Source organism: Amia ocellicauda, chromosome 7, assembly GCF_036373705.1.
Source record: "Amia ocellicauda isolate fAmiCal2 chromosome 7, fAmiCal2.hap1, whole genome shotgun sequence".
Lineage (NCBI taxonomy): Eukaryota > Metazoa > Chordata > Actinopteri > Amiiformes > Amiidae > Amia > Amia ocellicauda.
In genome coordinates this window covers 43,076,792-43,137,739 of record NC_089856.1, presented here as the reverse complement: position 1 = coordinate 43,137,739, position 60,948 = coordinate 43,076,792, and the positions used below count along the sequence as shown (strand labels likewise).

The window sequence follows — 60,948 nt, the reverse complement described above, 5'->3', positions numbered from 1 at the left end:
TGCATCTTGCTAATCTGAACAGGCCTCTCCCGAATCTCAATGCAGCTGACAGGACTCTGTAATCCCTGTTCTATCAATCTCTGTAAACCTTCCGGCCCAGCAATGTGTGAGTCGGCAAAAAATCATCCTTTAAGATATTAATACCTCAGCATTACCGTATGTATTTGCATTATAGCTTTATTCACTGAAACCAATGCTGCTTTAATTGACCTGATATTTATAGTTTTAGCCCAAATTATCGATTTCAAGATTGTTTATATTGTGTAACTTTAATGTTTACATATCAATTGATTCCTATTTGTTGTCAAAAACCCACACAGGCCCTCAGCACTATCGACCATCAAAGAGTTGCTGAATTGAGTCAAGTTGAACAAACTCACTGCTAAATAAATATCATGTAATCATTAAACCAAATTAATCCACAACTGTCCTTGCTTTCACTGAAGGGTGAGTGAATAATGTAGTAGACTACAGCTGTGCAGTGGTCTGGACTGATTTTAGGTCAGGCTTAAGTTTACATTATTGTTTAAGTTGTGTATTTGTACTGATAAGAATTGACAGACAAATCAGTCTTACTTTCAAGTACATATCAAGTAACTGCTGAAATGGTTTACAGTTAAACATATATTAGAATATTTAGAGATTTCCCGAAGGCCTTTGATGAAGTTCATGATGAAAGATTAGTTCTCAAACTGAAACCCTTACAAATACAGAGTAAGATATCCGGAGGGATTGAGGAAAACAGAAGGAATAAAAGGGTGAAACTTCAAAATGTAATGAAGTAAACAAGGGTTTGTAGAACAGTCATATCATTGAAGCAAATACACTTGGATCCTTCAAGAAACATCTTGATTAAATCCTTGGATCAATTAGTTACTAATGTATCCATATGAGCCAGGAGTGCCAGAAGGATTTCTAAACTGAAACCTCTCTTTTGTTATTTAGACTTCTCTGCTGTGATTCTAAATGTCAGGAAGACTCTATAAATCAACATAGTAATGAACACCGATCAGCCATAACATTATGACCACCTGCCTAATATTGTGTAGGTCCCCCTTTTGCCGCCAAAACAGCCCTGACCCGTCGAGGCATGGACTCCACTAGACCTCTGAAGGTGTGCTGTGGTATCTGGCACCAAGACGATAGCAGCAGATCCTTTAAGTCCTGTAAGTCGCGAGGTGGGGCCTCCATGGATCGGACTTCTTTGTCCAGCACATCCCACAGATGCTCGATTGGATTGAGGGGGATTTGGAGGCCAAGTCAACCCCTTTAACTCATGATTCATCAGACCAGGCCACCTTCTTCCATTGCTCCGTGGTCCAGTTCTGATGCTCACGTGCCCATTGTAGGTGCTTTCGGCAGTGGACAGGGGTCAGCATGGGCACCCTGACTGGTCTGCGGCTACGCAGCCTCATACGCAACAAACTGCAATGCGCTGTGTGTTCTGACACCTTTCTATCAGAACCAGCATGAACTTTTTCAGCAATTTGAGCTACAGTAGCTCGTCTGTTGGATCGGACCACACGGGCCAGCCTTCGCTCCCCACGTGCATCAGTGAGCCTTGGCCGCCCATGACCCTGTCGCCGGTTCACAGCTTTTCCTTCCTTGGACCACTTTTGATAGGTACTGACCACTGCAGACCGGGAACACCCCACAAGAGCTGCAGTTTTGGAGATGCTCTGACCCAGTCGTCTAGCCATCACAATTTGGCCCTTGTCAAAGTCGCTCAGATCCTTACGCTTGCCCATTTTTCCTGCTTCTAACACATCAACTTTGAGGACAAAATGTTCACTTGCTGCCTAATATATCCCACCCACTGACAGGTGCCATGATAACGAGATTATCAGTGTTATTCACTTCACCTGTCAGTGGTCATAATGTTATGGCTGATTGGTGTATATATAATAATAAACAAACACAAAGTGCATTTATCTAATTTGTAAAAAGCAAATGTTTGAGCCATGGTGTGAACTGATATGATTGTTGAGTTGTCCTCTTATTATTTAATCAACAGATAATTATTATGAATTTGATATTCATTTATTATCTTTATTTTAGATGTATCTGTTATTATAAATTGATTCATTATTCTGTACAATAAGCATTGTAAACTGCCAACCCCTGCAAATGCAGAATGCTTTCTAAAAAAATTTTTTTTTAAACTTCCAGTGGTACCCCCTAGTGTTGTACACATGACACTGCATATTTGAGAACCACAAATGCTCTTTTTCTTCATTTGTCTTTCTAAAATTATGTTCGTAATACTTTATCATGATCTGTATCTACATTGGAGCACTTCCAACAGCATTATATACAAATATGTTGATCTTCCATTCACAGTACCAAAAATGTTTTATCTTTAACAAAAAGCCACTTATCCTTGTGTACAATTCCTATAATGTTACTAAAAAAGATGGAGGGTTGATTAGTGATGATACGATCACCTTCAAATGCCAACTACCATCAACCACCAACCAAAGCAAGCAGAACTGAACATTTGGAGATAACGTGTGCAATTTGTTAGCTACTAAAAAGGAAACATAGGATGGATCTCTTATTTATAACTCATATTATTATGTTGGTAATTAAACTTGGGTTAGTTAAAAAATTACAGGTACTTTGCAGGAGAGACTAACAAAATAAAGAGCAGCTGGTATTCTACTCACTACTTCCAATACAGAGTTACGAGTTTAATATTTATTTTTGCAAGGAGGTACAGAAACGTAAATAAGCAGATCCCTCTACTTTACCTAAATCACTTGGACTTTCAACTCAGTTGTAAAATAGACATTAATGGTATTAAATTCCACAAAACAGCGGTTAATGATCGACGTGATTTTGGTTTCACAACAACTGTCAGTATTGGAGTCAATCGTGGAATTTCTTCAGTTTGGAAACACTTTGCTGAAATAGGAAATTCCCACTAGAAGCTTTCACGGTAAGTGCAAATATTTCCCGTTTACAACACCCTGATACAGGCTAGTATATAGCAGGAGAGGCTCCGGTGTGTCTCCAGCACCAGACCGGAGATCGGACCATCTGTTAGCCATGGCTTTCCTCTATGTTGCCGCCGTCGCCAGTTTGCTGTCTTTGAGCTCTACAGTCCCTTTGCAATGTGATGACATACTGAAGCCCTTGGTGGTAAAGCACCTTGATGAGGTAAGTATAGAAATACCATAATAATAAATAAAATCTAGTGAAAGTAAGATCAGAAGCTCAGATCTACAGATTTTCTATTTGGTGTGTGAAGTGTAAAGTGGGTACAATGCTACAATGAACGGCAACTGTTGAACTGCTGAAAGTATGTGCACTGAATATAACACCAATATGACTGGACTGGACTGTGTCATTTTCTAAAAAGGTAATATCCCACATGCTTTATTTATTGACTGCTAAGCTTAATTATTTTAATATGCACCTGTGGAACTACAGCATTTCAGGCACAATTATTAGTGTCATTGTTAGCATTTGTCTTTGAAATGAAAAGCATGGATTTGAAAGTGGTGGGATTGTAGGTCCTTTGCTGCTGATGAGACAGACTTCTGGGACAGCAGCTCTTTGTAAGCGTAGTGATCTTCAGCTTGTTGAGCAAACTGAGATGAAAATGATGGCAAGCAAAGTTACTTGCAGCAGTAGATTCTCCTCCAGTCAAGACATGTGCCTGGATGTGAATCTAAGTTGCACATGGTAGAAAACAACTATTTTTGATAAGCATTTTTCTGGTCTGTGGTGCACTGTGATTATTCCATATTTACACTGACCCCTTTTCTTTGTGGTCACAGATATATGGGAGGTGGATTTTTATTGCAGGATCTACAAATGAACCAAAGTACCAGGACATGTTGAGGCCAGTGCAGAGTTCCTGGATCGAGCTCCTGCCCCACTCGGCCAATACATCTATGTTCAATCAAGGTTTCAAATAGTAGGTACTCTCGGAGAATCTGCAAAGACTACATGTATCGATGCCGTTTTTTCATTAAAGCAAGTAATTTGGCAGACTGTTTTGATGCAAACCTTATTTGGACACTATACTCAAATGTTACATGCACTCTCAAGATTTATGTGAGATTTGATTGTCAGCAATATTGACCATTTGGGTATATTAGTCTGTTATATATAGAATTCAGAAACTAGAAAGACTGGATTTCAGTTCCAGCCTACACAGTGTCCTACCTACCCTTCCTTGATACTAGCCTCTTCCACAGTTATTTTCTTGTTTTTCTACCCCCTTTAATGAGGGATTCACCTACTCCATGACCCTAAAACTAACAATGAAGAAATGTAATCCAATACAGTCAAACCATCTGCTTTTTAGCACAATGTAGCTCTGCGGTGCAAGCAGGGCATTTGTACTGCGGGGGAGGGGGGGGATGTATGACAAGGTTAATGAATTGTCAAAGAGCAAATTATAAGCTGAATAAATCACCTGAATATTTTATAATTCACTGTCTGACCTCAATTAACTTGTTTTATTCTTAGCAACTATGGTGTTTGCTATCCATTGCCAGCTTCAAACAGTTAAAGTAATAAAATAACTCACTCAAGTCTACGGCTACGTAGGGTACAGAACTGCAGATGTGGAAAATTATGTAATTAAAATAATCAACCACTAAAAACGAGTCTGGAAAGGAAATTGATTAGCCATACCTGTTGTAAACGGTTTGGTTGATAAAGTCCACAGTAGGGACAGTATATTACAAGCAGCTCTGATGGCATTTCTCTTTCCAGCGAGTCGTGCGCATGGACCTCCGAGAGTGTAACTTTCACAAACGACAGTGGAGTTTTAACATATAGATGTATGTATCTTTCATTGCTATTATTCTTGTACACTTGTTGTGAAAGGTCCCCTTCTACTAATGAAAAACAACACACATAAACTATACACTGCTAAGTATGGGGTGGTATTGTTAATTTAAAAAGATGAACTGGCCTCTTAACAGCAGTAAAGCTAAATAATATGTAATATGTATTGTTCTTTTACATTTGTTTTAATGAAGGATGGACAGTTGTTTATGTATACTACCACAACTTTTTTTGTTTTAGAGATGTTAAGAATGTCCATTCCCCAACTTTGACAATTCACTATTGTGACTTCTGTACTTTTTAAACATATAAACTTCTTGTACTGTGAAAAAAAAAAAAAAAAAGAAAAGTACATTTTAACCATGTCCTAACTTGCTCTTCGATTTGTTTTAGTCCATAACAATACCTGGAATGGCATATTACAGGAGACGTGCCCTGGCTGTTTGTTGTTCAGACTAAATACCTCGGAAGGTTATACTTCAATCAAATCTTTATACATTTTTGGTAAGTCCACTACTCCCACCAAGAACACTGTTTCTCGTATATAACCAACATGACAATAAGAGGACGGATTTTGGAAGACTTTGACAACACACTATAATGTCCCACAATGCCCATTCAACAGTCAAACTGTTTAGCAGTAGAGATAGTAAAGGTTTGGGGGGTTTCTTTTCCAAGGTTTGGGTCCAAACACATAGAGACCTATTGTTAAATTTTATTTTGCATGGAACATTTCATTATACGAAATCTCCCTTTCAGTCAAAAGAAGATCATTATGTAACCTCTGTTTCAGGAACCAAATACCAACTTACATAACTCATCTACATCCACAACACGACAGAAAGATTAACTTTCACCATCAGATAACAATTGTACAGTTGTGTTTTCACGAAGTATGGTGACCAAAATGCATGGACATAACTAGAGCTTGGAATGTAATATTTTATTCAGAAAGTGATATCTACTCAAATCTTTTCACTGGCACATTCAGTCCAGCCAATTCATCAGATTCTTTCAGTGACCTATAAGGTCCCTTGTGGTATTTTTCTCAAAGGAAATGTCAGTTGATTTATATTTTTTATTATTAACTTTATATGTACTTTATAAGTACTCATATGAATGTGACGTGTACCTAAAGAAATATTTAACTGGATCGGAACAATATTAAACACTTATTTTCTTTTACAGGGAGATCAAGGAAATTCAGCCCAGCCTATTTGGACGAGTACAAGAGGCAGCTAGAATGTGAGGGATTACCGCCTCCATCTTATATTGATCAGAAGGAGAAAGGTAACCATTCATTAGTTATTCATGTTATTGCCATTGTACACCATTGGGTAAATACTAATTGGCAGGGAAGAGAATTGTGGCTATAATCTCAACTGCTGGACTCTGAATCATTGTCACAGGAACAGTGTATCAGTAGGGACGTGCAATGTCTTTATTTTTCTGTCTGTGGATCATTAGGATGATTTTCTAAGATTCCTCAGCTTGAATTACAGGTCTATTGTAGTCATAAGTGGGTTCAGTCCTGGGAAACTGTCTGAAACTAATCCAATTGAGCAAATTAAATCAGGTAATTCATGAGATCAGGTGAAGAGAAGGTCACAACACCCTGTGGCCATTGAAAGCCTCTGACCTGAGGGCTCATGGGGGTTTAAACCTGCAGCTCAGGACAGAAGACAAACCCATATCTGCAGCTTGGCATCGCCACTGCATTCATATCACTTCCCTGGCAGGAGCTCCTTGGCTCTTTCCATCTGGTAGGGTTTCTCTTCATCTTGGCCTGCCTGTTGTTCTCTCAGCCAAACCGGTTAAGGTCAAAGATTTCCAGTTGCCAATCCTCTCAAACACTACACTACAGCACTGCCTGATGCTCCTGAATTCCTGTTATGGAGGCTAACGATGCTTCCAAATAGCAGGTGCTGTGGGCCCTGTATATCTAGAGTCAGGCTGCATTTGAGAAGGATATAGTTTTACAAATAAGTCCCAGTATAGAGAAAAACAATGGTGTTTATTGGTTTAGAAGGCCAGGAAACACTTGGGGAAAAGAACAAAAACAGATCTGTTCAATGTGGCAGCACTTACAATCTGCTTTTCTTTCTTGATTTTCCCATCAGAACTGTGTCCTGATAAGAAACCAGAAGAACCTTCAGACATGGAACATTCGAAACCTCCTCACAAAGAATAAATACTACTTCTGCTAGTAGTAGTAGTAGTAGAACTAGTAGTACTACTACCAATAATAATACTTATGAACTCTGTACATCTATCTTTCTTTCACCAATAAACAACATAAACAGCTATTAACTGCTTTGTTTCATTTGTTCTGGGAGAACAGAAGAAGGCATGGTAACCTAAAACATGAACATTTAAAATGCCAGCCAGACAAATAACTCCCCCTGAACCGGTGTTAACCAGAACAAAGACAGAATTCCAAGAGAAAAACAACACACACACATATATACTTGAAGCTGAGACAAACACAGACACAGGAATACAATTGACGCTGAGAGAGAGAGAGAGAGAGAGAGAGAGAGAGAGAGAGAGAGAGAGAGAGAGAGAGAGAGAGAGAGAGAGAGAGAGAGAGAGAGAGAGAGAGAGAGAGAGAGAGCGCAGAGACTGTGCTGTGATTGCAGCAGAGTACATCACAGCCTGCCACACGGCCAGAGAACCGCAACCATGTCTCCAAACCACCGACACAGCACATTAATAATGTCAAATATATGTAAAATGTAAATGTAAAAAGTTTTTTAATGTTATTGTCAATGCACCCAATTGCTTTGGCAATACTTGTGTGTAAACATCTCATGCCATTAAAGCTTGCTTTGAATTTGAGTGAGAGGCAAACACACACACACACCCCTGACACTGAGAGACACACAAACAGTGGGACAGGAATACACCTAATGCAGAGACAAACACACACAGGGACAGGTATGCACTTGATGCTGAGAGAGAGATATGTATGTATATCATCTTATAATATAAATCATATATATATATATATATATATATATATATATATATATATATATATATATATATATATATATAACATGATTAAACATATGGATTAAACAGGAATTATATTATAAAATGGTTTTCATAGGTAGCCTTATGTAAAATCAACACTGAGAGATAAACAGCCTTCAGATCAACCAAGGCCAGAATGACAGGGGTCAGTGCAGTAGTATGTATTTATTCCGCTCTCTTAGGCATCTGTGCGCATGCGTGATCACTCGGGACGCTCTGTGCGTGACGTCAGCGCGTCTCCAGGGGAGCCGGGCCGGAGCTCAGGACGCACAGCGCATCCCAGGACCGAGAGCAGCCCGGAGAGCTGGATTTGATGTGTATGTATTACTGCGCTTCTGCTTTAGTGCACAGCAACCATGTCAGGTCAGAACTCACCGGACCTGGCGCACACTGCCGGACTGCACTGGCGTCCCCTGCGCCTGAACTGCGTCGAAATGCGGCCACCGTGTGCCGCTGCGCCCAAACAACAGCTTTCATGCAGGCGGCGCAGTCAGGGTGGGACGCATGCAGAGTCAATCGCAGAGCAGTCGATTCCCGATTCCGATTGGTCCAAATCTGCGAATCGATCATCTTCTTGGAGTCGACTAAAGTACTTGTGATCTAATTTCAAGATAATAATAAATGTAAATAAAACAAATTAAATAATAATAACTCGAATTGAAAGTATCTGAAGATGGTGTCTGCATGTGATACAAGAAATTGAATTTGTCTCTATATTCTGTTGAAACGTATTGTTAATTATATATGGTCTCAGATCCTTAGATTCCAGATAACAGGTTATGTAAACAACTATTAGATGTGAATTCGGACACCTAACATTTGGTGCAGGTTAAATACAGTCTTATATTACCAAATGATCTATTAATAATTATAATTAGTGTAAACAGAAGTCTTATAAAGCAAATAGACTGATTAAATGGTTGGATCAGCATAAAGTGTCCTCCCTAGATCTGGGATTCCCAAACCGGTCCTGGAGCACCCCCTGTCCTGCTGCTTTTTGTTCCAACCAAGCTCTTAATTGCTTAATTGAATCCTTAATTGAAAATGAAATTAAAAAACTAAAAATGCAATATTTGGGACCAGTTTGGGAATCACTGCCCTAGATTATTAAATGGTAAAATACTTATTTTACTTTTGACACAGTGAATATTTATACATGTACCCAACAGCCTCAGTCTGCCACCCAGCTGATTACCGATGGCACATATTAACCGGCTCTGCTCTCCAGTGGTAGTGTACGAAGCAGATGAGGGAGACGACACGACCACCGGTCACGGAAAGCCAGATGGGCAGCAGGAAGTGGCCGGATGGCCAGTGCGTATCCTTTCAGACACACTGGCTGCATCTGACTAATGTCTGTTCGTGTCCCTTCAAATGGTACATTCAAATATACAAATATCATCAAGAAGTGTGACTCTCGGTTTAATATTTAATCTAATCAGTCATCTTTGTCTGAGATTGCAAACTAGGTCAGTATTTCGAATAGGAAAGTAAACCTGTAACAAAATAAGGAGCCGTACAGTTTACTCTCCTAACAATAGTATCCCTTTCTCCTTGTCTACCTTTCTCTCTGACTAATAGTGTCTCTATCTAGCAATTGTGTGACACATCTTTGGTAAGTGGCAGAGCTGTATTTCAAGTACACCAGGTCTTTTGATGTCCTGTATGTCTAATAAAGTAATATTTGAATCTGTTGTTAGAGGGACCTTTTAATATGTGTCCTAGTGCTGAAAATGACCTAGTTTCTCTTATTCGAAACAGTTTCTATTGTGTTAGCTCCATGTTTAACTCTTTCATCTTGTTTGACGAGACAAAAAGTTTCAGATCCACAGACCCTGAGAGACTTACTCAAAGACAGCACCACACTGTGTTGCCTCTAAAAGAAAAAACAAATATCCTTTTTTCTTTTTTAAATACACCAAGATGATTCAGTTAGATTGTGAACTTTCCCTTAACCTGTCAGCTATCTCAGCTTGCCTGGTGGGCTCCATAGGGAAAGTCAATGAGAAGATCGCTCATCTCCAACTACTGCCATGCAGACAGCAGCTGGTGAGTGTCTTGTGTGAGGTCACAGTCCTCACACTCTCTCAGAAGGGTTTCACATGTTATATATTATTTGTGGCTTAGGTTTTATCCCCGGCTCAGAGGTTCTAGCTTGGATTCAATATTCTTCTGCAAAATGAACAATTAAGATCTGTCTGTTTGTTCTGCGGTATCTAAGCCAGTGTCTGTTTTCAGATCAACCACAGTGGATATGATGGCCCAAACTGGTCTGAGCCAGACACAAGTGAGAAGATTGGACAGCAGTCCCTTGGGAATACAGGTACTGTTGGAAAGGTTAATCACAAAGCACCTACAGTATCATTTATAAGTGACACTAAAGCAGAAGAGACGTTCCTTGACTTGCAGTTAAGCGGACACTGAAATTAAAGCAGGATATCAGAAGTTCTGTGAGTCTTTGACATCAATGTAGCCTTTTGGAACAGAACTGACACCAGTGTGGTACTTTTTTGTCCCCGTGTCTGCTGTGGGCCTTCCAGAGAGAGATGAGAAAGACGTGCAGATGTTCTCATGTGTCTACCAAGAGCAATCCTCACATGCCCTGCAACTGGACATGCAACACAAAAGCAGCCAGAGACTTGAAAAGGTCAGAGCCTATAGCTAGGGACCAGAGGAGGTTCAGAGTTTAGCAGTGGCATCTCACCTTAACATGGAGGGCACGAACTGTGTTTACATATCGTGTCAATTCATTTGTCTTTGCTTACATCAGAGGGATCAGGACAAACCCAAACTTGTGGAAGTGCACCAGTACCCTGGCTTTAGCAAGGAAATGCCAACACCTCTGCCGAACAACATCGCCCTCAACACCATCATGTCCCGGGTGGTTAAAGCTCAGGGGCACCTGGCCAAAAAGGTAGGTCATTATATCTTCAGTAGTCTTTTGTACCTGGTGAAAATCATCTTCGGTCTAGATGTTATTAAATCATTACAATTGGAAAGGAAGGTGAAAGTGCTTTGCTTAGTGTAGTTTGTGCCATTTAGCCCAGATACCAGGCGGTGTTTCAGAGTCTGCTGGCCTCACCGGTGATGCAGGACTTACTGCTGGACTCCTTCTGGTGGATATTACTTCAAAACTACCAGGTGAGAGAGAGGACCGAAGAACAAGGACTGGATCGACGTACAAACTCTTTGTTGATGAAACGCTTTGTGATGTGGTCATCCGACAGCTGTTGTCATTGGATGTGTGTGGATGCACAGGTATCGGAGGAGATACAGAATTGCCAAGGGCCTCATAACTGTGACCTGTTTGTCTTCTGTGTTCCCACAACCCAGCCGGATAGCAGCTCTCAGGCTCAGCTGTTCGCGCGGCTCTCTGAGAGTTACGTCCGATTCCTGACCCAGAGTTTGTTCTCGCGCTACGGAGACGTCTTCCTGAAGGTGAAGTCTGTACGGGATGGTGGGGACAGAAGGAGAAAATATCCTGCAAAATCAGACAGCATTGTCACACTGGCAAATACTGTTACATCACCTTTATTTGTTTGTATTAGTGATTCTGAGCCCTAGACATTGTTAATAGATCCTGCCCCTTTGTAACAATTTATATGAGATATATTGCACAAATATACATAATTGTTTTAAACAAATAGTATAACCCACTTCCCTTTTTACTAGTATATCTAAACATTTGCCGTTAGATGCTTTGCCCCCCAATTTACTCTATTATTGATGCAGTCCAGTCCAAAACTTGATCACACAAACCATTTTATGACAGTAATGCATTAACTGTACCATTCCTCTGAGTTGCTACAGTGTTGCATCAGTTTCCTAGGATGCTTTGCAGTGTGTTTACTCTGACGTGCCCATTAGGTCACAGTTATTCTAGTCCAGCGCAGTTTAATTAACTAGTGCTTTTTCTGCTGCTCTCTCTCTCTCTCTCTCTCCACCCAGGAGTTCCCCCAGACTCTGAGCCAGGCGCTGTACTGCTGCTTCTGTTCCTGCTTCCCTCAGTCTGTCACCTCCTTCCACTGCAACGCGTTCCTCTGCCAGCTGTGCCACACGGCCTACCAGTGGGTCGGAGGTGAGAAGCACCTCCACTGTCACACGCAATCTTGATGATGATGGGCACCTCAGGGTCTAAAGCAGGGGTGGGCAGCTCCAGTCCTTCAAATTTAATTCCCCACCAGTTTTGAATGACCAAATTGAACTCATTATTTGAATATTAAGTGAAGCCACCTGTTATTTCCAGGTATTCATCAGTTGCCAATTGAAAGGTACGCCGAAAACCTGCAGGAATCTGACCCTGAAGACTGGAGTTGCCCATGCCTGTCTATAGAGCGTGGGTGGCAAACGTGGTCCTGCAGAGCCATGGTGCCTTCTCTCTTTTTAGCCAAATCATTAATTGAGAGAATTACTGGACTTGTCAAATCCCACGTGTTCACAGTATCCAGTGATTTAGAGATGATCTAAAAGATAATTGCCTTATACATTAAAACTAAAAGAGCATTATAGGATCCAAATTGTACAGTTTGGAATGTTTTAACAATAAAACACACAGTATTTTTATATTTCAATATAATAACTCCAAACTTTTATTTATGTTGTATATTTATTTAAATAATGGAAACATTCCGTGTAAAACTGTGCTGGATTCTTCCCCAGGTATCCGCCCCGCTCCTGACATCTTCGGTCAGTGGGATTTCACGGCTCTCGAGCCTGAAGAAGTGCGGCGAGGGGAGCCGACGTCCGGGTCCGACAAACACAACGCAGGGAGTGGTGAGCGGCTCGCACTCCTTCACGGACAGCTCGCCCTGACCCCAGCGGCCCAAGCGTCTGGGAGCTGTGTTCGGTGTTTCCAAAAGACTCTCTCCTTATATCCAAATACTGATATCGTAACAGACTATTGGACTAACATGCCTCTCTGTGAGTTTTCTCTACAGTGCAGGTATACTCAGTTTGCCAGATTGAAGATGTGTTTATTCGTTTCAGTAGCATGAACCACAGACTATAGTGTAGGGTGTCCAAGATTTTTGGCCTTTTAGTAACCAGTAGGCCTTTCAAACAGCAAGTCAGATTTTATTAATCTTTTGTTCTGTTCTCACACAGATCAGCTGCTTCCCCTGTGTGTGCGTCTTCAGTCTTTTCTCTGCCCCGCAGGAGTGAGTTGGTCTTTCCTGGACGCCGTCTCCTCCAGCCCCCTCATCTCTCCCCTCCGTTCTCGCAGTCGCCAGCCCAGCTTCACGACGACGCGCGTCGAGAGCAGGGTCAGTCTCCCACCATCTCGGCCCCCAACTTCCACCTCGGGACAGTTTGCAACGGGTTTTGCTCCACAGAGAATTTTATAAAATACATTTAACTTCAAAGAAATTTTGTTTGACCACATTAAGCACTGTTTTCTAACTGTAATGTATCTTGGCCTGATTTAAATTCACTGTGAGAGAGTGGCTTGTACTTCCCAAACACATCAATCACTGTAAGCCTTCCTCTCTGTTTCCAGAGCTCAGTGTTGTGTCCCAGCTGCCCCAGTCTGGCGAGCATGCGGCCCAAAGGCATGCTGGGAACAAGCAGTTGTGTTTCCATGACAGCAGGTGAGCTCTGGATTTCTCTGTGTTTGAAAGTGCTGACATGGACAAACAGACACAAAACAGAATCGCTAACCCTCATAGATCAAGCCCTATCACTCCTGTATTTGACTGAAAATCACCATTTCTCTGTTACGGTTGTTTGACTTAAATGCATTTGATTTGCATGGTCTTAAGTCGTCACAGTAGAAACTTTAAGCAAATAGAAAAGCTGTAGGTTGTCAGATAGTTGGATAGTTAGCAGGTTTACGTGACCCACTTAAGAGAAACACTTTGAATTTTAAAAGACTGCGCGTTATCACTTTTAATCCATTTATAGGCATCAAGGAAAAGGAGCAAGCCTAATTAAATCAGTTTTGTTTTGTGATGCAACAGTTGGTTGGGCTGGAGTGAAAGTTAGCACAGCCATGGTACTGAACTGCTTTGCATTTCACCTGGAAAGTACTTCACACTCTCCTACTAAACACAGGAGCCTTACTGACGGCTCTAGTATCGTTTGTGGTTTTGAGGGAATCGGACAGTTGAAGATATTTGAATACCTTCAAAGCTGGACTGCATGATGAGTGTCAACCACTTGACCATTGAGTGGATATTTATAAAACTTCATATATACATGCACAAAAATCTATCCATGCATGCATAGAAATGTAGACAGGAGAAGTAAAGACAGACATTCAGAAACAGGTTCTCACACAGCTCAAACAAGGAAGTGAAACACTGACACATCACAGACTGGGACAGAAATCCACCTGCCCCTGTTAATGTCATCTTTATTGGCTCACAATCTTAAAAACAGACCACTCCAGTAACATACCGACCTCTAGTGGTCAGCTTCTGTGTTTACAAGTATGGGAACTGGCTACTCTACAGTCATCTGGTCCTGGGGAGCCACAATCCACTGGGTTTTTCCCTAAATCACCCATCTCTACAGACTGGGGAGACATACTGGATGTTGATGAATTGAGCAAGACCCATAGTCAGTGAATGGAAAGGAAAGGAAAGGAAAAAAGGTGTTTCAGGTGTTTGTTCCAAATGATTTGAATGTTTTGATGCCCCAGTATAGCGCTCCGTGTGTGTTAATTGTGTGTTAATTGAGAAAAAAAAAAACAGATCAATGCCTTTTCCCCCCCCAGAACACAGTGAGGTCCAGGTCAAAAAGGCTGAGGTCGAACTGAAGGTCTTCTCCTCCCCGAGCGAGGGAGCGTCTCACTGGCCTGGGACACAGGTCAGCCAAGTGGCGAAACTCCCGAATATTAGTTTGTGGAAAACAGGTTCTGGCCACTCGACTCAATCCGGGTCAGTCCACTGATCAGAATCCCCTCCAGATTAGACTCTGGAGATCTCTAGCACCTTTGAGAGAGAAGCCAGCTGAAGAAAAGTGTTTAAATCTTGGTATGACACAAGAAAATACAGAAGGACTTATAAATATGCATGTTTTTGAGTGACTAAGGTCTCTGTTTTATTCCAGTCCAAATAACCTCCAGGCGGTTTTGCAAAACTTTCAAAGTACGGTAATGTAATATATTTTGCATTACTTTTGGCATCTCTTGCTGCTCAATGTGTCAAACTTTAGAATCACTTTGGGAAAGTGGAGCATCGTGATTTACAGGATGAAACAGCTTCCAAAGACTCCCTCTCAATGTCAAGACGTTTGCAGTTTTGCATTAAAGCATAACAGAACGCCTGCAGGGGAATATGAAAGCAGTAAGTGATATTATAATAAGTAATTTGCCTATGCACCTCGATACACATTTGTGTAACTGAAAAAAAGAGTCACGTCCAGGTTATCAGCTAGAGAGATCTGTGGGCTGGAGGCACCGCCGAGGGAAACTGACAGAGGAGAACAGAGCACTGTTAATACAATGTCATTTTGTTTGCTGCCCTGCCACCGATGTCACTGTCCCTGTCTCCCAGTCCCCCACAGCCTGTCCCGGGCCCCAGTTCCAGAAGTGTGTCTTCAATCTGTGGGGACACAGCCCCCTGGTGCAGTTTTACCTGCAGAGACATCGCGGACACTCACAGACTGGGCTGGACTTTCTAGTGGGGAGGACCGAGATCCACAAACTGCCTCCATATCCTTTAAAAAGTTTGGGGATAACAGATAAATGTATTTTAAATGGTGAAGGCCGACCCTTAGCCCCAGTTAGAGCTGGAAACCTTCTGGCTCCGTTCTCAGAGGCTTTCAGTAACATATTCTGTATGTAACGCACCTTAAATTGTCCTTGAAGATTTGTCCCTTAAGCCAATAACTTGGATATACATGGACGGCTTCAATAGGAACCTGTGTGGGGATGGGTGTGAGTTGAAATCTTTGATCAGGGGAGCTCAGCTGAATTTTGTAGCGTAGCCCCCAAGGCTGTTCCCCTGCCATGCTGTGTGTGTCGTGTCAAAGCACAGAGACTGCGGCTTGATCCTCCCTGCTGGAAACTGGCCTCCTTGACTCCCAGCGGTTACAGCAGACTCCACCACCTACCGGGTGATCGCGCGCCAGGCCCAGCAGCACGGTGAGGCGCTCCGGAGGGCGGCCAGGGACCTGCAGGCGCAGCACGCCCAAGACCTGGCCAGCCTGCACCGCGCACAGCTGTCCGAGCGGCAGGAGCTCATCAGGTGCCACGTCTGGGGGCCGGCCGCGTGACATCCAGTCCTGATTAAGAGTCGGGACTGATGATCGGAGAACATGCAGTGGGCAGACGGGGCGGGGGGGAGGGAGAGCTGATGTCTTCAGGCTAAAACAAAGCAATCTTCTATCGCATTTGATTACTCTGCGTCTCGTGTAATTGGGAGTTTTACCGTCACTCTGTGTGCCTAATGGACCCTTTACACAGCCATGGAGATTAAAAAATCTTTGCGCTTCAGCACAACTTATTTCAAATGCGCTCAGTTTTTTTTACTTCCAGAAGAGGGTCTCACTGCTTACCCCTGATTCTGATTACACTGTGACATCTTACTACGCAGATGGATAGATAACTGTGTCTTCTGTTGGAATTTGAGCTCTGTTTTACTTTCACAGAAAAGAGAAGAAACTGTTGTCTCAAAAACGCACCGTCAAGAGACTGTGCCAACTGCTGGTGCCAGACGATAAAGTAGGTACCAACAATAATTTAAAAAGTCAATAACCCTAATTCTGTATAATCATCTTATAATTACGGACAAAAGATTATTGTAACAGAGTTTTTAGTCTATTTCCATTATACATGAGTGATGGTTGTGTGAAAAGCTACTCTTCTAATCAAAGCAGCTTTGCTAGTGTTGGTCTATATTTGAATACAGCCAATAATCCGTCTCCAATAGATAATAATGACGGTTCAATTGTAAAAAAACCTAAAAGTTAATACCATCCTGTAATGTCCTAATTTGTTTATATAATTCATAACATTCACGTGCTTCTGTGCAATTGTGCGGCAATATTGACAGTTTTATAAGCCTGCAGACTGGACCTCATCCAGACGCCCTGAGGCCGCGCGCCTCCAGCGAAGGAGAGAGAGTTAAACTGTTAATTTCATGAGCAGCATGTGGAATGGAGAAGGTCAAGGGCATGCCAGGATTGTCCAGGGCTGACATCTGTTTTCAATGTCACTGGATTTATGACTGGATCGTAACGCGACAGATTTACATGTTCATTTTCAGCTGTGCCATTTTTTAATTTTGTTTTACAATCGGTGTATGAACACAGAGAACTGATGAGCAATATATAGGCACACACGATGCTCTTATATATGTGTGTGTGTGTGTGTGTGTGTGTGTATGTATATACACCGATCAGCCATAACATTATGACCACCTGCCTAATATTGTGTAAGTCCCCCTTTTGCCGCCAAAACAGCCCTGACCCATCGAGGCATGGACTCCACTAGACCTCTGAAGGTGTGCTGTGGTATCTGGCACCAAGACATTAGCAGCAGATCCTTTAAGTCCTGTAAGTTGCGAGGTGGGGCCTCCATGGATCGGACTTCTTTGTCCAGCACATCCCACAGATTCTCGATTGGATTGAGGGGGATTTGGAGGCCAAGTCAACCCCTTTAACTCATGATTCATCAGACCAGGCCACCTTCTTCCATTGCTCCGTGGTCCAGTTCTGATGCTCACGTGCCCATTGTAGGTGCTTTCGGCAGTGGACAGGGGTCAGCATGGGCACCCTGACTGGTCTGCGGCTACGCAGCCCCATACGCAACAAACTGCAATGCGCTGTGTGTTCTGACACCTTTCTATCAGAACCAGCATGAACTTTTTCAGCAATTTGAGCTACAGTAGCTCGTCTGTTGGATCGGACCACACGGGCCAGCCTTCGCTCCCCACGTGCATCAATGAGCCTTGGCCGCCCATGACCCTGTCGCCGGTTCACAGCTTTTCCTTCCTTGGACATCTTTTGATAGATACTGACCACTGCAGACCGGGAACACCCCACAAGAGCTGCAGTTTTGGACATGCTCTGACCCAGTCGTCTAGCCATCACAATTTGGCCCTTGTCAAAGTCGCTCAGATCCTTACGCTTGCCCATTTTTCCTGCTTCTAACACATCAACTTTGAGGACAAAATGTTCACTTGCTGCCTAATATATCCCACCCACTGACAGGTGCCATGATAACGAGATTATCAGTGTTATTCACTTCACCTGTCAGTGGTCATAATGTTATGGCTGATTGGTGTATATAAGTAAAACAACTGCATTTGACTAGAACAGAAGTGCAGGTGTGACGCTTGTCAGCAGAGGGCTCCCTAGACCCCATGTATATAGAAGCTGCAATTGAAAAAATGTATTTAGTAATGTTTTGATTCAAAACTGTAAATCTATATACTATATAATTTCACAACATGGATTTGTACAGTAGTGATCTGTACGGTAAACACAAACCAGGAAAACCAGGATGTAAATTACATATATATAATATATATTGCTTTAGATATCTATTGGAACTGAAATTTAAAACTAGACTCATATCTGCAATTAGAAGCATTATTTGTGTCTGTAGTTGCTGCGCCATATTACAATAGTCCTGTCTTCAGGTGTCTATGTGGTCCTGGTCCCTCAGACTGACCTTGAGGATTTTCATAAGGACAATTAAATAGTGTGCAGGAACACTTATTATAATTAAACGTCTGAACAGCAAGGCTAGCTTATTAAACTCCCCCTAAACAGTGTCCCCTGCTGTGTGATTTAATCCCCCCCAACAGAGGAGGGCAGCTGTGCTGGTCAGGCATGCGGATGCAACCGAATGACAGGCAGACCGGGGCCCCTCGAAGGATGAGACCACAGCCAGCAGACTGTCCAATAATCAGAACACGTTAATAAAGCACATTATCATGAGTCGATCTCACTGAAATAAGGTTCCACCTCTAATATCTAATCATGTTCCTTTTAACAACTTTTGTAGATCCAGATTGTCTTTTAAGGGACATTTGATGTGTGTGTGTGTGTATATAATTTTAGTGGAAGATTGAAAAGAACCAATGAAAGACCATGACATTAAAAAGTAAGGAGAAAAAACTTCACTTTGCTATTATGGTTAATTCTTTCAATTCCTCTCTTTAACTGACTGTGAATTTTGTCTGTTTGTCATGATGTCAGGATGTCGAGGCCAAGTCTCGCTCTGAGGTGGCCCTGGCCTTCGAAGCCGCCCTGCAGGCCCAAGACTGATGCTTACGAGCTGCTAATCGCTGGGCCTGATGGGAGTCCAAAGATTGACCAATCGCTGTGTAGAAATCTGAGCTACTGGGGGGGTGGATGATCAATAAAGAATGGGAAAATAAATCTTCGTCTCCTCTACTGCCATCTGAGTTTATTTTATTTCCCTTATATTAGAAAGATAAGTCTCATGTGGTCTAATATATATCAATGGTAGATATAAGTCCAAAACTTTATCTTGAATGCAGCTCAATAAACAATACATTCAATTATATTGCAAAGAAAGGGAAAAGATGGTTATTTAAATACTCCGTTGCTCTGTTTGTCTAAACATGTGAAACTTGTTTCTGAGCTCTGTGTTGCTCAGCAGCAGTACTGAAGCGTCTGCGCATTGTGTTCGACTTGTTTACTGTCCACACCCTATGGCACCTTTGAGCTGCATAGCAATAATAAAACACATTTCTAATGCATTATTATTTCCAACAAGGCTGTTATCTGGAAGCACCATAATTCTCCCAAGCTAGTGGTTGCATCCCCTGAATATTTCCCTTTAGCAATGCAATCTTTTCTAAAACATACATACTAATATTATTAATACTAATAATATAAACGATATCTTAAAACAGTGTTTAAAAGGGGAAAAGTACATTATTCAGTGTACCAAAATAAATATAACTATTACTTGTACATATCATTGACAAAGTAGAATGAAGCTTGTTGTTTAAATTACACACGTATGTGGCTCTCTTGAAAATGTATACATCTGTAATAGAATTAACGGTGTTGGTTTCAGATTTGAAATCATTTAAATGACATAATCAGATAAAACCGTAACAAACTGCTTTCAGACAGGCTTTCCAGTTCGGTGAGTCCATGGCAACTGCCTGGACGCTTTGCGGTTGAATCAGGCGACTGTAGGGGTAAAGATGAAACGAGCTTTTACATAAACCATGCATATATCTATTGTTTTATGCATTTGTAATGTTTATAATTTGTATGAGCAGCATTAGAGTACTGGAAAACACACCTACACTTGAAATCAATGTCGAAATTCCTATCCAAACGTGAGTGTACACAACGCCCCCGCCCCCTTGGCACTGGTGGTACAGTCGAGGCTGGCTTTCCCTTTTTCCGCTACAAAGTTACGGATTGACAGTGCAGATCAATGCGTTCAATGCGCCGAGGCTTCAGACGTGCGACGATCAATACACTGTAGCACCAGATCAGAAAACAGCCGCCGTGCGCCGCTGCTGACCGGGAGGAGGGATGATGTCTTGGAAACGAAATCAGGGACTTGTGTTTCGTGCAGTGCGGGCTGTTTCACGCAGTGTGCGGGACTGTGTAGTATAACACTACTGTGCAGTGTGCGGGACTGTGTAGTATAACACTACTGTGCAGTGTGCGGGACTGTGTAGTACAACACTACTGTGCAGTGTGCGGGACTGTGTAGTACAACACTACTGTGCAGTGTGCGGGACTGTGTAGTACAACAGTACTGTGCAGTGTGCGGGACTGTGTAGTATAACACTACTCTGCAGTGCGGGCTGTTTCACGCAGTGTGCGGGACTGTGCCGTGTTACACTATTGCTTGAGATAACATTAAGTTCCAATTCTTGTTTTTGATGTTTATCTGATTAATTAATTAATTAATCCTGCGCCGGGATTACACAACACATATCACCCCGACTTCATGTTAAAGGAGCTAGACTGTCAAGAAGCAGGAGTGGGTAGTTGCCAGAGATGCCCTCTTCCACCGGCTCGGCCGCAGGGACAGAAGTCCAGGACTGTCCCGCTTGTGGCCCCGGAGAGCAGGCCGCCCGGCGGGGGCGCTACACCGGGGCCAGCGTGGGCGGACAGAAGCACGGGGCAGGGGTGCAGGAGTGGCCGGACAGCTCCAGGTATGAGGGGCAGTTCGTGGATGGCCTGAAGCATGGCACCGGGGCCTTTACTTGGAGCAACGGGGAGGTATGTGTAACCACCATTCACACGTTTTATTGGGCAGGAATATTATGATAATTGATTTTACACCAATTTGCAGATAATACACTTTTTCTAATAATACTGGAACAAAAAAGCCACATAATAAATCCCAAATGAGCTGTGTTTTCTGCAATGTGTGTTATTATTGTCATTAAAACATGGTTAATACATTAAATTATTGTATCATATATAATTTATAATACCCTCCCTATCATCATCATCATCATATCGATACACTGCTGGATGAAGGCCCCCCAAGATGCTTCCAGTTGTTCAGATAGCTTTTCCTTTCCATGTCATGCTTGCAAAGTTAACTATTTAAACTAAAGTATTGTGTATTGTGTATTGTGGTCTTCAAGGTCTCTCTCTCTCTCTCTCTCTCTCTCTCTCTCTCATTTTGTGAAGCTTTCTTGTCACATACACTCTTAGAACTAATGTGTTAAATTTAACACTTTCTGTGTTTGTTCAAGGACAACACAACTTGGTGTCCTTTTAACACAATAATGTCCTTTTAACACAATAATGTCCTTTTAACACAAGACCTGTTAAAAAGATACATTATTGCTGTGCTTTGGTGAAAACATCTACTAAAGGGCCCTGTCATTGTGGGCCCAAGAGGCAAAACTTGTGAGTACACATGAACAGGAACAAAAACAACTAATCAATATAAGCCTAATCATCTTTCAGAACATATTTACACTTATCCTTGAGAGCCATCGATAGCCCATTGGGTTAAAATATGAGGTACAGTACATTATTTAACTCATGTTCAATTATTCAATTTGTGTTTAAAATACTAGAACAGACTTGTGTACCATGTGCATCCATGTGTACATCTACCTACTGCATTCATCAGCACTATAGATAGAAACCCACATACATACGTGTGAGTGGAGAGCTGGAGCCCCACTGTTGGTACCGGCCTGTAAATGAAACACTGTCAGACACAGGAGCTGTTCATAGATCAGGGGAAACAAAAAAGCCCATGAATTGGGCTGTCAGCGTAGGAGAGCAGGTCTCCCAGGGAGGGTACAGTTACTGTCCCTGCTGCCCAGAAATCCTAGACCATGATGGGAGTGATAGATGAGAGCAACAGAGACAAAAAGGAAAAGACAGAACAGCCGAGGCCGTGCAGGGTTATACTTGCACGGTGCCACAGAGACAGAGACGGCTCACAAGACGGATTAAAAAACTCACAACAACAAATGAATCAGTGGATACATTTATAAATAGAAGGAATACAAATCTGACATAAAATAAATCTGTCACTGCGTACAGATGTTTAATTTTGTTAGTTTTGTTTTAGGGCTAGCTTAAAGTAAAACAATATCTACTGCTAATAACTATTCTTCTTCTTATTATTAAAAAATAAAAAACAGTAACAACAAGCCAAGCCCGTATTGTGTATTCTAGGTGTCTGCATGTGGTTTCCATTGTTAATGAGTTTCTAAACGGGCAGGAATTAAGCAGTTCAGTTTTGATGAATGACTAATATCGATCTTCAGGTGTACAAGGGGGAGTTCTTTAAGGACTACCGCCATGGCCATGGGACGTACTCCTGGCCAGGGGGCTGCAGCTTCACCGGGTCATTCTACCTGAACCGCAAGGAAGGCTATGGGACTCTGCAGCTGCCCGACGGGACGACCTTTCAGGTAGCGTCCCTCTCTGGGCAGATGTCCTCATTGTAGTTCAAAGCACAGTAGGCGTGGTTTTGGGTTGTTGTTTTCTCCACAAAATGATCAAAAGTAACTTATAAGACACCAGAAGAAATGGTTTTGCAGAATGCAGAGTTATTGTCAAATACAACGTATGAAAGAGTATATATGCTCGCCTTTTCTCTGGTATAAATATGTATTTTAGTTGACCAATAAGAGAAGTCACTTTTTAATTCTCAGTGTTGGAATCTGCAGTTGTTAATCACCATTGTTTGGTGCTGCTGCCCTCATGCTGAGCTAATAGTCCACTTGGTAGCCTGTCTGAATGTATTATTACATTCATTTATATATTGTTTTGTGCCTAATAATATGTACAATTATCACAATATAGATTTTAAATGGTTTGCAAACATATGTACAGTATGGGCTCTTGGTTATGCTTTAACCCTTGACCTCTGCAGGGGCTGTACCGGGCGGACGAGCGTTTTGGGCCAGGCGTGCTGACGTACCCCGACGGGCGGCAAGATGTGGGCCTGTGGCACCGGGAACGCCTATTGAAGCTGTGCACCCGCCTCCCGGGGGCCTTCAGCCTGCACGACTTCCCTGAACACCAAGCGAGCCTGGGGCCCAGGGACGAGATCTCACAGGAGCCAGAGAGGGCGTATGAGACCCAGGCAGCCACCAAACCCTTCTACTACGCCTACATGAAGCTTCTGGAGGACGAGCGCTTCATGCTTCCTCCCGAGATTGTTAGCTACTCCTCCGACTCCGACCACCTGCCCCTCCCCCAGTCTCTGCGGAGGGAACTCGACGAACGCTTTTTTGGAGAGCATTGCTGTGACACTGAGTCCATGCCCACGGTCTTGGATTCGCTCCCTCTTCAGCTTCGTATTCGGGGTCACATCCGCAGACACAGGTACGGCTCTCTGCCCCAACATGGCGGCTCAGCTTCATAACCACGGTCAAATCCAGAATAGCATGACTGAGGTCAATTCGGATGCATGTATTCCCTACAGTCTTTTAACCACATTCCCAGTTTGGTATTGCTCATTTTAAATCAACCAGCCTCTACTACTCTTGCAGTAAATGTTGAACGCTAACCCATATACCCAGAAACATGCACTGCCAAGCCATCATGGCACCCCGTGAAGAATCGTATTCACACTCGGCTATCGCATATTCCAGATTTGAAACTGGTGTTGGACTATGTGATCCACCTCTGCTTGCTCTTTCTCTGGCAGGCTGGGGGCCGAGGGGCTGGACTGGGACGTGGCCGCGGTGCTGTCCGGGAGGCGGGAGGCATTCGGACCCAAAGGCCCGTTGGAGGTGAACTCCGAGAGGCTGATCCAGGAGGCGTCGGAGGGAGATCCCCTGAGTGTGTACACTATCCTGCGAGGCGGCCTGGCACACCCTGACGTTGGCGATGCCCGGGGCCACACTCCTCTCATCGCTGCTGCTGTAAGAGACGGAGATGGCGGCTGCACATGATTCAAGCATTGTCTTATTATTATTATGAAACCTCAAACAGTCAATTATGCTTTAAACCACTCAGTTGCAGGTTATCCGGTGCCAGCCTGACTGGGATTCAGTGACTGTGATGATTTGAGATTGCCTCCGTGTGTCTGGGTCTGTGTCTTCCCTCCCAGGTGAACTGTCACAATGATGTCATCAACATCCTACTGAACAGCGGGGCCGACGTGAATCAACTGAGCGATGAGGGGCTGTCGGCGCTGGCGGTGTGCCACGTGCTCTACTACCCCTCACACACTTTCCACAGCAACATGGCCGAAGGACTGGACCGCGATGGGCAGGTGTGCTGGACTGGACCTCTTAGGAGATGGTTTGGAGTCTAGAAACTAGCCAACAGGGCGGCTTTCAGATTTTGTGCTTTACAAGTTCTATTTGTGGAAGTAGAATTCTCACAGCCAGCGGTATAAATTAAATTGTCACCCTGGGTCTGCTACTAAATAGATAGATAGATAGATAGATGGATAGATGGATAGATAGAAATAGATGGAGCTACAGACCTAAAGGTTTCATAGGGACCTTCAAATCTGTAAGACCTGGAATCAAGTGATCATTTAAAGCACTTATTCCAACAACTGTGTCACTGTAGTCATTCAGGGTCCAGAGGGAGTGATAATCAGAGGACCCTGTAGTTCTCCAGGACCAGGAATGGTCGCAGCCACAGCAGATCTCTTTCTTGTGTGTTGATAAGGAGGAGGAACTGGCCAGCAGCTGTGAAGAGACTGCCAACCCCGAGAGCAGCGCCGAGCCTCCAGCGCGCACCATCCAGGTTCGCGACGGCCGCATCCATTTGGGCTCTGTCTCCTGGCCCCAGCCCGGGACAGAGTGTGCAGCGGGAGGCCTAGATGTGAAGGAGAGCCCAGATGACCCCGTCTTTGACTCAGCCCGCAGCCTGGCCAGCTTTCACATTGACGTGACCGAGGATGCCCTGCAGCAGACTGCCGAGGCGCTGAGCCGCAACAGCCTGGCCCAGCGCTCCATCAGCGAGGAGACCGTCAGGAGGATGGCACTGATGAAGGCAGAGTACGTCAGCCCCTCATCGGTGGCAGGGGCAATTCAAATATCAAGGAATTGATGACTGGTGGTCCATTTGATCGTTTATAAAGGGTTTTATCGTATAGATTATAATGAATTTCCATTGAAAATCTATAGCCATGTAAAGAGTAAGTGTCTTGATTGCTTGCCAGTCCAAAGACTAGTGATGTCAAAATGTTAATTGAGGTGTGCCCCATTTTAGGAGCTCAGCTTAAACACAACTGGACTCCTACTGGGAGAGCAGGGGAACGTGCTGTGATTGACTCGTGTTTCTCTCTGGACCCTGGTTTTGACAGGCACAGGAACAGGTGGGCCACCATCAAGCTGCTGCTGTGCAGAGGTGCGGACCCCAACGCCTCCTCGGTGCCCATGCCCGTCCTCTTCCTCGCCATCAAGGCCGGGCACGTCCAGGCCGTGCGCCGCCTGTTGCAGTGTGGAGCCAGGACCGACGTGCCCCTGCCAAAGAGGGTACCCTCTTCCTTCACAGCACTGCATGGCAGATAGAGACAGCATAGTATCATGAGTACTAACAAAAGCGGTTGTGAGTTGCTTTGGATGGATCCTACGCCAAATTGTGGGCAGATAAAGTCATGTTGACTTGAACGTGTCAGGTTGGGATCTACTTCTACAGATTGGTTGGCAGTTAGGGTACGGTAACCCCAAGCCATACCACTATATAACCGAGGGACCCTTTCCAAAACAGTTTACAGCTGATGTGAATTACTGACCTCTTGGTTGAGACACTAATGACCGGTATATGATTGTGAACGTGTGTCTGTGTTTTCTTACCAATGTGTTTTACATCAATGTTTCTCTGAAGCAAAAGGGCTTGTACCCTCTGCATATCGCGGCCGCCCTGCCTGGCAAAGAAGGGGTTAAGATCACAGAGCTCTTGCTGCACGCGGCGGCCAACCCGGATGTGCGAGCCCAGGATGCAGAGGACGTCTTCTCGCTTGATAAGGTGCCTCTCTGTGGCAGGAGTTCACACTGTCTCACCTTCCATCTTATTCCAGCATTAGAGTGTGCTTAAAACTGAATCAGTCCATTGAAATGCTAGGATGCATTCTTACAGCTGTGCCAACCCTCTCCATCGCACAGGTCTCCAGTTCGCATCCTCCCCTTGGCTTCAGCATGAAGTCAACCACCCCCCTCGGACCCCCCGTCCAGTACTACAGCCCCCCGGACAAGCTACCTGAGGAGGGCGGTAGGACACCCCTGCACATTGCCTGTCAGCGGGACATCCACTACACCGTATGTTCAAAGGCGGGGAAGGGGCTTGTTTTGGGGGGTTATGATAACTGAATTGAATGTGAAGTTGAATTTGCTTTCTGTTTCAGAACGCGAGGGAAGTCATCTCTCTCCTGTTGTGCCACAAGGCCGATCCCAACCTGCTCTGGAGCGGCCACTCTCCCCTCTCCCTGGCCATCGCTAGCGGCAATGACGATGTGAGTCATATAAATATCCTTTACCGCGCTGGAAACTGGACGCAGACCTGGGGGGACGTTTATTATAAATCCACTGTAAACAGTTCTTGCTGTGGTGTCCAGTGGATTTACCCACACGGTAAAACTTCTTAACAGTAATGTCTCAGGGGGGAGAGAGCCAGCCAATATTTTATAATTTGTGTTCTCCACTCCAACCCCAATGATTACATCCCCAATCAGCTCTCCAAAAACTATTTTTGTTTTGGCCACAAAGGAAAACAGATGTTTATTTGGAGGAACAATGCTGTGAAGAACCAAACAGGATTAGGAGATTAAAGGCGACTTGTTTTAAGAATCCGAACGCATCTGAAAATGAACACAGATCGCCCTGCTAATGCTGCTCAGGATATTACATGTTACAGCTCATTGTGTTGAAATACTAACGAGCTGGAATGGAGGGCTGGGAGGAAGGGGCTGTGATCACATGGAGCAGGTGGCATAATGAGAACCGTGCAGATCTCCAAGTCTGTAACGCCTTCCTGTGTTGGATTGCTCTTTCTTCCAGGCTATAGATGAGCTCCTGGCCGGGGGCGCGGACCCCAATCTCCCCCTGTCTGGCTGCGTGGGCAGCGCGCTCTGTGCCACCGCTAACATCTACTACGATCCCTACCGCAGCCCACGCCAAACTGCCACACTGGTACGGAGCCCTCGTCCCTCCCTGTTCACTCGGTTTCGTTTTTCACAATGATGGTAAATTGTAAGACCATTCCTCTGTCGTGAAGATTGAAATATGGTAAGCCAGCAATGAATGACCCAGCGTTTGCTGTCATCAGATAGACAAATTGGTCAACGCTGGAGCCAACATACTGATGCCAGTGGTGATCGGAGAGGGACGCAAGACTGTGATGGGTACTGCGGTGGACTACGCCTACTACGCCTTCTACCAGGTAAGCGGGCATGCTTGACAACAGCATTAGAGCTGCTGTGTTTTAGGATCTCCATCACGTTTGTCTGACATGAAGAAAATTCCTTGGGCATTTGCGGTCAGGACCGGCGGATCGCCCACACCCCGTACCACGCCCTCAGCGCCAAGGAGAGGGAGGTGTTCAATGGCCGGAGGGAGCTCCTCGCCCTCATGGGAGACCTGCTGCGCCAGGCGGCCGTCGGGAAGGAGCGGGAAAGGCTGGAGAGGGAGCTGGAGCTGGGGATAGCGAGTGGGTACCTGTGCTTCTTCCCAAACAGCAGAAACATGCGACAAACACGAGTGTAATATGAGTGTCCACAGTTTAGTTGCATCGCATTGTCTTTCTTTATAGTCTCGCAAGTCTCATGCATTGTTAGTCGCAAATAACAAAGTGTTTACAAACCGCCTGCAGGCCGCAGCCCCACGGAGAAGTTTGTGTACACGGGAACGGGAGCCAGTTCTCCTCTAACCAGGCCAGGAGACGAGACCTCCTCCTCTTCCTCCAGGTGCGTGACGCCGTGGGGCCGCCGGGCGGTGACGAGCTATGGCACTGGTGAAATCAGCTGATGGTGACACATTGGTCCCTCGGTTATGGGCTCAATGTGGTGCCATGACCGGGCTTTAGCAGGGGAGAAGGGCCACCCAGTGAAACAGGGCTTTTGGTCGACGGAGATGGGCAACTCTGACCCACAATCTCATTTCAGAAGTCTGTTAGAAATGTGAGGTGTTGTTGCATTTGATAGGCCTGTGCTTTTGGTTTCTTGTTTTCTTAACAGAAGACAGGGTTGACAAGCTTTAATTAATCTACAGCCTGAGAACTGCCTTCAAAAGGTCGTCTCGTCTCGGTTGAGAAAGTCACTGTAGGCAGTAAATAGATTTAAACATTGTCTCAAACGATAGAAACACGAATCTTGTGGTTCACATCGTTCATCTGCTGTCGGCCCTTGAGACTCATTGTTGCAATCAATGGCAAATCATATCACGTATTCATTATTTCAGTCCAGACCCAGAAAGTCATCCGTAAATATCTGTGGCCTAAATTGACATTTAAATCAGCTAACCAAATCACCTGTTCAGTTCCAGACTGGCACCCGGAAACAAAGGTCAGGCAGCGGCGACGGGAAGAAAACCCAACACGATTAGGTAATTTTATCTTTATTCAGCTTTAAAGTAAAAGAGTTAGAATTGAATGCTTACCATGTACTTGTTTGAAACAGGAAGCTGACTCTAATTGTGTTTATCATTTCCACAGATGTGTGTCTTGCACAGTTGCCGTTAATTATGTATTAAGATATATAATTGATGTGAAACATGCAATATTTATGTCTGCTCTACTCTTGAAACTCTTGAAATTTAATTGGTGAATACGCAGTTTGTTCAGTGTGAGGCTAGGTGTGAGAATTAGTACGGCCACTAGATGGTGACATATACATTTGTATCAGTTTCAATTTGCGCAACAATGCTTTGTCAGAGAGATGTTGTTTTAATGGCTTTTTTGCTTACATTTCAGCCAGTATATAGTCAAAAACGTTTAAGAAAATATGATTAGTCCATAGTTTGAAAAAGCAATGAGATAATTTCTAGAGTTTCTATGATGCAAATATCAGCAAATCTATTTCTTGGTACAGTTGTCCCTGTTTATAAAGCCATTATTGCTAATTTGTCAGTTTTCTCTCTTTACTTGATTTGCACCAGCACCTAGTTGTCTTTCCACACCAGCCCCTGTATAATGCCCCCTCGTGCCCCCTCGGCCTGCTGCCACCCATCCCCCTGTCCCTTCCTGACCTGCACTGAGAGACGTCTGTGCCTCTCTGTCTGCCGTTCCCAGGAAGCCGCTGTTCAAGTACTGCTACCAGTGCGGGCGGACCATGGGGGTGCAGCTGGCGGCATGCAGCCGCTGCCACGAGGTCTTCTACTGCAGCAAGGCCTGCAAGATGAAGGCCTGGAGCGAGCGCCACAAGGACGAGTGTCTCCGTGTCACAGGTGGGGGCTGATGACGCGGGTTTAACGCTCCATTAAAAGTCGCATATTCATCTGCTCTTGCACTTTTATTAGTAGTAATAATAATAATTTCTGAGCAGATGCCATGACTCAAGGCAAGGCACTGTTGTCACACTATATACATAGTTCACAAAACATTACAAACAAAAGAGCAACAAGCTGGGCAGTGACTCATGCAATGTTTTATATCCTGCCTGATCATTGTGTTCATCGTCCGTCCCCTGACTGGAAGTGGACAGTAATTAACTTCTGAGGAAATGTTTGGAAACATGTCCCCCTCATCTCTGAGGAAGCAAAGCCCCCTCCCGGATACACGGCCTGCGTGTTGGTGCCTGATTCCAGAGCAGGAATTCTCTATTAACATCTTTTTAAACACCTTATATCACATATAGAAAATTGCACTTTTAGCTCTATTTCAGAATAATCACCACGTCTAATAGTAACCTCTGGAGGACCCCTGAGGTAAACAGTCTCTTAGTTTATTGGTCTTGAAAGTCATATTAAATGTCCAGTCTACCATATCATTGCTACCTGCGATGGATTATTATTGTACTTGCTTTTTTAATATACATTTCCTTTAACTCTTTTTACTACTTTCATTTGCTCTCTCCCTGTACTACACTGTCGATCAGCTTTATCGCATTATGCAGTAACACATTTGACAACTACCACTATTTTCCCATTAGCTTTCTTCTGTAACAGATGGCTGCAATGCCTATTGTTTCTATTCATGATAATCGATCAGCTACTTCTGCTGGAAGGATGCTTAGCAGAGGATTTATGAACTGGCCGAAGTGTCTGGTCACAGTGAAGCCCACGGGGGATTTTTAAATTGGTCCATCGCAGTAGTAAGGCGTTTCCTGTATGGCTTCTTTTCTAGGCTGTCCCAGTGACAAGCCAGTCTGGAGAGAAAACCCCGCAGGCCAGCAAACCACAGCTGAGAATAAAAGTAAGAGGCAGGCAGAGATAGAGAGGGATGAGAGTAACAACTGTAACACAAACAATAACAACCGATGTAAAATATGCATTTCTAGGTTTAGAGAATTTACAACGTGTAAACTGTTAGTGAACTGTGAACTGGAGGAGCAGCAGGGAGAGGCAGGGAAGATAAAGACTGGTGCCAGGATGAACCGGGCATTAGTCTGCTGGAGGGACTTTAACAGTCTCGCCCTCGGGCACAGTGTGACTGTGCTGTTCTGGCACCTGCCGACACTGAAACCTTGCTGTCTATATCCACCATATATCTTTCAGAGGCCTTCGGTGGCCGTTCTGGGGAGGGTAGGTGTTGAGGCTTGTGTCTGTGTCCGTAGGTAAGGCCAGGGACGCCCAGAGTGCCCCGCCGAAGCCCAAGACACAGCAGCGTCCAGACCCCAGCCAAGGAAATACAGGTGCGGGCGGGGGGCACACCAGGGAGGGCCTCAAAACTGAGAGGGGCCCAGCAGAGACGCTGGCCACCGCGGGCATCACTGAGAACTACAGCTTCAACTGAATCATCACTGGAGAAATCACAGACTAATAAACTTACATTTGACATGACTGTTGAAACAAAATATTACAACAAAGTGTTTGATTCCAGGCGCAATAAATGTAACATAATTTGAACTCTTAAATAAGTGGGGGGTCGATATAAAAGCCAGAAGACATTGCAGCCCACTCCTGCTTTAGGTATACTACTGGTGTGTCCAACTCTTGACCCAAATATAATAGTTTGGGTCTGAAATTATTCTGGATATAAACCTGAAAAGTGTTTAAGCAGATTTACATATATAGAACATAAACCCATTCCTCATACAGTACATTTAACTGTTCCTTAGCAATTCCTGGAACTGGTGTTAATTTTAAATTCAATTCTCCAGTATATATATATATATATATATATATATATATATATACCACACACACACACACACACACACACACACACACCCACACACACACACACACACACACACACACACACACCTAAAGGATTATTAGGAACACCTGTTCAATTTCTCATTAATGCAATTATCTAACCAACCAATCACATGGCAGTTGCTTCAATGCATTTAGGGGTGTGGTCCTGGTCAAGACAATCTCCTGAACTCCAAACTGAATGTCTGAATGGGAAAGAAAGGTGATTTAAGCAATTTTGAGCGTGGCATGGTTGTTGGTGCCAGACGGGCCAGTCTGAGTATTTCACAATCTGCTCAGTTACTGGGATTTTCACGCACAACCATTTCTAGGGTTTACAAAGAATGGTGTGAAAAGGGAAAAACATCCAGTATGCGGCAGTCCTGTGGGCGAAAATGCCTTGTTGATGCTAGAGGTCAGAGGAGAATGGGCCGACTGATTCAAGCTGATAGAAGAGCAACTTTGACTGAAATAACCACTCGTTACAACTGAGGTATGCAGCAAAGCATTCGTGAATCCACAACACGTACAACCTTGAGGCGGATGGGCTACAACAGCAGAAGACCCCACCGGGTACCACTCATCTCCACTACAAATAGGAAAAAGAGGCTACAATTTGCACAAGCTCACCAAAATTGGACAGTTGAAGACTGGAAAAATGTTGCCTGGTCTGATGAGTCTCAATTTCTGTTGAGACATTCAGATGGTAGAGTAAAATTTTGGCGTAAACAGAATGAGAACATGGATCCATCATGCCTTGTTACCACTGTGCAGGCTGGTGGTGGTGGTGTAATGGTGTGGGGGATGTTTTCTTGGCACACTTTAGGCCCCTTAGTGCCAATTGGGCATCGTTTAAATGCCACGGCCTACCTGAGCATTGTTTCTGACCATGTCCATCCCTTTATGACCACCATGTACCCATCCTCTGATGGCTACTTCCAGCAGGATAATGCACCATGTCACAAAGGTCGAATCATTTCAAATTGGTTTCTTGAACATGACAATGAGTTCACTGTACTAAACTGGCCCCCACAGTCACCAGATCTCAACCCAATAGAGCATCTTTGGGATGTGGTGGAACGGGAGCTTCGTGCCCTGGATGTGCATCCCACAAATCTCCATCAACTGCAAGATGCTATCCTATCAATATGGGCCAACATTTCTAAAGAATGCTTTCAGCACCTTGTTGAATCAATGCCACGTAGAATTAAGGCAGTTCTGAATGCGAAAGGGGGTCAAACACAGTATTAGTATGGTGTTCCTAATAATCCTTTAGGTGAGTGTATATATATATATATATGTATATATGTATAACAGCATGAGGGGAGGCCACAGTACTGGGCTCTCTTGAGTGGGCGGGGGTCTTTGGAAACATACGCAAAGGCAGAAAAATATGGTTTACACATTAATACATTGCAGTACCACCACTGCAGGGGAAAAAAACATCCAGACCTGAACTCCTTGCAGGGCCCTTTCTTTCACAAAAACACTAAAACCACACTCACAGAGGCCCAAATCACAGTCCTTAAGTCCCCCCAACCAGGGGGTGCCTGCTGCCTGCTTTTATAGAGGCACCGGACCAATCACAAGAGCCCTGCAGGTCAGGTTCTCCAAAACCATGATTCACACCCCCCCACCCCCGATACAGTACAATACAGTTAATACCAGTTCTAAAATAACTACAAAAAAAATATGTGTTTGAATACAGAAAAAAAGTGTTCCACAAAGGGACCTTGATTAACATAACATGTATGTTTTAAATCTGTACTTGCATACACTTAATTTAAATGTTTATTTCCCTAACTGAATATCCATGAGGAAAAATATATATTATGCAATGTATGGCTAATAGTAGAATTTGATCAAGTAATACATTATGTCAAGAGTCTGCAGGTCTACATTCACTGTAACTATCACATTCATTTGGCAATTTAAAACTATTTAAATGTATATAATGAGGTCAGGAAGTACTACAGTGCATTTTTTTCCCGCTTCTGAAATGAATATTTCAAGTTGGCACTGTTACCTAGATTAGAAGTTTGTTGTGGCGTTAGCCTAGCCAAAATAGATTTGCCCAAGGACAAACAGTTTGAATAGTGAGTTGCGGTAAGAAAACTGAAAATGATATATATGACTCATTTTATTCAATTACCTCAGTCGATAATCTGATTTGTCAAGATGTCTAGGTTTATAGCCTAACGTTACCCTTTGTTAATACTGAACACAAAGACAAATCTTTCATTTAGATATAGATCTGGATATATGTGTGTGTATATATACATATATACATTATTTTTATTTTTATTTTGTATTGATAATAGACCTGTCTCCCTTTGCACCATGTCATTGTTGTTGTTATGTGAATTCATGTATGCATGCTGGCTGTAAAAACAATTTTGCCCTCGGGGATAATAAAGTTAATCTAATCTATGATCTGTGCCTAAATAACATTTATTTTTGTTGGATGTGGTTTTCTTTAAGATAAAATTGAGGAACAGTGAAATACCGTAATTGTTTTTAATAAAATGTTGGATTAAAACATCACATTCATCTTGTGTGCCCCCTTTATAAAGGTCAAACACAAACACATGCACATTCACTTTATTGCTAAAATCACAATATTTACTTTTACTTTTGGAACTTCAGTACACTTGAAAGTAGTTACTTTTTTATTTTATTCAAGTACAGTGTGAATGGGAGACTTCACTTTTACTCAAGTATTTTTACTTTTACTTTTATTTTTACACCACTGGACATAAAGAGTGATAACTGGAGCTGTATAGGCTGCACCCCATGAGGGATTTTAGACTAGGAGGATTTAAGAATTATGGCATTAGAGCTTGAATATGGGTACAATGCAATTAGAGGGATTGTATAGCTAGTACGATGCACATGGAGCCAATTTCCAAAGGAGTGCTATGAAAACGGAGGGCACTTACAGCCCTGTCAGCTCTCACATTAATGGGCATCAGAATCAGCCTCATCAACTTAACAATACAATATTCATGCTGTGCAGTTGGCAATGATGTGTCGATGCATACCTTCCTCAGCTTGCAAGCGTCTCCTTAACAGACCCAGGCATACATGGGTTTCTGAAAACCTGCCTAAAGACTAGAGGCCAGCTGCAGACATCCAGTCCAGTCCAGTTCCCCCTTGAGTGTTCATTGAGTTTAAGGGCGTGGCACAGTGTACCTCAACAAGTCCAAACGCTAGTTACAAAGACAGCTGTAATGAATACTGAGGTCACTGGATACTCGAGGGGCTTTATGCCTCTGGCCACTCGTCCAGCTTTATTAAGAGAGGGGTGTGTGTGGGTTCATGTCGTTACTCCATTAGCAGCTTATTGAGTGCACAGCTGTGATGGCAGTGTAGTGTTTCACAGGAGTTTATGGTTTACTCCAATTTTTCTATACTCTTTCAAACAGTTTATACATGGTAAGTGCATGATTGAGTGTGACAGAGCTGTTATTATTTTGTTGCCTGACATCAGCCTTCCTTTCTGAAGACCAATGAATCTCCTCTGACTTTATAGTGATGGCCAACAGAATGGCTGCTCAGCTCTTATTTTCCTGCTTACCTTAGCAAGGATTACCCAGAAAGATATTGGTCTGTAGTGTAAGAGTGGAAAATACATGACCCAACACTGCGAGAAGATGTTCCTCTAGTTATTTAGTACAACAATAAACATGGATCATTAAAATAGGATACAATGTTATAAATTAAATACTTTAAATACAAATAAAGAGTTCAAAGAGTTGGGTAGAGTCATTGACTATTTTAAGAAGTTGCTCTTCCCTTTATATTTAAAGGCTCTTCTACATTAATCCAAATTCTATAGCTAGACTTTAACAGAGGCTCCTTCCGCCCAATTTCCTCAGAAAGACCCCTGGTAATCCCACCCCTGTCCCCTGGGGTCCCTTTTGTATCTGAAGGCCTGCCTCCTGACCCTATTTTTTTATTATAGCTTAAACTATATGTCCAATAAATCCCATATAGTTTTAATATACATATGATTAAAATTAGGCTCGTGCATTTCAACCATGTATTAAAAATATGTTTGCTTTGTAAGTGATAGTACCTGTTTACATAAAAAATAATCTACCTAAACACATGTATAAATGCAATATTTTGTACTGCTTTGATGATTATGAAACTGAGAAAATGCAAAGTCTAAGATATGCCATTCTCTGTGCAAATAGGATTTACCTCAAATAGGATTTAAGGTTTTTTCCTTAGTTCATTTTTAATAACATCAGTGTATGTCTTTGAACACATCAAGGGAGTGCCGGCAAACCTTAAAAATGACAAACATTGAAATTCCCACAATGCATTGACCCACTGCAGTTGACAGTAAGACTAAGAGACAGAGCGGATGGAAAGGTGACAGTGTTGATTGAGCTCTACAGGACAGAAATACCACTTGACAAATGGTGTGAAATGAGTTTCTACGTCACTTAAAAAGAAGTGAGGCATTTCATAACTACACGTGCGCTTACAAACCAAAAAGACAGTGACAAAGCTTGGTTGGATTTAAAGTTACGCACAATATGCAATTTGGAAGCCTAATTATTCATGTTTTCATGTGTGCTTTTGGAACAGAGCGTACAGTCACATGACCTGCTCTCAATGTGAATATTGTCGGGAGGCACCGCAATTACACATGCCCATATGAATGTCGCCCTGCCAGGTTATAACCCTGACATTTCCATGACTGCATATAGGCGATCTCTACTTTTAATACGGGATACTGAGCACAGAGTCCTGACAAGGGATCCATTCAGCGCAGGCAGATGGACCGGAAGGCGGCCTTGTCCTTTAACGGCTCCCTCACACATTCACGGGACCTAATTTTAGATGACTGAATCATTCCCGAAGGATGTTAGTTGGAATAAAAACGATACATTATGTCTATCTGTCATACATCTGTACGTTCAAAAGATTAAATTCAACAACACAGGTAAATTATAATTTATAACTGTCAACGTTTACCTTGACCTTCCAGTTTTGCAGGGCAGCTTGGACCCCACAGTCCAGATGTCCAAGTTTGAATCTGAGTTGTGTCTCAGGGCGGTGTGTGGTTGCCGAGAACATTGGCAGGGTATTAAAGGAATACATAAATGTCACTATTCACACCATCAAACAGCAGTGCGGCATTGTTGTGCTGAGGACTAGGCAACAGATGCCCAGTGAGATTCAGGAGTTAGTGTGGCTCTGCAAGCTGAAGATCGGGGCCAATCCAAACCCCCGAATGCACAAAGCCCACTGGACACTTATGGCCAGCCCAGGTGGCGGTAGGGAGGAATAGCAATTTCCAGCTGTGTAAACTGTGAAGAAACATTATGATGATTTATCACAACCTCCTGGAGCTCTGAATTTTTGAAAAGTTGACAAAACATTTCTAGCTTAAAGGAAAGACTTGCACAAACATTTTTAGAATTGCAGTTATGTAGCCAGGATGGACACACATACGACTGAACTGGGGGCATCCCGAGAGATTCTTGGTATGCACACAATTAGCTCAAGAATGAATGTGAAAATAACAGAACTTTATTCAGTCAGATAGAAAGAAAGAGTAATTTTTGCAGTCGAATCCAGTAGACCTTCTCTGGCTCTTGAGTAAGTTTGACTGCACCCGAGTGCACCCTACACACGAGTTTACAGACGTCAATTGATAGTTAATGGAGGATGAGAAAGCAGTCCCTTTGGACTTACCCGATTAGACCTGATTGGCTTTTGATTTTCCATGCATCTTTAGGTCAACAAGTAGTGTAAGTGTAAGTGCCAGATTCTGGGTACTTTTGCTGAACACTGTTGCTCAATGATTAAAAAATATGATTTTAGTATTAAAATGAACAGTGATGTGATACAATAGTGTCCATTACATACTATGTGCTGCTGTTGCCCAGCAAATAAGTAGCCTTTTGAGTTAATTGTGAGGTGACCTTCATTATTGTATTTTGTGGAAAAACTAGTCTCAGACTGCCCTGAATATGTGATACCGATACTAGACACCCGACAACTTGAAAATAAAAAATACTGCAGTAGAGTCGGATAATTTGTCAAAATTTTACGTACGTTATATATTTTTGCGACATTTCAGAAAATGCAAAGGAATGGGGGTGTCACTTCCAATTTTGCAGAAAGTGGTACTTAAAGTAGTAGCAGAAGTAATTGGATATAAGAGAGAAGGGCTCTTGTGTCTCTCAATTGTTATCAAGTTAAAAAGTGGATAATGCAGCAGGCCTCTCATTAATCTGCCAAAATCGAAGCCGCTTCTTTTTCTGCCCACGTTTTCTCATCTTCCCTGGAATGTAAGGCTCGGCTGCCATCACATGTCTATTTCTTCACAGAGGGGACCCTGGCCCTTCGGTACGCACGCTGCATGCTTAAACACGGCCTGAACAGAGTCGTCTGTCTGAGGAAGATTTATGGGCCAGGCGACTTAGAGATATTAAGACATAAATAATAAAGTATTCTAATTTTAATCTTCAAGCAGCAGTGCTGGTCTGTGGAAAAATGGGTTTCAAACAGAACAGGATAAGTGATGAAGATAAAACAAACAGAGGAATGGCATGGAATAATTAGAATAACAAATATCTGAGGAATACATTTGGTGGCTGTGTTTTAGGCTCTGCAAATTGTTTGCATGAAAACATGTAATATTGATGAATGTCCTTCAGGTATCTTTGTATGGAAATTATATGAATTAAATCAGAAGTCACTTTTCTGGGGCAAGTGAAGGGCTCAGGTAGAGAAAGGTAGAAATGGAAAATGATATGATGCTTATACCACCTTTCATTTAAATAATACTTATTTTCCCTAATTTAAAATTCCAACTTCAATACGTTAACCCAATCCTGGAACTTTTTGTGGGATGGTTTATGATCTGAGTGCACCAAGTAACCCAAACCAAAGCACTATGACTTTCTGAATTCATTGGTCAGTCTTTACTGTGCACCGGTCCTTTAAATGTGTGAGCACCTTCTAAACAACGCTCTTCAAAGAGGTTACCTGTCCGTGAAGAAGGAAAAAGAAGCATGAAGATTATTTCTCATTCATTTATTTGTTGACGTTATATGTATATTTCCCTCTTTGAAGAGAGATCCCTCAAACGAAGACCTTTTCCACTCTGTACGTCTATCAGCGTAAGGAGGATAGTATTGAAAAATCGGCGATGATCTGGTGTCAAGGAGGTATGTACAGATTTAAAGAATAAAAATAAAAAAAACAATAAATACTATATTTGCACAGCCACTGGCATATAATACAAATACTTTATATTCTCATTAATTCAAATGCATAGATGTCTACAATATTCATTCTGATCTATCTGGGGTTTTGTCGTGTTGTTGTTGTTGTTTATTGAAAGAAGAACAAAACATACAAACAAAAACACACCTCTTCATCTGCACAGGTGATATTGACCAGGATGTTTGCAATGGCAGTGAAGTTACAGCTATTGAAACCCCAGTGCTGCACAGTGTTTGGATATCAAACTGTGGTCCCTCCGGCAAGTTGAAAAAACAAAACAAAACAGCCAAACCGGTCTTTGGAGGCACCTAGGGAAACTGACCAATCTCCTGTTACATTAGATAAAACCCAACTCAAATGGCTTTTCTTTTGCATTTCATTACCTTAAGGCATGGCTGTAGCATGGAAACTCATTTACTCAACTCATCAGAGCTGAGCAGACACTCAGTAAAGATATCCTGTGCCTGGAGGCAGCAGTAGTACTGTATGGTAGCCAGTCTTTTGCATATTCACATTGCTAATGCCAAATAATACTATTTAGGGGAAAGGGAAAGGGAATCTGTGACAAATGAAAGGGACAGTCCATCTTTACCCATCCTGACTGTGCTGTATTTGAGAGAGGGAACACAACGGCGCAAGTAGTTAGCCCAGAATTATGGCTTTACTCAGAAATATATTTATTTACATCACACAATACGAAAAACAAAAAAAAACATTTTGGGGGTGGCAGTCTCATACATCTGGATTTGCCACCTTTAATGTCAGCAGCACAAGCTGAAGACTCTTAATGGGGATTGCCCTACAATCCCAGGATTCCTGTGGACTTCAGTGTGAGAGTCCTGGCCTAGCGAGGAAATTGTGATTTTTGTGTTTTACTTGTTTTTCTTTCATTTCCTCAATGGTTTAACTTCTTGTTAACTCATTTAAGTGGTCATACATATACAGCAAATCAGTCTCATACCTCTTCATTAACACTAATTCTTATTTCATAGAATTGTATAACAGAAAGACTAACACCATACCTATAGGGGGAAATACGCCACTCTGACAACTATCATTTCAAGTACGTAGTAATCCGAACCCTAACCCACTGCCCAGACAGACGCCAAGTTCTCTCTCTTGACCTGCAGTGCCAGTGCCCAGCTAATGCTCTGAGCAAGTTCAAGCAGCTTTGATGGAAAATGAAACTGCGACCGGAGGGAGAGCTCCAACTATCCTGTGAAACTGAGCGTGGTTCATGTCCAGCAATCGTGTCTCCACGCTGCATTTATCTGTAACTGTTAACCATCAAGCTCGGGTCTGGTTCGCAGCGATTGTTGGCGGGTGAAGGCTGTGACAGGATCGAGTGGGGAGCCGAGGCGATACTTCAGCTTGAAGTGCGTGGTCTCACAGGGGACGGGCCTACAGTCAAGCTGTTCGCAGTTCAATACAAATCACTCCCGTTGCCAGGAGCAGTATTCCCTCTGTGCCACGGCCCGGAGCTTCCCTGTGTTTCAACAATGCGCCGTGCTGCTCCTCTTCGGTAATTGTGCTTGCACATTTAACGGATTTATTGTGACACCTCAACGCATTAGGCAGTGTGCAACCAGACTAACGGCTCGAGAAGAGTACTCTGAATTACAATCACGTGTGTTCAAACTCAGCACTCGATGAAACTCCATGGCTTATTCCATCCAACAGGACTGACTGCTTATCAAACAGCCACTGGGCCTTAGAGGAAAAACAGATCCTTCCCAAGAACTAATACATAAAGTTCTGCTTATAACCTACGAGGGGTAATAGGACTTACTTCCCACGTATTTACAAGTAAATTACCTTTTACTCTTGCACCCAAGTACCAGCCTTGCCAAAGATAATACATTTGAAAAGAGAAAAGAGACCATTTGTCCATAAACAACCGTCCATTAGCTGTTAAGAATGTAGGTCTCCGAACTGTAAACAATATTACAGACTCTTTAGTTTTTTTCTTAGTTAATTTGTATTACAAACGCCAGCTCACATTCTCACTTTCTTAATAACTCTGGGTCTTGGTTGTGCTGTCAAGTGCCTGGGCATCTCGGTGACAGCGGTTTGCAATATCGACCTAAATGAGCTCATTCAAACGGCCACAGTCAGGCTTAGAGTCAGAATAGCACAAGCGTTATCTACTCTGTGCAGTTTTGTGGCTGTATTTTAGATTCAGCTCACAGCTCCTAAAGCCCCGAATGGGTAAATCCTTAATAATGTGCAGTAGCTTTTGACCTGCTGTGTAACCCTGGATCACAGAAGGATATATTTTGTGAATTCCTGGCATTAATGGCATCAGTGTGGGAAGAAGGGCCTTTATGGTTAAATCTCCTCGATTAGCGATCTCTGCCCGGGACAAATATTAAAGAAACAAATCTGTATTGAAAGACTCTAAAACTTCAGGATATTTTCCTTGTTTATGTACATATAGGTTTTGGAATTAGATGTTCTTGAACATGACTATTATCACGATTAAGATGTGGAATGAGATCGACACACACATTTGTCAAATTCTGTCACAGACGATTGACACAAGATTGCAGGAACAAACAACGTCAAAAGATACAAATTCGGCTTCATCTTCGAGGTTGCTGTGACTTCTCCGACAGCAGGAGCCTCTGAATGGCCCAAAATCATGGAGGATGGATTTGAATATGCACGGCTACATTGCGTTTTTGAAATCTTACAAAACAAATCTATTTAGGGCTCTTGGTTTAGAGACATTATGTTGCACTGATCCATCTAGCCTGTACTAACATAGCTTATAGGCCATGGATTTTTCCTAGTAAAATGTGTGGAAGTCCTTTCACATTGACATGTTTTTGATCCGTAAATTCGCGGTAAAATAATGTCTAGATATCCCCATTATAGATACGCACAGGAATGCATGCGGGGTTAATATGTGGGCGATCGCCAGGATGGATCTGGTAGGTTTGGGGATGCATTCAAGACCCTCTGTGGAAAGACAATTACAGGAATAAAATACATAAAAATGTCACGGAAAACCAGGAACCCTACATGGATATATATGTACCTCATTTAGGATTCCACGTAAAGTCAAGGATGTTAAAGACTTGTCAGAAGAGCGAGGGATCTTTAAGGGAATTGCTTTTTTGCTTCCCCACTGGATACATTTATTTTTCTGTATTTATTTATACTCTGTTCTCAGTTTTCAACCTGGCAGATGTTTTCTCGGCGCCAAGAGTACAGACATAACAAGCCACTGTCTTCTATAGAATACATTTTTACAAACAGATAAAATTCTTCATCTAGCATTCCCACAATATAAAAGAAACGAAACAAAACAACAAACAAACAAAAAATACACAGGAGGAGTTCTTTCTCACAACAAAGTACAAAAATCTGCATTAAGAATATATTCCATCTTTCTCATCCCACATGAATGTTGTTGAGTTAGGATGCAGTGAATTAGATGCGTAATCGATGATCACTGACTTCTCAATAGGGCCGACAGTGGAGAAATAAACTGTCTGATGGCAAACTCAATTATTTTGATATAGAACAAACCTAGCATTTATACAACACAAGGAGAAATTAATATAAGCAGACAGACAACTTGCTCTTATAAGTGGTTAACAGTGGAGTACTTGTTATGAGTGATTGACAAAGCTGGGATTTACTTGGATTATAAACCGAGCAGCCCCCCTGAACTGTACATCCCGATGAGGTTCCCCGTAGCCGACCAACCCTTGAAGTCGAAGCAACGCGTTTAGGTCCGCAACTGTTTGGGTTATTAAAAAACGGAAGTCTGGAGAATCCAGATAAGACATAGACCCCTGTATTCCCTCCGCATCTCATAATCCATAAAATACATTTGCCTGGATGAACATCCTTCTTTCTCCACTGCTAATGACTAGGGCTGAGCAAAGACCTTTGAAGTTTTCGGCTCTCCTTCACACATCAACCAGCAAACGGGTTTTTTGTTGTCATTAATACTGAACCGAGAGGGAGAGGGAGAGAGACAAGTATCGTTGTGATCTGTAATTTCTGTTTTTATCAGAACTAAAAAATAAAGTATTACTCTGTTTTCAAGGATGAAGGGAAGAAAACTGAATGATCATTACATATTAATCAGATCGTTTACAGGAACATTTTGATTACACTGCCACAGTACAGGTTTTGTTAGTCTGAGTCTAAAGTATAAATATTTCGACCAGTTCATGTCCACATCCAAAACCAAATGACAATTGTGCTTGCTTTAATAAATAAATTCTCCCAAAATCTATTTTAAAGGGCAGAAAAGAACAAAAGCTGGGCTCAGCACTACGTCAAAGCTCAGGCAGAAATAACTCGGCCAGACGAAAAATCCGATATATACGTACCTATAGATTTTTTCTCTTTTTAAACACTTCTGAGGTACAGAATTTTCAGAGAACCCAAACACCAGAAATAAAAAGATGCAAAAGACCAGCTCTAATCGTGCCATATATTAAAAGTAAAACAAACAAACAAAAAAAAACTAAGAAAGTGTAGTATTCCTTTTTTTTTCTCCAAGATAAAAGGTAGTCCATTCTTTTTGTTTTTCTTTTTTTGGCAAAGTGAATAGCCCAACCCTTTGCCCCTCCCCTAACCCACCCAGCCCCGATGCCCGTCTGACCCCGTTCCCTGACTCAGTCCCGATTGGTGCCGTCGCCTGCCGATTACCGCCTGAGGAGCAGCGTGGCCAACGAGAGGAGCAGGAGGAGCGCGGTGCAGGGCAGGTTCTGGCTTCCCGAGTTGTCCGTGACCTTCTTGTTCTCGGGGGGAATTGCGTACAGCTTCGGTCGGTCTGTGTTGGGGATGGCGATGCGTCCACTTCCCCTGGGGCACAGGTCCTCTGGGCAGGTGGCGCTCCCCGAGCCACTGACATCATCACCTAGGCAGTCAAGAAAACACACCATCTGTTATGAAGGAGCCGTGAAGTCAGATTCAGTCTAACCTAGTGGACACATTTGTCATGGACACATTTGATACTAATCATGGAAGCCAATGTTTTGATAGGTCAAATTGCCTCCTCTCCAAGAACACACATATGTAGGGATGGAGACCATGGCCAATCCATGGCCTTTGTCTCCATCCCTACATATGTAAGTTCTTGGATCAGTAAAGCAAGTAATTCTGATGTTGGCATGACTTTGTCCTGCCGTGGAGAGGGAAGAACTATGGATCTTGAGGGACATACAGAGACCACAGATATACAAAATGCAATGATATGTATTTACACTACATACTGAGACGCATACACTATACTGAGACACATACACTATATACTGAGACGCACACACTACATACTGAGACGCATACACTATACTGAGACACATACACTATACTGAGACGCATACACTACATACTAAGACGCATACACTACATACTGTGACGCATACACTACATACTGAGACGCATACACTATACTGAGACGCATACACTATACTGAGACGCATACACTACATACTAAGACGCATACACTACATACTGAGACGCATACACTACATACTGAGACGCATACACTATACTGAGACGCATACACTATACTGAGACGCATACACTACATACTGAGACGCACACACTACATACTGAGACGCACACACTACATACTGAGACGCATACATTATACTGAGTATATCTCAGTATAATGTATGCGTCTCAGTATGTAGTGTGTGCGTCTCAGTATGTAGTGTGTGCGTCTCAGTATGTAGTGTATGCGTCTCAGTATAGTGTATGCGTCTCAGTATAATGTATGCGTCTCAGTATGTAGTGTGTGCGTCTCAGTATGTAGTGTGTGCGTCTCAGTATGTAGTGTATGCGTCTCAGTATAGTGTATGCGTCTCAGTATAGTGTATGCGTCTCAGTATGTAGTGTATGCGTCTCAGTATGTAGTGTATGCGTCTTAGTATGTAGTGTATGCGTCTCAAAATACATCTGCAATGAGGGCAACAGTCAAACACGGCAGCTGTGATATAAGAAGGGTTTTATGATGGAATATTACAACACCATGGAAAGTGACTGCCTGGATACCAAGTGTTATTTATTGTGTTTGTCAGTCAGAGAAACATCTTAATTGTAAACGCTGGATTGGCACTTCAGAGCTGGGATTTCAGCTTCCGTCTTAACGGTGATTTTCCAAAACAATTTGCATTTGAAAAGGATCGCAGAGAAACTGTCAGTACAAAGCGAGTGTAGACCTGTTCCTGCTTACTTTAAACTATAACAAATCACTCATCTTCTGTAAACGTGTCACCGACCAGAGATGTCATCCAGTCATTTTTGTTCGTTATTAATTCATACACAAGTCAAGGGGATTTATTTTTTCCCCTTTTCTTTTTAAATGGATCTTATTCCCTGTCAATAAAATATCTCTGCACATCTCCATTGAGGATTGTGCATGTTATATAGTAATAATTAACTTCTAATTATGGGGAACACATACAATTTACTATTTCAATAAATACATGAAGCAAGGGCTGTCTAACTGAACTGAGAGGGGCTGTACAGTGAACATAATATCTTAATATCTTCACTCGAAAAACCAGTGGGCCGTGGCAAAATGTGAAAAATGTTTAAGTTGCACATCAGAAAAATTAAACATTTATAAAAAATAAAGACAAGAACTTCTCATTTATTAAACTTAAAAGAGTTCTTGACAGAATTGGAATAAGATTACTGGGCTGTGCCATACCGTATTACATCTTAAATATAAAAATCTTCACTTCAAGTAGCAATGAGGAATAATTAGTGTAATGCTTAAAATTAATCTGCACGATTATTGTGAACTATACTGCGGTGTCACATGGAGAAACTCAAAACAATTCATAATTTAATTACATCAGTAGGTTACCGACCGGCCACATTTTATTGCCTAAATAAATGCCTGAAACCAAACCAAACCAAACTAATTGTGATGCTGTACTTAATTTAAAGGCAAAATTTAGCAGAATTTTCTAAATAAACAATCTAAACAGAAGCATTAGGACATTCTGACCTTCATCTGTGTTCCTAACAAATCTTAATACAGCTATAGCAATTAGTCTTACACATAAATAATATTCAAAGTATTATTCTGACCTATGAGATGTATGCCATTGTATCACATTGTCAAATTTCCTTCTCTCGAGTGTAACATTAATTGTGGAAGAGACATATGAGAAGAAATCAAATAAATATATTAATAAATACATAATACATTCTTCCAGATTTAGGAACTTTTTACATCAGAGCAAGAATTTATTTTCTTTTAAATGTCATAATGTTGTGGGCAGGCAGAGTGGATTGATGTGCCGCAAAATATTATATATGAAGTGTAACTGAAGCTTGAAAAGGTTGCGAAACACTGCACTGGAGAGGAAATTGGTTATTTAGGATGACATGGAAAATGTGTACTGTTGTTGCTCTCAAGGTCTGGGGTGGGCCGCAGCACTGTGCCAGGCTCTGGTACGGATTTTAAGGCCTTGAAAGAACCGATCAATTAGTCTTATTAATCAAACAACTGGGCCAGAAAAAGTAACTGAAGTGTAATGTGCAACAGAAGCCAGAAGACATTAATATCTTTGTAGGAATTGAGCTTCGCTAACCTTGAAACAAAAGCAAGACAGACATAAAACAAAAACACACAGGAACATTCAGAGGATGAGAAATTGCTGCTTAAATGTCAATAACAGCAGAGAGAAGAGGTTGTGTACAAGCTGAAGCTCGGTGCCTGAGTCGTGCCCGGTGCGCTGCGTCACTCACTGGTGTCCTGGAAGTCCACATCGTTGCCATTGAAGGCGTTTCGCAGACGGTTGGTCATGATCTTCAACTGCATGATCTGCTGGCGAATAGTCATGTCTGGTTTGGTGATGTCAATCTCCACCTCTGGATTGTTGATCTGACTGGCCAGGCCATCGCCCATGACCTCCGGGAGATACCTGAAACACATAGCCACAACCATTTCAGCCTCATTTCTCTTTCTGCTGCTCCAAGCTGACACTCCGTAGATCACTACGAAATCTCATAACTGTGTAATTTCCCCCCCTTTAATCAGATAACAGCATGATTCAAGTGTATTACTCTTTGTAATTGTTCTCTGTCCCACAATGAGTTTATTGCTTGTATTGTTAACACAATTATTTTTATCATATTATGATGTTTAGCATCTTGACATTTTATGGAATCCTGTCAATGTGATACCACAAATGAAATCTAATAAAGGGAAATTCCTAATTCAGAAAAGAAAGCATTCAAATCCTAACATGTTCAGGCAAAGACTGAATTTTTTTTTAAGTTTTGTACAGATAGTGTTAATGGGGTTTATACAATAATAATACTCAAGTCCTACCTTCCCCTGTTAATGCCATTCCAGCATTTGTCCTCGTTGCCGACACCTGCCGCTACCTTGTCGTTGCACATTGCGCTGGGAAGCTGCACCCAGTACTGTTGCATCTCCCTCAGCTTCCCAGTCACATCCATGACCTGCAAAGGAAAAGCACACACTGTCAGGGTGCGACACACTGTGAAAAGGGTACACATTCAAGTTGCATACACAGTTTGGGGAGATGATGTTGTAAGAACTGAGAAAATCAGAACCTCTCTCTCAGGGTATTTGTACTGTTCCCAACCTCTGACATTTAACTGTTTATATCATTTGTGCAGCTGCAAGTACGCGGGAAATGAAAACAGTAATGCTGCAAAGTTTATAGCCATTACAAAAATCTGGGAAACAAAGCTGCAATCCAAATTAAACAAAGAAGGAGTTCCTGCAGTGATCGTGCTGTTCAGATGCAATCTCAGTCTTTCTGATAACAGAGCACAGCTACAAAATAGAGGACAGCGCCCATATCTGCACTTTGTTCACCACTGACAAATGACATCGGCTGTTCTCTTCAGAGTTTTCTAGCAATGTGAGCAGATATGTTATCGGCCCTGCTCCGCACATTCCAGAATAATTTTGTTTGCTTCATGTCTCTATGAGATAAGAACAAGTGATAATACAAAAGAGATTTGTTGAGTAAACTTAAACTACCTACTTATATCAGACTGTCCAACAGACCTGGCAACATCTCAATCCAATACAACAGTATTCAGTTTAAACAGAACTTTTTGTGAAAATAAAACACCTGGCCCAGATAGTTTACCATTTGAGCTTTCGTGTCTAAGGACAGGGAAGTCATCGCTAGAACTGAGCCAATATCTAATTAATTATAAAATTAAGCGATAACTGCAACTATAGAAATGTTTTGATCATAGTGTCCTTCAAACAGGCAAATCTGGCGTGCATCTCATTACCATCCAATATCTTCAACAAATGCTGATTGCAATTTTTCTACTAAAATCTAAGTAGCTTGTGTGGCTAAACTAATATTACAAGTGAAGTGAGACATTTTTCCTCAGCTGTTTACGCTTATGAGTTAATTGTACAGACGCATTGACACAGTATTTGTTTCCAAGGGTATTGTATCTGAACAGCTGAGGGGAAAGCGTTATTTAACAGCCCATTAAAGATTACAGACATGGGCTTCCCAGTGTTGCATCTCTATCGAATGCAATCCTGGGAAGTGGAAACCAAATTGACTTAAATCTCTAATAAATGACAGATTGGTATCCCAAACTGTACTGAGTTGCCAGTCTTGACTGGGAACCCACCGCGACCGTCACATGGCTGCCAAGCTCCACTAAGAAGAAGCCAACGGCAACACCAGGCTCTCAGATTCAGTACCCCAGCGATGTCTACTCGTGAGGTAGATCCTATGAACAACTGAAAGATGCTCTCTGTTCCTCTATCGTCCAAAGGAAGTCAAGGAAAAGGCATCCAGGAATGGAGAGTGAGGCATTAGGTACAAACATGGAGAACAACTTGAATTTAGGAAGACTTTCCGGACAGTACTGACCAGTTTCTCCAGCCCCATGCCAGTGGAGATGGTGCTTTTGTCATCTGCAGAATTCTTCACCCGCTTTCTCTTCTCCTCAGCCCCCGAGCTCCGGGTGCCACCAACTCTAGGTTCCCCACAGGCTTGAAACACCTGGAAGACAAGACAGCAACGCACCCTTCATACAGAGACCTGTCAGCACTGTGTCACAGACTCGCAAGGGCATTTCACATGCAGCCAATACATCCACAAATTCTATGATTCAGCCTTACCAGTCAAACAGTCCCCAAGTTCCCAACTATTCCCAAGAATTTGTGGTTATTCTTCTGCTTCACCCACATTGCAGGAGAGCTCCATCTCTCAACTCATTTCTGAACTCAAGCCCTCAGTCGACAGGTTATATATGTGACAAATATGCAAGGGTAAACTGAATGTAGGATGCTATAGTTCAATTCCCCATGGCTGTTTTCTTGGTGACTAAAATCAACACTTGTGCTTAATGAGGCGAAGTGAGTGTGGATGTACCCCCAATTGCTTTTGGCCGATGGAATGTAGCACAGAGAGACGGAGCACATGAGATTTCACATAGTCTCTTCTGTTTTTGTTTTATTTCGGGCTTTTTTGCAGAGAGGTGGAAAATGTAACACTTCCTCCATTTGTTAAAACTATCACCCATACCTCCACACCAACGGGTAAACCGTAAATACCCACCAGCTCCATTTCTGTGCATTTCCTGGATGCAATGACTGAATTTCAGAGCAGATATTCACAGAAGCAAGGTGTGGGCAGTGAATGCCAACTAGTTCTCAAATTGGAAGGCAGAAGACAGGGTTCACATGCCTACATCAGTTATAGCGATAAGGGGAGGAGTTGAGTGTGAGCTCCATATTTAATTATACTTTATCCTTGCTGAAGATTTGCCCTCTAGTGGACTTTAAATTTTACAATTAGATACCGCTGCCGTGCATTGCGGCTTTGTAATGCTTTACAATACTTTCATTTGAGAATATAATTGCATCTCTGGAAATTGTCTCTGCATTTTATATGGGGTGTAAAATTTAATACCAGCAGAAAGCATGACTAACCTGTATAAAAAAGAAATGCTATGATTGCACTACACAGAGGATACTGTCACTTCTTTCTTGCATGGCTTATGTCACGAGTGAAGCTAAGTGAACTTGTGTTATTAGCGGTTAATGAACTGGAGATTGATGTCATTATAAAGTACTGTTGGGCACAGATTTGAAAGCCTTCCCTTTTGATGACTTATTCAAATTGTAATGATTTTTCAGTAACAGGCCATAAATCTGCTGCAATACACTGCCGAAGGTTTATGGTATGTCACACCCATGCTATGTCTTTCAAAATATATACGTTCTGCATTTCAATGCATCCGTGATAGTCTAAGCTATCAGTCTTTTACCTCCATATACCTTTCACAGAGAACGTGAGGGACTTTGACTGATTTACAGATTTCTCCGAGCGATGTTTGTACTGGTAAGGCTGTTCATTCATCTAGGCAACCTCTCCCAACCTTTTTTCCTTGTTCTTTCTCCTGAGTCTTGTGCATTTGCAAATCAAACAGGACCCCTGCGCAACGGGCTTAATGTCATTTAGGAGTCCCCTGAGATGATTAACTACAATTCACCTTGCAGCTGATGGAGGAGATCCAGGTTACTAGCAAGAAGTGCTGCCTGAACCGGGCCAGAAATTAGCATTTCTAAGCCGCTAAATTCTCACCGCTGTCGGTATCACAAAAACATGTTTCCTGGCATGAGGTAAGACCAGCGCTGGCAGGGGTACAACTTTCCCCTTTGTTTAACTACCTCCCAGATGTACCAACAATAGACCTTTGTCAGTAACGCCTACCTCACACGTACACCATTTATAACTTAAAATATTTACCTCTTGGCAAAACGATCCCTAATGAATTTGCCTGGTTTTGTCCGTTACACAGTAATAAAGAGGGCTTTGTTCTGGGACTTGAGTGTAATGCATGTAGTTGGCAAACACTGCATGTATTCAGTGTTATCTGTCCTGTCGTTGTGCCTGCAGGCTATCTTTGATTTGTGTGTGTGTGTGTGTGCGAGTGTGTAACTCACAGATGCAGTGCAGCTTCTAGGTGTGTGCAGTGGGGAAATGCCCTTAAAAGAGTAGAGTACACAAGAGTTTTTGTTCTCTGGTGTTCGCTTAGGGTTGCTCCAACTCGCTTTGAGCCTTTTCACTGTAGCAGAAACAACCTAAGAGTTACAAAACAAGTTCAAGTGTTTGCCTGCTACACGCCTTAAGCTTTTGTGATCCTCGTTTGTTTGCTTCTAATAGATTTATAATTGCCAGATCAAAGGCGGAATTAGGAAGAATGAGACGGCTGTTAAACGCCGGGTGCTTTTGCCTCGCTCTGTGTCTTATAAGGGAGGGAGAGGTAGGGGTGGCTGTGGAACAACTTGAGGCAAATACATAAAAGTGAGTCATGCTAGAATCAGGAACCTAATACAGAAATAATATCAATCTTTCAAGGCCAGCTTGTGTGAGTGTTTTTCTGTTGTTGTTTTTTGCAGTCACAGCTCCTTTGAAGGGAGTGTGAGAGATCTGCACTCTCACTGGGGAAGTCCAGTGTCATTTGTCTTTGATGTTGCAGTACAGGAAAGCTGTGGTGTGAATCTGGGTGGTGACAGAGCAGATATGGCAGGTTGGGCTGTGGGTGGGTGGCACTGACCTTGCTGGTGAAGTGAGCACTGTTCTCCTGCATGTTTCCCATGGCCTCTGAGATCCTGGTGTGGATTGATCCGATGACCACCTCCACACTGGATGGCCCATTGAAGCGGTCAGCTACCTGGTTCATGGCATCTAAACAGGGCAGACAGCAAGTTGTTATAGTCTACATGGTGCAGGTTATATCAACACCCAACCACAGCAGTATCTGGTGCTCTAGGAGATTTTGTAGTGAAGGAATGGGAGAAAATGTGACCACAAAGAAGTTGTTATATTGTTATTGTTAATGATCTGAAGAATATAAAACCTGGCACAACAACTGAACCGGCTGTGAAATCCCATGATTTTAAACTACACAGAGCTGAAGTTGTACAACTATAAAACACTTTCATTATCATCATATTTTCTGTCGATGTACTGAAAGAAAGAGTGCACCCATCATTTCATGTGCGGTAGTAGATTAGTCGAACTCACGGGGGGAAACAGATGGGAGCTGCACTGTTTATATTGTGTGACAGAATGCTTAGAGCATTAGATTGGGGTCATTTATTCTGAGGTGTCAAAAAATATTATTTATTTATTCCCTAGACACAGATTTTGGACACCCTTACAGTAACAGATTTCTGAATACATGTTTTTGGTGATGGTTATATACCAATTTGGGGACTACCAACTGTCAATCAGCTAGGCTCACCGCTGCGACTGTGAGATGATAAAACTGCCGTTGACTGACACAAGCCCACCCAACCCTGGTAACTAACAGTGTGCCATCCTGCAGGAAAAGCAAATTTCGGCCGAGGCCCACACTCACCCACGAGGTTCTGCCACTCGGTGTCCAGGTCGGCCTGGTTGGCCAGGCAGCCCTTCATGACGTTCTTGCAGTAGTTGGTGCAGGGCTTGACGGAGGGCATTCCCCGGCAGTGTGGACAGTACATCAGCTTCATGATGGCGCGGATACACTCAGAGCTGAGGGGGACCTGTGGAATAGGACCACACTTTTATTCAGAGCAACAACTTATTGTCAGGATCTACCTCGACATGCTCTCTCAGTTTAAACCTCGCCCTACCGACAGGCAGTCCTGGGGTTTGGTCTCTCAGCGCCCATGCGGTACAGAAATGGTTCTGAAATGGGTTAATGAAGCCTGACGTCTCCCGCGTTCCCCTTTGATCACTAAATGTGGAGGTCTACCAAACTGAAATTGCAGCCCACTCTCCCACACCACATGCTTCTCCAAATCAATCTCTTTTCAACAGGCCATCTTCTTGCCTTCTCTCCCTTCCCACCACTGAGACACTATCATGCTGTGAATAAAATGAAACCAGCTGCTGGGAGTTACTTCTTAGCATTTGAAAAGATTTTTTGAGCTCAGACATTTACCACATAAAAGAAAGGATTACACCTATTGCCTTCTCCAGTTCTTTTTAATGTATAACTTTGTACATACCCTGCTAGCTGGTTTCTCTGGCTTTGGACAGATTTGTATGTTGCAATTAAATATCTCAGCAAGAGCAATTTCTGAAAAGTATTTTGAGTATCTCTCCCACAAATGTCTTTGACATAAAACTATAGTCCTCCACAATAGAAAGGACATGATTCATGATAGAGTCATAATGGATTTACACATTCAGGACCACGGACAGCGTCCTGAGCACGACCTGTGCTTTACAGACAATCAGCAACTTTACTTTATTAAATATAAATATAAACGAATGTGTATGTTTACATGGCTAGCTAGTTAAAATTCCCACAGATCTCTTTCTGAAAACATTGGGCACTCAGTCCAATGCAGTGCTGGTGCTGAAGAGAAATGAAGGGCAGTTCGCATCTGGGCGGTATATTACCAAGGTTTAAAAAAATGTGTGTTTGTGTGAAATTTGTTGCCTGAAACTTGACTTGATTAACATTGCAGATGCTGTGTTTCTGCCGACTTTTAAATCTGAATACATTTTCTGAAAACTATCCAAATTCTCCAGCAGAGGTAAAATCTCCATGCTAGAGTATCTCATCTCATCAACGATGCTTCGAAACAAATTGAGACTGATAACAGTGTACCTATGTTAATTTCTCTTCCAGTCTGCACAAATCATTTTGTTTTTCAGTGAGTGTTTTGTCTGTTCTGCCACCACAACCTCCAATCTCTCCAGTTTCTCCATTCGCACAACTCGAGTAGCAGGAGGCAGTTTAACTCCAAGGTCTTCATTATTCAGGCGCATGAAACGCTCAGTGAATAAAACCACTCTGGGCGCCCACTTCACACAATAGAACAAATGCAAGCATTACCGAGGAGCGTCACGGCCGGCCACCAAGCTAAACACAACAAATTGCAGGACAACCCGCGAGGTTGTGATGCTCTGACACCCATAAGTGCCACTGCATTAACTGCTCAAATGTGTCACGCATACAAGATCTCAACTTCGCCCTCCTGCCTGGGCAGCAATTAAAATAAAGCTTTTCCATCACTTACCCGGTAACAGATCTTTGGCGAACAGGCAATTTGGAGGACCAGAACCGTGAAATTGGATGTTATTTTAAGGTAAAAAATAAAGAGTGTTGCTAGTCCATTACTTTCTGTTGTTCCCAGGCATGTAAATCTTTTCAAGTGTTCAAATACAACAGGACTATATTCAACTCTCTTTTTTTATGCAGACATTTATTTTTATTCCAATAATAATTTAGTCAGGCATCTAGATTTACAACAGTGGCTGCATGTTTTGCTTAACCCCTCTTAAAAGTACATCCCAAGCCGAAACCCTGTCTTATTTAAAGTAAAACCTCTAATGTAGTCAAAGTTTTACCAGAGTGTTACTGAACAGTATGAGTGAAAAGAGTGCTGACTCTTCGGGTAACTTCTATAGTATTTAACATGACTGTACCTCAATACAGGCATACAAATTATGGGCACACAGAACAAAATTACATACAAAAAATATATATATCACCAAGGAAAGATTGATTGATGCATTGGCACGTTACTCATTACTGCCGACAATCCTATTTTGCCTGATGTGCAGGCTGTACAGGAAACATTACGATTTAGCACATCGGGGGCTTTTGTTTTCCTAACACACTTTGGTGCATTAAAGAGGATTCGTGTTACAAAGTGGTTTTATCTGAGGAGCGGATAGTTGCAATGAAATACTTGCATCCCGTGGAACAAAGCAGATTACTTTTTATGGCCAATGTTGGGAAACTGCGCGCCGTCATTTTAAAGTGACAAGTTTTGATTGCGGTTTTCGTCAAAGTTATTTTAATTCGAGACAGCAACTGTGAGGCAGATATTATTTATGCCGCTTATTTTATTTATATATGTAAATGATGTAGTAAAGCCATCACTTTGAGGGATCCATTGCATACGAGATCTCTTGCCACTGAATATGAATTTTCTCACTTCACAAACCTAAGTGTTGGCATAAGGAACAGTTAGGATCTATTAAAGCAGAAAACACACACACAAACCCACACACATTTAACATGCCTCCTGAGCAGCAAAGCCAGTAAAATGAAAAGAGAAAGACTCCTATAGGCTGGAACGAGCTAGTCTTGAGTCCCCATAAGCTGAGAGCTGTCAGCAGGTGACGTACAACTGGTCTAGTGGTCTAGGTGGGTAGAAGTTGGCATGGGGATACTTAGCTCCCATCCTCTGCAAACAATGACTTCTCTGGCTCCTTCGAAACCTACAGGTTCACATTGTTAGCAGTGCCAGGTGCATCACATCCTCTGATTGATCAGGCTGCAGGCATCTCAGGCTTGCGTAGAGAAAGGCAGTACCTTGCCTCTAATTGGCCATTGGGTGAAAAAGCACGGGAACTGCTTGGAAATATCACAATTTTGAAAATAAAATATTAACAAGGTGCTATTCTTTGATATGGTGCCCCTCTCACATTACAGGGGCATAAAATGCAGTCTCTGTGTCTTGACTGCTACACCGATGTGGCTGTTCTTGATTCAGACTTCAGTGCTGTACAGTCAAAGTATCTAGGGTGAATTCTGATGCACGTCCTTTTTCCATAAAGGCGTCTTTCCCTACAGAAACAAACACTTTGCGAATACAGCAGGGTGAAAAAACACAACACACAATCAAAACCACGCTTAATTAACAGGTTCTGTGTCTCGATGGGTCATTAATCGCAGCAATTAATGAGGATGTGAAATTAAGCCAATGAGAATCTATTAAAACACGAGTCTCAGAAAGCACAGAAGCAGATTTGGACTCACTGTGTGCAAAGACATGCTCTGTAAATCTCTTTTGTGGAGGCTTCGAGATATTATCTAGTCAGGATTTGAAAGAGAAGTGCTGACTGTAGCAGCACGGTCAAATAGGTGAGGGTTGCATCCCGAAGCAGAAGTAGCATCTTTTTCTAATCTCAGGAATCCCCCCTATATAGCGCCCTCGTTCCTCTGAGCCCCGTTCAGCGCTGCGGACCAGGCATCGGTTCTAATAGAGAGATTCTAAACAGACAAATTAAGCTGTATCAAAGTGGCCAGGCATCTGTGACTCATTAAACCCCAGCATGGTGCCCGAGAGCCCCCGAGGCAAGCTCTTTACAAAGGAGAATAAAGCACTTATCGCCAGCTCTGCCCTTGCAAAAATCCCATACAGTCACCAGCGCAGCCCCCCTGCTCTGCGCAGACTGAGCCCCCGAGGTGTCCAGTCTGTCTGCTGAGGCCGTGGAATCAGCTTGGCAGACAGACGGACGGATAGCCTTGGCTGGGAAAGAAGCTGCTTAGCCTACTAAATATACAGAAATGTGTCCTGAACACACACACACATATACACATATACAGAGAGAGAGAGAGAGAGAAAAAACATTGCAGAAAATAAACATTTTATAACTTCATTGAAATACTAAAACGGGTAAAAAATTACATGTGAGAGAGAGAAAGAGAGGTCTCTCACATGCATTTTTTTTACCCATTTTAGTATTAAAATGTTTCTTTTCTGCAAGAGGAACTGGGTGAGAGCTTTCCCCAAAAAAATTGATATAGGGAGAAATGTGAGAATAACAATAATGATGTGGTTGCTTACAAAATGGATGGAGCCAGAGCATCAGCAATTTTGTGCCCCAAAAAATTAAATTAATTAAGTTTTCTGCGCACTTTGCAGAGCATAACACATTGCCCCATTGCTTTTTAATTAGGAGCTCCCCCTGCGCTTCTACAGGGGGAGCCGTGGTGTCAGTCCCATGTTTAATACCAATGAAAACATTTCTGCTTACACGACTCTCAACACTGACGTTGCTATCCGATCCCCATTAATAACACGCGTCCCGTCATCGACTGTGCGAAATGTTTTCCAACAGATAAAGCCGAGACTAAACACAGGAACAGCAGTGCATCTGTACAGAAGTAGACAAGCGAAAACAGAAACAGAGGGCTGGCATCACGTTTTGATTTAGGAATTTAGGGTCCGGATGCCAAGATCGTGGATCCCAATTGCGATATCCTTTGTGTGTTGAGAACATTTAAAACCAAGCATGGATACGGGCATGTAAGCTGCTTACTTGAGCACCAGCAGAACACATATGTAAGACTGAGGCTCAGATCTGACCCCGGCCTGCAATGAGAGTTTAAGTCACCATGTCAATAAGGCCTTTGCAGTCCGAAGGTGTCACAAGCCGCCATACTGAGAGACATGCAAGTTTGAGGAGTGCAGAGAGGTACACACAGTAAAGTAAAATGTGTGTGTTTGTGTTTGTTCACTCTACAGAACAGACAACGCATTTTTTTTTTTTTTTTTGGAACAATACGTTTACACAGATATAACAGGAACCGAGAGACAAAGGTGCAAAGGCAGGAAATGTACTGCAAAGAGCAATCCTGTCTAATGATCTGCCATGCAATCAGGTGGAACATCATCAAGCAATATCCGCCGCTGGCTCGACTCGACACAAATTGCCTGCTTGATTGTGCGCTCCTTGCCTCTGCCTGTTTTCCTCGTAATTAAAGCGGCGTGGAAGTTGCGCTGCCCCACTCAGCCGTCTCTTTCCTTTTAAGCGTCCGTCGCCGGAGAAAAGAAAGGAGCTCTCCTCTCTCTCTCTCAATTAATCTGTCTCTTGTGGTGTGAAACACTGATTCTCATTCATCGGCGCTCGATTTTTCTGGCGTTTCTCTTTTTTTGTGTGTGGAGAGGGGAAGAGAGGGGTGTGGGGAGGTCAGCGAAAAGCTTGGAAAGAAACAAACAGCCACTTCTTTTCAGCGCTCTGTGCGATGGGAGAGAAAAATATAGCTTTTTAATGCAGCTTTGTTGAGTTTCTCCAGACTTCCAGGCTCTGAAGCTGAAATATTGCGTGTGTGTGTCCTACTTTTCTTTTTCTGTGTGTAATTCACGGCTTGGGAATTTCGTGTTGCTAAAAGGTACGGGACAATAGCAGTGGGTACAGTCTGGCAGAGGGCCAACAGCAACCGTGAGAGTTTCAAAGCCCCACAGGCGAAATGCGAGCCAAATAACACACCCGGGCCCGCAGCAAACTTTGTTTTTCTGAATGTTACGATTTGAATATAATACCAATACAAACATACGATATACAAGATATCTTGTGAGTGTTTTTCTGATCAATGGCACAATCCGCAGAATGAGACGACAATTTGTTTACTGATCCTCAGGGTTGTATATGGGCCTGGGTCTGAACTGTCTGAAGTTTCTTATAATTGCCTAATCTATATGCGTGACAGCATGCGCCTATATTATGTATGCAACCTTTAACTAATTAGATACCGCCATCCAATATTCATGAAGTGCAACAAAATTAGCTGGATGGATAGATAGATAGATAGATAGATAGATAGATTTATTGATTGATTGATTGATTGATTGATTGATTGATAAGGTGGTTAACATTATGATGTCAGACAATTCCTTTGGGACTGAGCATGTTTTCCACATCAATTCATGGTGGAGAAATAAGATGTATTAGCTATTCTAACCTTCCGATGGAGTGCTAATTAAAAAAATGCCCACAGCAAACGAGTCTTTACACAGGGAGAGAAGGGGATAGATCTAATGTCTGAAGAGCCTCATGCTTGGACAGTTTCTCTAATTCCTGCTTGTGGCCATATCTGCAGATTATAAGACTATGCTCTCAGCACACTTAGTAATTTCTCAATTAACAGGTTATAAATAAGAATAACAGTGACATGGAAAGAAAAAAAGGTCCAAATCTAATCAATTACAGATAGATATCAGAAGGATAGAGAATGGAAAATTCTGAATATCAGCGTAGCTCCCTAGCCCTGGCTCATAAATTTTAGCCACAGGGAGAGAGAAAAAAAAAAAAAAGAAGGGGGGGAAAGAAGTAAGCTCCCTATTTCACTTCCCGATGTAGTAATGCAGGCTTATTAATGCAGAGGGAGCAAACCCAGACTGAGTAAAATGCCAGACGGTGCGCAGGGGAGCTGTAGATCAAGCCGTTAAAACAAATTGCAATTTACATCCGTGCTGTTATTCTCCTCCCGCCGCGGCAATCAGAGCGAGGGCTGGGGGGCTGGGGCCGCAGGGGAGTGAGGCAGAGAGAGGACGGAGGAGTCCCCTATCGTCTCAGAGTGTGCCAGTATGGTGCCCGGTGGTGGTTTAATGGTGTCTAAGAGGCCAATTTCACCATCCTAGGCATCATTCCATTGCATTTTTTCAAATGTTCAATTCCAGTTGCTTTCACTGGAAACATATCTGTGATTATTTCTAATTTCAGTCAAGAGAACTCCTAATAAAGATCTCATGTCGTTAAATTGCATCGTTAGGACTGTGGGCTCACCCATCCTGCCCTCACAAGTAAAGTGCTGATGCCTGGAAAGCCTGTTTGTTCATTATGGAAAGAGCTGAGGAGAGCTGTAGTGAACTTCACTTTCAAATATACACCGGAGGGTTGCTTGTCAAAAGAATAGTTGTAATACTGTCCAATGCTTTGTTTGATTCCTGAACATGCCGATGCATAGTTATGAGTATTTCCCCCTTCTTGACATTATATAAGTAATAACCTTGCCCGACTTTCATGACTTTCAGAAAACATGACAAGTCCACATCGTCACAGGCTCTTGGGGTAATAGAAAATAAGCGCACACACACACACACACACACACACACACACACACACACACACACACACACACCCTCCCCTCCTCTTACTGTTACACGATAGTATATTAATTATAGAGAGTCAGGCATTTAGGAGCCGCAACGCTCCCAGAACATAATCTGACCTTTCTGGCTACAAACCTCCTGAAAAGCAACGAGAGCCCTGGAGTTAATGGGGAATTAATTGCTCTACACCGAGCACACCTCCGAAAAGCGCCCCTCGCCAGCAGCAAACGCATCGGCGCTGCACTCCACTGCGGAAATCGAGAACGCCGGCCCCGTCGACGACTGGGGAGGACTGCACCAGCGAGTGACCTTGAAGGAATGTCATCGCTCACAAATTGATTGAATGCTCCAGATTTGGCCTTTTTGGCTTTCTGCGCTACAAGCGGAATTTGTTTGATACCAGAGTCCATACAGTCCACTGCTGCCGGCGTAATAAAGTGTGCCCCTTTGAATGCTATGTGCCGCAGAATATCTCCACACACTAGTGAAAGAGAAGCTGTGATGGATCATGAGAGAGGAGTGCGCTGGTTTCTCGTGAAAACAAGGAAAGAATTTGATTATAGAACCCAAAAGGCTCTATTAGTCTTGTTATGGCACAGTTTTACACTAAATTAGAAATGGAGAGATTCACCTGAATGTAATTCTACTCTAACTAACGATTTAATCCAGACAATTCAGGTCACACACACTCCTTACTACCGGGTCTTTTTTTATAGTGTCTTTCTTTTTAAACAGGTAGAGTCATAACTGATAGACTGGTAACCAGCAGGTTTATCAACTGCAAACTCTCACTCATAAAACCTGCAGTTAAGGGAATGAACACTCGATGTGCCACCACAGGTTTTTACTGCTCACACGCACAGCGACTTATTATTACTGCGTCTCTTAAGGTCTGACGACTTAAATGCACTGAGAAATGCCAGCTTAGCATACCTTTACAGTCTCCCCATCAGCGATTCAATTAAGATCTACAGCAGTTTTGGTTAAATGATGTAACGCAAGGTCTCCACTGCCTCGGGGCACTTTGTTCCGAGAGCTTCCTGCAGTGTGGGCCGGGACGTTCTTCATACTGTGTTGACATGAACTGCTGGTGCATCTGTTGATCGCTTTGCCCTTTAGCTGTGGTTTAGACTTGCCTGTGTGCGCATCCATCCTGTTGTTTTTTGCGTGTGTGTGTGTGTGTGTGTGCATAAGTGTGTGCGTGTGTGTGCTCACACGTGTGTTTTCCATTGCACGCATTAGATTGATCCAGAAGTGGAACAATACACTAATACAATGTAAAGCACTCTGCTAAAGTGAACCTGACTTTATACAACTAATAAAACAGGGCAAATACTCTGTCTGCTCCACCCTAACTGAGCTACTGCGTCACACTGAAACTCAGCACCAGTATGGCCATTGTTTATTGTATCACTTCAAGAAGATTTTATTCTGAGCTGGACCTTCGTAGACATGTATCGTCAACATGACACAGACAAACCCTTAGTATGTAAAAGTTAACATGAAAAGAAAGACTAACAGGACCTAGGATGAAAATATTTTGAT

At 42.8% G+C, this 60,948-nt stretch overlaps 3 protein-coding genes and 1 long non-coding RNA gene across 8 annotated transcripts in view; 3 read left to right on the top strand and 1 right to left on the bottom strand.

Moving 5' to 3' along the window:
• The first annotated feature begins 2,978 nt into the window (after positions 1-2,978).
• On the top strand, positions 2,979-7,109 carry LOC136753560 (uncharacterized). The gene is made up of 6 exons (XR_010817440.1): positions 2,979-3,159; positions 3,783-3,922; positions 4,729-4,796; positions 5,197-5,307; positions 5,992-6,093; positions 6,924-7,109. It is a non-coding gene; the product is annotated as an uncharacterized LOC136753560 (long non-coding RNA).
• Positions 7,110-8,071: 962 nt separating this feature from the next.
• Positions 8,072-19,167, top strand: LOC136753559 (protein FAM227A). Of its 5 annotated transcripts, none has more exons than XM_066709782.1 (16): positions 8,072-8,156; positions 9,009-9,157; positions 9,812-9,888; positions 10,078-10,162; positions 10,380-10,486; positions 10,610-10,753; positions 10,882-10,980; positions 11,173-11,277; positions 11,788-11,917; positions 12,499-12,612; positions 12,943-13,100; positions 13,334-13,424; positions 14,552-14,643; positions 15,333-16,025; positions 16,429-16,501; positions 18,985-19,167. In XM_066709782.1, the coding sequence occupies exons 2-14, from the start codon at positions 9,037-9,039 to the stop codon at positions 15,621-15,623; spliced, it is 1,614 nt and encodes a 537-aa protein (XP_066565879.1). In that variant the 5' UTR covers positions 8,072-8,156; positions 9,009-9,036; the 3' UTR covers positions 15,624-16,025; positions 16,429-16,501; positions 18,985-19,167. The 5 variants fall into 5 exon arrangements, with proteins under 5 accessions (XP_066565879.1, XP_066565880.1, XP_066565877.1 ...); XM_066709783.1 differs by having other exon boundaries at positions 9,803-9,888; positions 12,994-13,100; XM_066709780.1 differs by having other exon boundaries at positions 9,803-9,888.
• Positions 19,168-20,187: 1,020 nt separating this feature from the next.
• ankmy1 (ankyrin repeat and MYND domain containing 1) lies at positions 20,188-31,484 on the top strand. Its single transcript, XM_066709779.1, has 17 exons — positions 20,188-21,006; positions 22,527-22,673; positions 23,138-23,592; positions 23,918-24,134; positions 24,323-24,487; positions 24,895-25,226; positions 25,535-25,706; positions 26,059-26,199; positions 26,337-26,489; positions 26,576-26,683; positions 27,228-27,359; positions 27,496-27,609; positions 27,711-27,876; positions 28,039-28,132; positions 28,704-28,769; positions 29,455-29,609; positions 30,938-31,484. The coding sequence occupies exons 1-17, from the start codon at positions 20,782-20,784 to the stop codon at positions 31,114-31,116; spliced, it is 3,021 nt and encodes a 1,006-aa protein (XP_066565876.1). The 5' UTR covers positions 20,188-20,781; the 3' UTR covers positions 31,117-31,484.
• A 7,080-nt stretch (positions 31,485-38,564) lies between these two features.
• Positions 38,565-60,948, bottom strand: part of LOC136753556 (glypican-1) — a 90,944-nt gene continuing 68,560 nt past the window's right edge. The window contains exons 4-9 of the mRNA XM_066709778.1: positions 52,140-52,305; positions 51,333-51,463; positions 48,638-48,769; positions 47,089-47,222; positions 46,503-46,678; positions 38,565-43,653 (exon numbers count right to left, since the gene is read on the bottom strand). Of these exons, the coding sequence (XP_066565875.1) occupies positions 43,439-43,653; positions 46,503-46,678; positions 47,089-47,222; positions 48,638-48,769; positions 51,333-51,463; positions 52,140-52,305 (954 nt within the window). The 3' untranslated portion in view covers positions 38,565-43,438. The remainder of the gene's footprint in view (positions 43,654-46,502; positions 46,679-47,088; positions 47,223-48,637; positions 48,770-51,332; positions 51,464-52,139; positions 52,306-60,948) is intronic.

Coding starts and splice junctions, on each gene's coding strand:
- LOC136753559 (XM_066709780.1), top strand. CDS start 9,037: ATGGCACATATTAACCGGCTCTGCTCTCCAGTGGTAGTGTACGAAGCA. Junction 10,754..10,881: donor AGGGGCACCTGGCCAAAAAG/GTAGGTCATTAT, acceptor TGTGCCATTTAG/CCCAGATACCAGGCGGTGTT. Junction 11,278..11,787: donor ACGGAGACGTCTTCCTGAAG/GTGAAGTCTGTA, acceptor CTCTCCACCCAG/GAGTTCCCCCAGACTCTGAG.
- ankmy1 (XM_066709779.1), top strand. CDS start 20,782: ATGCCCTCTTCCACCGGCTCGGCCGCAGGGACAGAAGTCCAGGACTGT. Junction 21,007..22,526: donor TTACTTGGAGCAACGGGGAG/GTATGTGTAACC, acceptor ATCGATCTTCAG/GTGTACAAGGGGGAGTTCTT. Junction 26,200..26,336: donor ACGTCTTCTCGCTTGATAAG/GTGCCTCTCTGT, acceptor TCCATCGCACAG/GTCTCCAGTTCGCATCCTCC.